The sequence below is a fragment of the Augochlora pura genome, chromosome 8 (genome assembly GCF_028453695.1).
Source record: "Augochlora pura isolate Apur16 chromosome 8, APUR_v2.2.1, whole genome shotgun sequence".
NCBI lineage: Eukaryota > Metazoa > Arthropoda > Insecta > Hymenoptera > Halictidae > Augochlora > Augochlora pura.
Window position 1 is genome coordinate 325056 of NC_135779.1, and position 71282 is coordinate 396337.

At 53.9% G+C, this 71282-nt stretch overlaps 1 protein-coding gene across 1 annotated transcript; it reads right to left on the reverse strand.

Annotated features, from left to right (window-relative positions):
* Positions 1-24458: 24458 nt before the first annotated feature.
* Positions 24459-55668, reverse strand: LOC144474301 (uncharacterized). The gene is made up of 3 exons (XM_078189023.1): positions 53948-55668; positions 38783-39005; positions 24459-27338 (listed from the first exon to the last, which is right to left on the reverse strand). Exons 1-3 carry the CDS (start codon positions 54399-54401, stop codon positions 26459-26461), a joined length of 1557 nt encoding a protein of 518 aa, XP_078045149.1. The 5' UTR covers positions 54402-55668; the 3' UTR covers positions 24459-26458.
* Positions 55669-71282: the final 15614 nt, after the last annotated feature.

Below are 71282 nucleotides of genomic sequence, written 5' to 3' on the forward strand. Positions count from 1 at the left end.
TCAACAACTGGACAATCGTTAAAATTAAATACAATGCGGTTGAAAAGAATAAATCGCAGTTGAAATTTTCGGCCGTTCTAGTCAAAGATAGTTATCCTTGGCAGCGTCGCGCGCGCTAACTCAACTACTTGGTGCGGGACGCTACCGCGTCTCATGGTATACACCGCGGACGAACGTCGATACGGAGGAAGGTGTCCACATGCCCGCGACCGACGAATTCGGGTGCGATCATGCAAGAAATCTGGCCGAACGAACTGGAAGGGACGGGGATCCCGTAACACGATCGGGCCAGCCCCGATCACTTCGGTGATCCCTCGACGAGGCGCACGTATGTAAAACGTGAAATCGTGATACGAGATCGCCCGTTCCTGGAGAAACCGGCACACTCGTCCTCGCTCCCTTTCCCTTTCCCTTTTCTCTTCCCCTTCCCCTTCCCCGTCCCCATCTCTTACCCTTTACAGGAAACGAGATAAGTGTCGGGCTGTCCCGAACGATTAGCTCGTCGCCGGAGAATGCCCGACGACCGAAAAGCAGAATTCTGTAAAGATCGAGGCTCCTCTCGCTCGCGTCCTATTCGACCCTTATTTCCTTTGCAATCGGCAGCAAAGTTGAAAGCTTTTGCTCTAGTTGGTTTTACCAGAATTTCAGATCGGCGTCTTCGGGAAAAGTGGCTACGCTAGGAGCGGGGGCAGGCGACACATGCGCAGGGAACGCGGCACTGCCTCCGCTTTTCGCGAGTACTCTGGCCACGCCTCCCGACTCGCGTCGCGCTCGTTAATTCCGTGCCCTGCTGCAAGACTCGCGAGAGCGAGCTTTCTCGAAATTTCGTACGATGGACCTGCTCGAGCCGAAATCTATCCGGCGGATAGGACAGAGCCGCTAATTTTCTCTGAACGCTTCTTTCTCCGATGCTAATGAACTCGGTGTTAGGGTCGGCGCAGAAGGAAACGTGACTCCCCGAAGGACATTAGTCAGCCGTAGGAGGGAACATTGCGCGTTAAAGCGGAGAATCCTCGGAGCATCGGGACTGTTCCGGTGCGGTTTCCGAGCGTCTCGAATCGGAGACAGATCGACGAATTCGAGCGAGAAAATTCTCGGGGGACACGCGGGCCCCGTGCGGACTCGCCTCGAGGCCCAAGGGGCCGAGTCGGGCCTAATGGAGGGTGTCGCGACAAAAGGAGGAGCCCGGTGTCCCTCTACCTTGTTGACTAAATAAAGGATTGCAAATTTTCGATTCCAATGGCCACGGGTCGGCGCATTTGTCCGACTAACGGTCGCCAATTTGTCACACGGCTTACTCGTTGCGAGCGCTGCCGGGCTGCCTGCAGCTCGAAACCATTTTAGACGCTGCTTCTCCGTCGAGAATCCTCGCCGACACTGCCCCGGTATTTGCTCCGTGCAAATTATTGCGGCTGGTCAGCCGTAAACGAGCGTTTACCGCAAACGATTCAACGCCGTTGCGCCGCTGATCGTCCTCGATGGTTCTATTAACTGGGAAAGACTCGACTCGGGTTCCGCCGACAACGCACGGTTTGCCTCGCGCGGAACATCGCGGTGACACTTTTACAATGCTAACAAAACCGTAAAATAAAAAGCGAGAGATCGCATTACGATTACAATTGGCAAGTTCGGCGAGGTGAAAATATTACTGCATAGTCAGGGGATAGTTTCCAAATTGTTTCCTCGTTGTCCAAGCAATGTATTAATACGGGGGGTAGGACGTCTACCGGGCTACGGAGAATGTTGAGCAGATTGTTTCGAGGCAGGTGTGACCTATAATTTGGACGCAGCCATTCGTCGGGACCGGGCGAAACGTTCGGAATCGGCTCGGACGTCTTGGCGCGATCGAATCGGTCCCAGAAGCACGTCTCCGCGGCCTGTAATTTCGCGCTAATCTCGCTTGCCGCTAGCAGAGAGAATGTTATCCCCGGTGCCAATCGCGAACGTAATCTTTCTATCTATTACAGACGACCCGGCAGCAGCACGGTCGCCTCCGCGAACTTTTGATCTCCGGCACCGGTCTGTTGCATCACGCTTCGAGATGAGGCGCGTTATCCGCGCCGCGCCGCGCCGCTCTGCACGGCGTGGCATCGGCTCGCCGCCGCGATCGCGAAATTCCGCGCGAGCCGGCTCGTCACGCCAATTTCCGATTGCAGCGTGGTTTTCGTCGATTCTCCGGGCAACGACGCTCCTCGCGACGCGTTAAGGGAGATATTACTTTCCGCCGACCGCCGAGTAATTTACAACTTCACCGAGCGCCCCGGCCACCGTTAATAGAGAACTCTTCTAATCGCGAGGAGGTAATGGAGAGCCCCGGAGTGGAGGAAGTATTTTTCATTCGAGTAATCGGACAGCCGCGCCGCGAACCGCCGCGAGCGGCGGGCCCTGCCGCCTCTGATTGCCCCGCGCCTCTCGTAATTTATGGAAATTGAACGGAAATAAACGCGCGCGTAACTGAAATCGTATATAAAGAAACAGCTGAATTGACCGACCGTTACCGAGGATGGACCTGCGATCTTATCGGCGCGACGTTTACGCGTGCTTCTCTGCGCAGGTGTGCCCTCCCCTTCTCTTCGGGACTCGTTTACAAGGGGTATCGGTATCCACGCGGCAACAGGCGTCGCCCAATTCTCGCGCGATCCCGTTCCCAGCAAATTCTTTGCCACTCGAAAACTGTACCGCTTTGCAAATCGCTACCCAGATAACATCCGACGCCGTCGAGGCGTCTGTTTTACCTTCGTTTTAACTTTGATAGTCTTACGACAGCGAATCGACGCCGTAAGACGATCCGTTTGAAAAACGACGTCTAAACTGTCTTCGCGTTTAGTCTAACTTGCGACGAACGACTTTCACAGGTGTCGTTGCGTCTTCGATGGATATCGCAACGTCTCTGTGCGACCTCCGTCGCAAAAAGTTAATCGAATGGTTGCCTAGGTTTTATCTTGCAAGTCGACGAATCATTTTCTCATTCTATTGGATCATTATCTGCTTGTCAAAGTAGAAGAGGAACTGGTTCTTTCACAAACACTGGCGACGAGTCGACTTTTCTCGACGCGACGTAGCTGAACATTAGAGTGCACGCTTTGATCCTCGCAAATATCTCGCGCAATCGTTGCGCGTATAGAAAATTCGAGAGTTTGGTGAAGCGGAGACAACTCTGTCCACTCTGACGTGGACGAATTCGTCGTTTCTACTTCGTCGTGTACTTGTACACGGTCATAAGATTGCGCGCTCGCGCGTAATCGGCGCATCAAATGGTCGGTAGGCCGATCACGATCGATAAGGATCCGAAGAATCGGGAATCGCTTTATCCTTTATCCTTTATCCGGCCGCGTAGCGGTCGCGCAGCTCGTTACACGGTGGATTCGGACGTGTAATTACCCGATTTAATTTACGCCGGTCGAGCTCGCGCCGCGCCACGCTGCTCTCCGGCTTCGGTTTTTATGTCGTTGTAAATTAAATTAAATAACGACGGTGTGAGTGATAATCGGCGAGCGGCGGGCGTTTCAGAGCCGCCGCCGGCTACAGATGTCTCCGCCTAATTAGCGACCTCGCGGCACCCCGGAATCGTGGCTTTCGGGCCAACTGAAACGTAACGCAATTCATTATCCCGGCCTCGTAGCTCCGGGCTCGTTGCTCGCGGAACAACCGCGCGTATCCTTTCCAACCGCGCCGCGCCGCGGCCGACAGTGTCGACGTAATTGGGCGTTAGCCGGGCGCAGCTGTCGAGGATGGGCCCCGAAGGAAAATTCAAACGGCTAATTGCTCAGGCCGACGCTTTTCCAGCGTAATCTAGTTCCGGCTTTTGGCAAACGTTCGAACAATCACGTGGACAAAAAACACCGTGCAACCGCTTGCGTCGCGTTCGGATAATCGGCGGACGATCCCTGGAGGCGTAGGCGTAGTCGGTTAAAAGGTGTATAGTTTCTGTCCATGAATCGCGGAAGGTGGTTGGAAGAATTGCAAAGGAGATAAATCTGTGCGCGGTCCGACGGCGGCCGGAGGAGGAAAAGTTTGCCGAGGAAGCAGCAGCGGGGGTGGTGTCGACGGCGTTGGTGGGAGAGGTTTCCACAGTAAACAGACGCAAACGGAGGTGCTGGTAGGACGTGCCGATGTCGTGGTAGGTACGCAAACAATTCGTCTTTAAATCCAATTAAGTCGAACCTCGGTCGGTCGGCGCGGCGGTCGTAACAATAACACTTTGCCCTTTACAATGCGGTGGCGCGGTTGCTTAATACCGCGTGTGCCACGCCTCCTAGCTGCTCCCTCATCCCTTCTTTCTTGCCCTCCACTGGCCAAGCCCCGCTCCATCTATTGCGCCGATGCCCTTTTGTTTCGTGCTTCATTTGTCTTTCTTCCTCCTCGTTCCACCTCCCTCTCTTTTTCTTTTTCTTCGGCTCTTTTCGTACCTTCGTTTTCCTTGCCGAACCCCGCTCTCTGCACCCTCTCGCTCTCTCTCTCTCTTTTTCTTCTTCTTCTTCTTCTTCTTCTTGGTCTTCCTCTTTTTCTACCTTTCTCCGACTAGCAGTCATTCCGAGGCTCTCTCGCGCTCCGCAGGCTCTTTTCTCTCTTTTCTGGCTGGCTGGCTCGGCCCATCCGACTTTCCGATGGTGTTCTCCAGCCAGCAGCAGCAGCAGCAGCAGCAGCAGCGGTGCGCGGTCGCCTCGCAGCCCCCGAAAGGACCATAAAACGATAAATTAAGCCGCACCGGGAGAAAGAGAGCGAGAAAGGGAGCAAGAACGGCCGTAAAGGCATCATTCACGGCGCACCGCACATTATTGCCGATCGATGAGGAAGATGTCACCCGGCGAGACGCGTTGGCTAGTTCGCGGAGATTTACGGGGTGAAATATGACTCGTTCGGCCCGATCGAAGCCGCTCGGCCACGAGGAACCTGCTCCGCCGTCGTAAACCTATCGATAATTACTCATTTTTTGACAAAATTGAACAGACGTAACCACTAAATGCTGACGCGATTGTAAAAATATAATAACTTGATTCTGTTATTTGTAACTGGTTAAAATGATTCGAAATGGAATGTTTATGCGCTTACATCCCCGAGAACCGCGTTCCGGCTTGCCCACGATTTCGCGGAACGTTCAATTGGCGATCCGTGATCGCCGCGAGCATTATTATTACTCGGTCGTTACGCGATCGATCGAACCGAGTCGCCGAAAATTAAATGCCGAGGTAGACTCGCCTGCCGTCGCCGTCGCCGTCGCCGTCGCCGTCGTCGTCGTCGTCGCAGTTGTCGTGGACATCGTTGTCGTCATCGTTGCGAAACGCGTTTCGAGCGGCGGTTCCGGGGACAGTAACGAGATCGAATTAAAGATATTTCGAGCACGACGGGTCTCGCAATGTCCCGTTGTTAGAGGCAACAAAGCGGGCCCCGTCCAATTACCGGCGATCTCGTTCTCGGCTCGAGCTTTCCAGGACGACTCCCATGTAACTAGGATCGGTCTATCAATTTCGTATCGTTAGACGAAAACCGTTGATGGACGGGAGGGACCCGTTTCATTAACGCTAGATTCGTGAGCCACTGAAAGCAGGTTGCCTCGTAATCTCCTATCTCTGCGGAAAAGTAAGGATCAAATTTTTATTCGAATTTTGAATCAGGGATCTATCTATAGCAACGCAAAAGTCGGTCGTATTTTCTTTTTCTTCCACCCTTCATCTTTCTGCTTCTTCGTTTGACTTTCCTTCGTTTCTTGCTAGAAATAATATTCGTTTACTGTTTCCTAGTTCGAAGGTCTTTCAACTTTGAGGATGGAAAACAGGAACAATGATAAAGCCGACCAGAAAAGTTACACGCGCGCACGATTTCCCTCGAATCCAGCATCCTCTTCTAGCACGATCCGGAATGATCCGAAATCGGCCGCGATCTCTAAAGCAACGAAAGCGGTTTTCGTCCAAGTGCATAAAGTGGTACCTACGCGACGTCGAGCGTTCCTCCTCGGCAATGTATCATTATCATTGGGCAAAACGGTATTACCCCATAATCGCGACGAACGATCCCGGCCATCGAAGACCGAGAGAGAAGGAGACGCTTAATTTTCGCCGATTCGCCTAAGCCGGAGATCGGTCGTGTAGCGAACGTGGCTCGTTCGAGAGATTGATAATAAGGGCCGGGCCCCGATGATTGGCCCCGTTCCGGCGGGCCCCCGAGTCCGGGCCCGGCATCGATTCGACTCGGCGACACGATCGGCTCGCAATCACAACCAGCCTTTTCCACGAGTCAAACGCGATCGCCGGTAATTACGCGTTCTCTCCTTCGCCCTTAATAACGACCGAACAATCCCGGCCATTTAATTTCCAGGTCTCTTAACCTCTCCCCCGTCCCCCTCCTCCCCCTCCTCCCCCTCCTCCCCCTCTCCCTCCTCTCTTGGTCCCTCCTTCTCTTTCCTTCGCGGTGCGAGGGAGGATTCGTCGGGGCCGGGGGAGAGCCCGTTCAAATGACAGTAATATCGTTGCCTTGCGGTTTTGTGCACCGTGCTCTGATTATAGCCCACTTCCGCCGCGTAAACAACGGTCTCGGGACAAACCTCTTTAATGGCCTTTACCCCTCCGCAACGGGCAGCTGGGCCACCGTAGCCTATTCTGGGGTAAATCGCTCCGACTTCGCGCAACACACCCCTGATTTTGTGGCCGCTTGCCTTTTGCACGGCGACGCTGCCTAGAAAACAATAAGGCGGACTAGAAGACGACGAGGCGGGCCAGGGGACAATAAGGCGGGCTAGGAGACAATAACGCGGATTAGGCGACCCTCCGAAACAAACTTGATACAAGTTCATTCCAGACATTGTGTTCGAACGAGTGAGTTCGAACAATGGCGTAAGTCACATTTTTCTCACATCTTTAATAGTACTTTGTTTGCCTTCCACTGGCAACGCTTTAACAACTAGCTGCGTTTTCTCGAAAGCTTGGAGAGAAGCACCTTCCACCGGCAACAATTTCATGGTTTGTCGCGTGCTTTTCTCCGCTTTGAAGATTGAATATTTCAACGCGGTTCTAGCACCCCCTACACTCGAGCTACTGCGACAGAAAAGATTACCCGCCTGTTTCGCATTTTTCATTCGAAGATGCTTTTATAGGAAACCAGTGAATCGATTCCCAGATTCGAGCGTAGATTCTAATAGAATAGACGAGGCATCTGTGCGCATTTTGTTCTCACAAAGCAACAGACGTCGATCGCTTTTAGAGCTCGACAATTTTACCGTTGAGATCGAAGCCTGTGAAGCTGCTCCGACGTTCCGAAAGCCCCTGGGAAGAGCTAGCACGGTCGCGTGGATAGCCCGATAGAGGGTGGAGGCGGAGGATCCCCGTGTTCAAGGGTCGTTATCTAACTCCGCGTTGCAGAAACTGCGTCGAAGATGAATGGCGCGAGTGGAGCAGTAGCCGTAGCAAACTTCCGCAGTTTAAGACCGACCGCAGCGCTATCGTCTTTCAATTGCTCGCCGGCGTTAATCGCGTTTCCTCGTTGCGTCACGCTCGTTGCTCGATCTCGGGCCGAGCGCGGCCAGCTTGTAGGCTCCCCGATTTTTTCCGAGCAACGATCCCGCCGAATCGAAAACGGTCCGCGATCCGTCGCGAGAAACGATGGGGCTGGTACAGAGGCTCGCTGGGCTGTTTCTTCAAGTTTCGATAATCGTAACTTGAAGCGAACGCGAGATCGGTAACCGCAAACATACAAATTGGCGACCGCGCGTCTCCGATTTCTGAAGAGAGCTAGGTAGGTCTCCCCGGTTCACCGAAACACGTTTCGCTGGTCGACGCGACGCGCAGAACCGCGCTTCACGGTTCGACGTTACCGCGCACCGGATGGAGGTAACAGGAACTTTCGACTCGCGCTAACTCCGCCGCGATATACGAGAAATAATGAAAGACCGTTCGCGTTCCACGGGGAGAGTGTGACGAGGGGCCCCTGCTAGATAGAGGGAGAGAGGGAGTGAGGGAGAGGGGAAAACAACGCGCGTAGAAAGAGTAAAAGAGCCATTCTCTCTCTCTCTCTCTCTCTCCCTCTGTCTCTCTCTCTCTCTCTCTCTCTCTCTCTCTCTCTCTCTCTCTTTCTCCCTCCCTCCCCTAATCCATTGAAAAAGGTGAGAAGGTGTATTCGAACGGTGTGTAATTAGAGTTATTACTTTAACAAGCCTGTTACCAGAGAAAAAACTACAAGAGCGTCGCGGGGGCGGCGAACAGAGAGGGGAAGGTTGCTCGGGTGGGGGGCAGGCGGTGGTCGAGAGAGCCATTGTTGCCGGCTAATGTTGGCCTTCTTTGCATCATAAAGGCAATGTGCAGACCTGGCCTTTTATGCAGGCGACCGTGCACACCGAGGCAGCGTGTGCTCACCCACACGCTTAAACAGCCGAGAGCGAGCGAACGCACCGTGGTATGGCGAACCAGCAATCCGTGGCCAAAATTGTTTTAGCGTTGCTTCAAGGTTTAAGGTTATAGTATAGCAGCTCGTTGAATTCGTCTCGACGCCAGTTAGAATATTATCCGCTCGAAAATATGTATTAACGTTTGAAAAATCAAAGCGACCAGCATTTCTCGCGAAAGAAAATGTCTGGGAAATAGTAGTTTAGTCGATATACATCTCGAGCTTTATTGTCCACTATTTTTCACTTTACGAGCTTGAAAATGATATTCCCTTGATAACAATTGAATCAGCTTTCGCATAAATCGAGTTTCGATCGAACAGTTTTTCCGTAAGCCTTCATAATCTTTAACTTGCTGGAAGATTAGTTAATTAAATAATTAGTTAAGTTGGAAAATCGACTTTTGGCCATGGACGGACTGGACTGCTCCGGCAGACGGACAGACCATTGTGCGGAGCGGGTGCAACACGCTCGAAAGAGCGGCGGTACGCGGGCGGCGGCCCGTGCTGCTGCTTGCTTTCACGGTCTGCTATCTGTATGCTAAGTTATCGGAGTCAATTAATTTCACTTAGGGCCAGCTGCTTTGGCCGGCTTATTAAGCGGGCATCCATCGAGTTCGCGTCCGCAACGTTGTCGTCGTCGTCGTCGTCCTCTTGGACCAATTACCGTTCGAACATGCCCAATGGGATTTGGAGGCTCGAAACGATCGTTCATTGAATGTTTCTGGCCCGTCGACACGGAAAGGGTTGTACCCGGTGCTCGCTCGCGATCAATGAGCACCGTGGGCTCCTTATCCGGCCCGAAAATCGGGAACGACCGAGGCCCGAGATCTCCGCGGGCCCGGCTGGCTCTTGACGCCGGTTACTTTTAATTAATCGCCGGCATTAATTCAATTAGTCGGCGGCGTTATCTTGGGTGTCCCGGCGTGGCGTGGCGTGGCGTGGCGCGGCGCGGCGCGGCTCTCGGCTCGGAAATTCACACTATTGACTCGGCGAATTAACGGGCGGCCATTAATTCCTAACTGCACCTCGCGCATTAACGCCGCGCATAATTCAGCGATTGCTAATTAAAACGCACGGAAAGAAGCGATCAGCGCACGTTAAGTGGAACATCGTTCCCTTTAGAACGCGACAGCGAGTCGTTTAATGGCCCGTGCAGGCTCCGAGCAGCTCGGCTTTTCCTCTCGCAGTCCCGCGATTCGCGCAACTAGACGAGTCCAAGTGCTTTCGAGGAAAATTAACAGCTCGATGCTGATACGCCCGGGGCCAGACATTTTGGCGTGTAGTCGAAAGCATCCTGAAATTGGATCCTGCGGACCAGAGTAATTATTCGAATAGAGAAATGTTCTAATAATCGTTTTCGATAAACGCGTGTTCGTTATAAAGCAGTTCGAATACTAGCCACTCCGAAGATACAATTCTCTCTGCCTAAAACAATTCGAACGCGCAGACTAACTACTTCGAATGCGGCTGCTTTTCTCAATGCGCATTATATGTATACGAGTTTTGTTCTTGTCGATCGATTTGTAGAAGGTTTGCTCGGAAATTCGCAGTCACGATGTTCCGTGGAAGAACGACCGCTCAGTCGGTATGACGCGCGTTCTCGCGCGCAATGGGCCGGGTAAATCGTCGATGTGTTTCGCGGAGGAACTTCGTGACGCTTCATTAGGCGACAGCGAACGTGGTCGCGCCGGTTTCTCGGCGACAAGTTTGACAAATTATTCCGCGGCTCATGGGGTCCGTCGCGGTCCCTGGAAACCTGTCGGAAGGGTATTACAAAGGGCCTGAATTCGTGCCGCTCGGATGACTTCATAGAAAATGATAAAGTTCTGTGACTCGATAGGAAACGATTGCGAGTTGTATGGCATAACGGTAAAGAACCAGAAGTTTAATAGGTACGATAAGGGTTACCATTAACGAAGAGCAATCGTTGCTTGTGGTAATAAGTAGACTGTGGCCAGGGCTCCGTAAATATTCTGGTTCGCGAGGATAAATTGGAGATGCTGGGAGCAATAACAGTGAGAAATATCGGCGCGAAACAGGGAAATTAGACGACGCTAATAGCTGGCAATCATTTGGCATTAGGAGCTGGCAGAGATCTCCTCTGGCCAACGTCGGATTCGTAGCTCAGAGGCTCCCTCGAACCCGTTCGTAAGGGAGGATCGTGGAACTTTTCGCCGCGTAATTCTCGCAATTAAAATTAACAACCGGCACGCTGCCAAATTGTCTCCTTAATACGCTATCCTCTCCTTTCCTTTTTCGCTGTCGTTTCCGCGCGATCCCCGTTGCACAGTGATTTCGCTTCCTTTCCCTCGGATTCTTCGAAATATTCCAATTCAATTTGCGATCAGATTTTCGAACCCCTTCCAACCAGAGTGAAAATAATAACTATATTTATTCGCGTATAGGGGTAGAAAAGTTTTTTTTTTTTACAGAAGAAGTAATAACGAATAGGGAGATTTTATATAGCAATCGAACGAGCACAAATCAAGAGCGTAGCGCGTTTTATACGCATGAAATGGAAACTTTTATCTGTGTTTTAGATACGAGCAACTTTATCATAAAAATTATCTGAAAACTCGATGGGAGAATTTTTAGCGGAGTCTCGAAGTGGCCAGTCGACTGCGACGGTTTAAACGATCGCGGTCTGCTCTTTCGAAGATATCCGTGATCGTCCTGGAACGCGAATCCGATACGGCTAAACAGAAGCGAACGAGCAAAGTCTCGCAGAGCGTACGATCGGAACAGACGTTCGTTCCGCTCGCCGACAAGATAAATTCGAGGCGCGACAACTATCGAATTAATTAAGGAGCAGCGTGCGATCTCCTGGCTAATGGGTCGGCCATCTGCTCTCGGATGACCGCAATCTCTCCCACTCCGTGGTCAGCTCTGGAAAAAAATCGAGGCGCGGCCGAATCCGCCGATAAGAGGAAAGAGGACAAGGCGGGCAGCTGGCCATTGGTTTCTCTCAAGCTCGTTCGTAAAAGCTACCTCAAAAGTCACGAATTTCGGAAACGAACAAACTTCGGAAACGAGACTCGCTCGAGAAAGATCGGAGTCTCTTTCCTAACTCGAAACTAATGCAAAGATGTCATTGCAACTAAAACTGTGGAATTTATTTCGAGAAAATTTTTCAAGGTTTTGGGTTTCGTTTTAAAAAAAGCGACGTCGCTCTATCTCGAAACGCAAGCAGTTTGCGAGGAGGCGCGGCGCGACGCGTCTGTCGGTGGTGGTTACACGGCGTGTCCGGTCGTTAGAACGAACACTCCGATCGCGGCAGATATCAGAAAAGCACGAGAGCAGCATCGTCGTCGACGTGGTCGTCGTTGGCCGCGCCAAAAGTGAGGGCGAGAGATAATTAAGGCGGTCCCGTAGTAAATACTTGCTCGTCGGTGTGCAACGATACGCCGCTCGGAGCCTCCGTAACACGGGCCGCGTCTGTATGGGTATCGAGAGCACCGTATAACTCGTGACACATATTGATGATGGTAGCACTGCCATCTTTTAACTACTACTCGCCTCCTCCCATTCCTTTTTTCTGCCCCCGCCGCCGTCGTCGACGTCGTCGTCGTCGTCGTCGCCGCCGCTGCCGCCGGATAAATATTTTCGATAACGACCGGCCACCGGGAACCGGGACGCGAAAATCACGCTCGCTCGTCATTCTCGAATTTCCTATCCCTTGGAGCCGGAGCGAGAAAGAGAGAAAGAGAAAAAGAGAGAAAGAGAAGCACAGTCGGCGAGAGGATCCTCCCTTCTGGCCGGATGCTAGCAGTGTCACTCTCTCCCTCGCCTGCGTTTCTTGCGGCAAGATGGAGCACCTTGGAACAAATAAAGTTTAATAGAAATTTGCATACACGGACGTCGAAGACAAGGTCCGGCGCAAAAAACATGATTAATCCGCGAAATAACAGCGACCACGCCGTTCCCCGTTAAATGCCGCGCCGATCAAGGGTTATATAACGCGGGGTCGCGGGCAGTCGCTCGCGCGAGGATAAGCGTATAACGCGATGACACGTATTGATGATGGCGGCCGCGCCGTCTCCTTTCTTTCTGCCATCGCCGGGGCTCCCGCGGTCTCGCAGTCAAAATTAAAATTCTTGCACTCCTTAAAGTCCTCGCACTCATCTTTTCCAACAAACGATCGCCGTGTCCGATAGAACCCCATCGTTTGCAGGAGATTGTTCAACCCTTAACGCCAGCGTCCAGCGGATCCGAATTACTCTTTGCCGAACGGAGAGTACTTGCCGACTTTGTCTTCTAGTTACGATAGACGAGGACCGAGACGAACAGCGTTTTCGAAAGAAGAAGGCGATCGCTGCCGCGACGTCGCTCCTGACAGGATCGCGCGGTGCTTCGGTGCGATCGAGGATCGAGGATCGACGCGGGATGGGATAGTCGCGAGTCGGTAATCCCGGGTAAAAATGATCCAATCTCGAAGACGGATTCGTCGGGAGCGGTCGAAGAGAGGCGTATTAGAGACGGTATTCGGTAGTCGAGCGTAGCGGCGGCCTCGATCCCGCTGGATCGTTGAAATGATTCCACTTATCCGCGACGGGGAGTCCTCGAAGAATCCAATGCCGGTACAAAAGCCGGTGGAAGCGAACTCGATCGCCGCAGGACGCCCGGCTACCGAAGATATTTCATTTACCGGACAAAAACTGCCCCCTCCCTCCCGCCGGCTCACCTCCGCCGCCTCGAGCTCTCCTCGGTTCGTTGCGAGAAGACTGGGACGCGGTCTCTAAGGGAGGAATTCGAATTAATATTCGGCGCTGACGTATGAAATTACAGGCAGCCTTGTGTCCGGCGTCCCTGTCATCGTCGTCGTTCTCCTCCTCGTTGTTGTTGCTGCTGCTCCTCTTGCTTCTGCTGCCGTTGCTTGTGCTGCGGCTGCTGCTGCTGCTGCCGCCGCCGCCGTTGCTCCCTTGTCGTCTCTCTTCACCGTCCCGCCACGAAACAAATGAGCGACGATCATCCTGTCCACTCGAGACACAATGGCAGAACGACAACGACCTCGCCGTGAAGTCCGCGAACCCATCACCCTCTCCATATTGGATAACCCACTGTTCTCGAAAAGTGTGCAAGCTCAATTTGGCTACCGATTTCGCTATAATGAGGGATCGTTCCGGCACCGAGCACCGCCGCCAGTCGACGTCCTCGTCGTCGTCGTCGTCGTCGTCGACGACGACTACTTCGAGGACCCGTTGAATCGAAAAATGAGAACACCTGCGGTGACCGGGTCCTTTCAGAAATATTTTGTCAGCGATTCGATCCGCCGTCCTTCCGAACGCTGTCGCCAGATTTATGATTACGAGCGGTTACGCCACTTTGACGGGCTTAAACGTCGATTCTTTAAACTTAAACCTTGACCGTCTGTTATTCGGTTTCTTTTCATTGCCCGACGAAATTTTGTGCGACCGCTCCTAGTGCTCGCAAAAAGTTGTACGATCACATTGGAAACTAAAGGTTCCTGCTAAAGCAATACGGTCAAAAGAATTATTTCACGTAGATTACTTTAAAACCAATTTAGGATCTCAGAATTGTATAACGAGAGCATTACGAACAGCAAATAACTCAGTCCAAAAATCGACTTCTTTGGCAATCGATTGAGCCAATTTACAAAGGCAGCAACTCTAGCCATTAAAACACACCCTCTGTAATAAGAGTGTATGACACACTCTTATATTACGATTTATAATTTATATTATTCAAATGTATAGGATCGAGCGCTAATGTCACCGGATTGACAATTAGCGGCAGCTTCCGTGGCCGTATCGGCGCGGAGCGGTTTTCTGCGAGTCCGATTGTCGGCCCTCGTCCGGACATCGTCGGAAACACGAAGCAAAAGAAGACTTCTCACCTGTTGGCTCCATTGTCCGCGAGATAATTTGGTTAAAGTAACTAATCGTTCGCCCTTTTCAGACCGGCCGCTTATATACTCGACGCCGAACCCGCGGCCCCCTTTGTCGTAATTAATAGTCCTCCCCGCGAGACCCTACTGCTTCTCCTCTAAATGATTCTCCATCCATCATCGTGGCGTCCGACTTTTGAACCTCCGTCTCTCGATTTCCCAGAAACCGCTTCCCACCGGCCTGGCCGTGGATCTCTCTCCCTCTCTCTTTCTCTCTGCCCGTTTGCCGCGCCGGGCAACGAACGATCCGATCCGATCCGATCCGATCCGATCCTCGCCGGATATCTCGCTCGCCGATTGTTCGCCGGAACCAACGTTCGAGAAATCAATTTCTGGAGTCGATTCAATGAAACAAAGTGTCGATTGTCCATCGCGGGGATTCCGAGAGTCGCTTCTAGTCGATGCCAGAGGTCCCCCCCGGTGTTCCGACCTCGGCTGTCCTTTATCCTCGACGCCCCAGAAGCCGTTTCGGTGGATAATATCCGCCGATCTTGTGTATCCGTTTGCCGAGTCATCCCTTAAGATGATAGTAATTGTTCGTTAACACCGGAGGAAGAATCCATTTCCATCGACTTTCTCTCTCCGCCTCTGTCTCTGTCCCTGTCCCTGTCTTTGAAAAAACCGAGGAAAAAAAATTAGCTACGTTCCGTGGGCAGCTGTGGCCGTTCAACGACACGCACCTGCTAATTTCTTCAAATGGCCGGGCCCGTCCAGGCCCGAGAAAATCATTTCGGAAGAATCTCCTAGCCGAGAAAGTTCCCAGAGAGACTCTGGCCCTGCCCTGTCCGACCGAGAGGAAAGAAAAGCGGCGGCGTCGATTAGAGTTTCTAGAAAGGAAGATGTCGCGGGGTGGAAACGAGGGGTTTGGGAATCCGGCGAGCAAATTTAGTGGAGCAGCGATCGCGACGTTCGCAGGAAGGCCGCCAGGTAAACAATCCGAGTCCACTGTTCCACCTGGCTCGTCGCGCGATTTATCGGCGCCGCTGTCCCCGAAATTGTTCCGAATAAACTGCACAGTCTCCGGAATCGTTCCGCTAACCGGGACCGTTTATTTCCAAATAATGAGACTCCTATAACGAGCGAACGCTCGCATTTATATGCGTACCGGCCTGTACAAAAAATCGAATAAAGATCGTAAAGCAGTCGCGAACGGACCTCGTAAATCCCGGCCGGCACGTATTTTATGAATGATTTACGAAATACGTATGCAAATGTCGCGGCGCGCGCTAAAACGATAACTTACAAAAATGTTGATAGTTGGAATATATCGCCGATTGCTAAATCTGATTCTCTGCTTCCTCCTTTCTCCTCGCCGCTTCTGTTCGCCTCTCTCTCTCTCTCTCTCTCTTTATCTCTCTCTATCGCTCTCTCCGTCGGTCTGGCTCCCCGGCTTTCTCTCTCTCCTTCGATCTCGTCGCCGGTTGCAGAGGCGCGCACACGCGAGACTGCGAGTGCACATGCAATCGCATCTCGATGACCGTACCTGCCGGTGATTTAACGACTTGTCACCCACTTTATCAATTTACCGCCGCTGGAGACCACGGCTTTACGCACGTAAACTGGCCATCCAGTGTGTACTTATATTTCCTACCCACCGCGCACTCTGCGCCCGGTTAAGTAATCATTCTGTCTTCGCCGATCACTGCCGAACAGCCGCTGCCGAGAATTACTCACCCCCGTGTCCCGTGTCCCGTGTCCTGCTCACTTTTCCTCAAAGACAACATCTTCTCCCGGTAGATTGGACGATCTCGGTTGCGACCCGTCGGGGAAACTTTCCTCCAAGATATTATCTCTAGGCGCGCGCGCACTTTGCTTTTTACACCGAGCCTCTAGAAAGTCTCCTCGCGTCGCATTTCAGATTCGCCTTGCTACTATTTCGTAAAAAGGGGTCGCGCCACGCTAAAATTGGGCTCGCTTCAAAGCTCGAGACGTCTACATTTGCTACTCATCGTTGGACCGATTCGAAGATCAAAGTTTCCCCTTTTCCTAGGCGGAAGAAATTCTGAAAATTCGCGAGAATCGTCGACTCGCGTTATCGCGAAGCTGACGTTGCGTAAACTGTTCGCTTCGGATTTGAGTGATAGGGATCGCGGTAGCTCGTACGACGGGTCGCGTGTAACAAAAAAATAATTCATCCTCCAGTTCAGAATCCTCGAAACGCAGGTTCGCGGCGCGGTGCGGCGGTTTCGAGCGGGCCACCGCACCGGTTACACGCTGTATCTGATGCGGCCGCGTTAAGCTAATGAATAATTGCCGGACGATCTTGATAGCCGACGACTGTTTAGCCAACAGTTTTCTCGGCGTTGCCCTCGACAATTTGCGAGCGTAAAAGGCGCGTGGCCACGCGATGCTGAAATAGACGACGTGGCCGGGCCGGGCCGGGCCGAAACGAAACGAAACGGAACGAGACCGAAATCGACGGGGCGCGAGCGGCCGACGCGCCTCCAAACGAAACACGCGTAGCACATGGCACCGGAATTTAAATATTGTAATTAAGATGAGGCGCGATCGAGATGAAGCTGCCCGAAAGCTTACGGTGGCCGGTCACAGCGTTTCGGTGGGCGAGCTTCGGCCGAGCATATGGCCGGACAATTACCACGCGAACTCCGAAAACACGGGGGACACACCGCGCACCGGCCGGCCTCTTATCTGCCGTCTCGATCCCGGCCGTTTCCAGGACCATCGTCCGTTGAAACGCTCCTTTCCTTCCGAGACCGAGACAGACACCCCTCGTTTCTTGTAACGTACTTTTCGGTGCTCGGCCGTACTACGTCCCTCTTCGGGAGCAATCATTGTTTCGCAGGACATCGCTCGTTGGAGCGATTTCTCGTGTCCGCCCGGAGATAGCAGCCGCTCGAGTCTGGGAAACGTTTAACAACGCTGGCAATATTTCCAAAACTGAGATAATCGTTTCCCCTCCAAATCCATAGGATCCGTTTAACCGCGACTAAACGATAATGCTCCATATTTCTACTAGCTTCGCAGGGGGGGTTTATGGTTTAATAAATGAAAAAGAGAAAAAAACTAGCGCGGCTTATCGGTCACCGGAGACCGGTTAATTAGTGGAGTTGGCAGCGAAGGGTGCGTTTCTTTCGTGCCGAGGGACCGGTGATTAAGGCAGGACGTTGGCGACGGCGCGTTGAAGCGATCGGATCGGATCGGCTCGAGGATGATTTGTTATCATCGAATAGGCAACGATGCGAGCGACAAATCTCGCTGGTCCGTCGCATCGATGAGCGCCGATAATATACGATACTACTCGATAATGACGAGCCCGCGTCGCCTCGCCTCGCCTCGCCTCGCCTCGCGTCGCGTCGCGTCGCGGCGCCGATAGATAGCCGGGTCTCTCGCACACACCTGCACAAGCGCCGCGTGTACCGGCCCGAGACGGCCGTGTACGCAATTAAAATTCCCGACGGCCGATAATCATCGTAAGAGATACTTCTAAATTTCATAATTCCGGCGGGTATATCGTCGGAGGCACGAGTTACGAGCACGGTGCCGGGTTTCACTTTCGAGCGGGAAACACGGTTATTAGTGAAATTGTATTTGCATACTCGCCCGGCGAATCGTATTGACCTTAATTCGAGATTAATCGACTATGTAACCGAAGAATCCCCGAGGGCGATCGATAATAAAACATCCCGGGTTTGTTTTTCTACGCGCCCGGCCACTTCGGCCGAGTTAATTCTCCCGTGCGATAATAATTTAGCGGCAATTTAAAACGAATTAATCTACGATTCCGCGCGCGCGCGCGGGCCCGCGTTCTTGCAACGGGAGAGAAGAAAAAAGGAGATACCGGTGCAACGATACATCTGCTGATAGCCGGGAACCATGGATCGTGTTACGATGCGGAGCAATTTCCTGGCCCGTGTTCGCCATTACGTTCAATTTCGCCGAACGCCGCGCCGACTTGGAAAATAGGCTGGCAGCTCTCCGTTTTCGAGGGCCACGCGCGCGTTCGCGTTCGCGTTCGCGCGTTTACGCGTCCACGGTGTTCGCGCTGTGGCCCGAGATTACGCCCTTCCGATCCCTTCGGCCTTTTTTCATGCGGCTGCGTGTGCCCCGTCACGCCAGCCTAACTGGTTTCGTCTCAATCTTCTTCGACGAATCGCCGTGCCGGAGAAACGCCGATGAAACGAGGTGCTAGAAGAACCGACGGTTCGTTCGGCGATCTTCTTTTTCTCCGACGGTGTTAACGACAGGCTTCTCCTTGCCACCTCTTATCGATAAAACTACGCTCGGCACCTCTCCGAAATCAATTCAGCCTCCTTCGCTGAAAAATCCTGGAATCCTCTTGCAATCTGCGTATCTTTGCGAACAATAAAAATTCACTGGGTTAATCGCTACAAACGCAAATTGGACGAAAATGTCGCTGGTCGTTTAATAATTGAAATAATATATGATAATCGAATGCATAAAATCCGCATGGAACTGTTCTCGCAAGCGGATAAAAATCGTTCGGTCGAGTTCCAGCAGGTCCGCGCGCTTCGGAATCCCGCATAATAATAGCAACGTAATATGTCGTTGGGCGGGCGATTACGCGGCGTGAATCGTTTCCCGAGCGTATCGGCCGTAATCTCGAGCCGCCGCGGTTCGCGTGTCACACCTGTCCGGGGATTCGTTTCACGCGAACGTGGAAAATGGACGAAGCGCGGCGAGCGGTCTTTAATTCGTTGAAAAGTTGATCGTCGGAGCCGCGAACGTTCCCGATGAATCGACGATCCGGTCGTATCACGGGCCCGTTACGACGCGGCGGCGAGGCGAGCAGATTCTCGCGGAGCGTAATGAAACTCTGCTCTCCAATTTGTTAACTGTTTAACGTTCCCTCGTAAAATCCGGCATAAATTAAGGTTAATCGTCATCGCTCCACACTGATTTTACACTCGAGCACGGCTCCGGCCTGCCCAGAAGAACTTCATTGGATATTCCTCGATTAATTAGGCCGCCGGGTAGGCTCGAGCCGACTTTGCCGCGAACACCCGAGGCGTGTTGGACGGAGGCGTTCAACGAAATCGTGGCGACTGGACCAACAACGCGAGTCGGTTGCGTCGCCAGGAAGATGCGGCACCAAGGATTTTCCTGTAGCCGTCCAATTACCGGTCGTTTTCCCGGCAAAATTACGTACCGGTAGGGAGCGGATAATTTCGAGAGGGCGCCGATTAAGTGTAATACATTGTCAGGGGCGGCTCAAACATCCCGGTTACAAGAGGGCCCCGCGTAAAAGGGCACAAGCTTCCGCGTGCGCTCTCCCGAAGGGTGCCCCGAAGTTTAAACGCTGCGCATAATGCGTGCTCTTAACACGCGCGCGCATCGCGTCGTATCGCGTAGCATCGCATCGCATCGAGCCGGCTCCGACGGGCAAAACCGCTTTCAAGGGAACGGGAGAGCGAGCCGAGGAGAGGGAGAGAGAGAGAGCGAGAGAGAGGGGAGGGTTGCACGCGAGAGAGCAAACGAGGGCGGAAGATGACGAAAGAAAGAGCCGGGGGAGGGGAGGCCGGAAGTGGGAGCAATTAACGATATAAGTGGTTCGCTGGTCTCGGAACGAGATAACATCGGCTAACTCGAGTCTAGCTCCTTTTCTTGCGACCACTCGATGGGAAGATAGTACGCTCGAAAGAGGCAGGTGCCTTTTGGACACATTATACGCTCTTACTCACCTCGATCCTCTTTTTTTCTCCTCCCTGTCCCTCCTGCCGCCGCCTCCTCCTCCTTCTCCTCCTCCTCTTCCTCTTCGTCCTCCTCCTCCTCCTCGGTCTCCTTTCCCTCCACGATCGTATACTGGGTGTCTGCCGTGAGTGCGCGCACTTGATTATGCCGAGGATGCGAAAAAACGTTTTCGATGGACGCCGAATGGGGTGCCACCTTTTTGCCGCGGAATTTTTGCTCCGCTTATTAGCACCGGCGTCACGCTCGAGACTCCTCTCTTAAATTGATCTACGCGTTTCTTTCGACCGTGTGTTTCGACGATTCATCGGCCAATTATCGGACCAGATGCAATAACTCTCCTCGTAATTCCCTCGATTCGTTTCATCATGATCCCCGTCGAAATTGCAAGGGCAATTCGTTATCCGAATCTTTGACCGGTTTGATCGTCGAGCCTCGCCGAAGCGTCGACAAAATTCATTTAGCATACAACTGTGTATCGCAGCAATTGGTATTTTGTAAAGAAATATTCGCCAAAGTTCCCAATCTCCTCTACTTTGAAAAATGTTCGTCCGAAGAGGCGAGTACTATCGCGAGACGCGCGAGCCTCCGAAAGATCGTCGAGCACCCGAGTGTACACCGATAAAGAAACACGAGCCTCGTTCCCTCGAATTGACAGTCAAAAAAAAGCATTCGGAAGCGAAATTTGCGCAGCTGATAATCGGAGAAGCGACGAACCTTCCAAGCTTACAGACACCCTGTATAAGGAGTATCGCGTTCCCCGCTGTACGTACAAGCGAAAGAGCCACGGGCGGCTCTGCGCGGCTCTCGGCTCTCGGCTCGACTCGACTCGGCGTCCCCCGAAATAACTTTATTTGCCGGTGTCGATAATCGACGGCCGACTACCGGTTATTTGCATTTTATTCAAAGTCACCGTTAATTGCTTTCCGCGTCTGCTCGGTATTTCCACCGGGACGCGTTATTAATATTAAGTAGGTGTCGCCTGGTCGTCCCGGCGCGGCGAGCTTGTAAATTGTCAATCCTAAGATAGCGGTGCGGTAATCGATTGACCCGGGCCCGGGCCTCCCGTTGCATTCCTCCCCTCCTCCGTCGCAGAAGCAATTTCGCGCGGACACGACGATCCGGGACGACACCCTACTCGATTATCATGTAATTTAGACCGTGCGCGCGGATTACCGGCCAATGAGAACGCAAAGCGTCGTTCCTTTTGTTCCTTCCGCAAAGTCTTTTCCCAGCGAACTACCTTCAGTTCGCTTCCCGCTTAATAAATGCGATTCGAATCGTTTAGGTTGTGAAACGAGGAAATACAATAGCAGTGAATTCGATTTCAATTTAAAGGACTCGAAATAAGAGCCACGTTAGAGCGTTGAAGACATTTCCGTTGCTATGAGAGGGATTGATAATTACCGGATTACTTTGTGGCGAACAATGTTCGACAGATCGGAGGATCGGCGAGAGGCCCGAATCGGCGGACAGGATGCGGGGGCAGCGGCGAGGCGGCGAGGCGACCCGCGTACTTCTGTTCCGGTGATTCTCTTTTGTCGCAGGCAGTTTCAGGATGCAGAAGCCCGGCAAAAGCACGATTTGACCGTGGGTTAACCACATCCTCTCGGTCCCTTCGGAGGGGGCCCGGCCTCGGCTCGGCGTTCTTCTTCGGTTTCCATCGGCACCGCGCGGAGAAGCGGAGCACGCCGTTCGAGGAACGAACGGACGAAGCTTTCGCGTGGAACCCTGGTCTCGTCGCGGCGCCGCGGAAAAAACTGAAACTGTGATTTCCTCGCCGCTTTCAGCTAATAAGCGCATCCGTTCTACCGGCTCGACGGCCTGCAATTATGCAAAGCGTGGAGCGCCGGTCGTCGCTTCTTAAAGATTTTACGAGCGGCGCGTTAAAGAACGCGATATTATTTAGCGCGTTGCGCCGCGGAACGCCGCTGATCCGCGAGGAGAGCGCGCTCTGTCCCACGGAAGTGACGCTCGTCCGTGCCCGACCGACACGCATGCAACCGCGAGCGTGTGCTCGAACGCCGCGCCGCGCCGGCTCCGCTCCGGTAGAAAGTAAAAGAGCAACGCGAGACAATAAATATGTCCGCTTTCATCCGGGCCCGATTCCCTTTCACCGAAACGTCGTTACCCACGGGCCACCGTATCCGCCGCGGGATCTGCGAACGAACCCGCGTCGCGTCGCGTCGCGTCGCGGCGCCCCATGTGAAACCCGAGCGCCGCTGTCGAAAACGTTTCTACAATTAGCCGGCGCGGCGGAATCGTTTCGTTTCGGAACTTTCTGCGCGCGACGAACAATCGACACACCGGAACGACGAGCAACAAGCGCGGTCTTCTGCCTTCGCCTCGCACAATTCTCAGAGAACATGCTCGACTCCACCGAATCCCGCTCGTTGTTTCGCTCCGCGACGCGGTTTTATTATTCTCGGCTCGCAGCTGACACGAACCTGGCTAATCGCTACACGAATCAACCGGAGCGCGCCTTTCCGCGCCAGCACGTTTCACCTCAGATTTTCCCCCGCGTTTCTTTTTCATTTACTTATTTATTAGTGCCCGTTTCGTCGAATCGGCAACGATTCCGTTTAACGCTGGAAATAACCCTAGGCGTTTCTTCTTTCACACCTTGTGATATTATTCTATGAGAAACTTTCGAAACGTCGACCGAGTCTCGAAATGTATCGGTGGAAAAAGAAGGAGGCCCAAATTGGCGAGCAGATTTTCGGAGCGGCGGTTGCCGAGCGTCGAGAGTACGAGGGTACGAGGGTACGAGGGGCGCTGGGAAAAATCGTTAGCACGGTGCCAGTGGCCGAGCACTAATGGGGCCGAAATTAATTTCACGTAATTGGGTAGATAGAGGAGAACGCGCCACGCCGCAGTGCGCCTTGTCCTCCTTCTCCGGCCGCTACCCGTTTTACCCTAATAGGAATAAAATAAGCCCTTGCGCTCGGCAGTTAGCGCTCGCAGCTCGCTCCTACATAATTGCAGCGTCGGCTGACCAACGCCGGAAATAAGCAAACGCGATTAAGTCCCGAGCCACGCTGTCACGCTCCCCGGCGTTTCACCTTCGACGACTCTCCGAAACCCGAGGCCTCTTCCGCAAATTGCCGGAGTGACCGGGTGCGGCTGCGGCTGCGGCTCCGAAACTTGGCGGCGGTAATGGAGACGGCACGGCCGAGATCGGTCGGGTTCCTCCCGTGTAATAAACGTTCGCTATACTTTCCTAAGAGCCTCGAGAATACTTCATTAGCTCGCGACGACGTGCGCTACCGCGAGAACGCGTCCTACTCCTCCTTCTCTTCTCGACGATCTCTGCTCTGCTTTCGCTAACGAGATCGGTATAGCGTTTAACCATACGTTGCCACCCCCTGCAAACTGATCTACGTTTTATGTTTCTTCGAGAACGGAAATTAACCATTAATCCAATCGATAAAGGACACTTTTATCGAGAAACGAAGAAAAGAACATGTCCGAATCTACTCGGAATTAGGCAAAGTGAAAAGCTCCTGGACAAGGTGTAAAATAAACGCGAAACGATGCGCACTCGAGAAACTTAACGATCCGCAAACAATGGAAAAGCTTAGGCCGCACGTGCGAATGGCAATGCAAATAGGGAAACGTTAAACGTGCTGCAGTATGCATCGTCGCGTGGAAGACGGTGCCTGTCGTTTAAAGGCCGATCGGACTCGCTCGCAAAATGCACGAGACGGCGAATCGATAGGTAAAGAAGAAGGGATCGTTCCGAGTAAGCTGGATACCGTGGATCGGTCTCGGGTTTTCCGGGGCCATGTTTTCTCTGTTCATTTGCGAGGAACGTGTGTCGATCGCAATCTACCATGGATCGTTTCCGGCCGGCGATTAACATCGGCCGAGACGAAAGTGCTAATTCCTGGTATATTCAATTAAGTTTTACGCCCGCGGATAGTATAATGGCCGGCTTAATGGAATTCGGTAAATCTTCCTTGGAGCGAGCGGTGTATCGAGCACGGATAACCCGGTCAGAATGCTTCCCCCTCGCAGACGGCGCTTATCCGGCGATCGCATCGTCTCTATTATCGCTAACGAACTTATTATGGCGAGAAGGAAAAGAGGAAAACGGGATGGGCTGCACCGCCGATTAATCCTCCACCGCGAGTGCTGCTGAGTGATGCTCAGACCTGTACAGTGTAACGTGCCGCTTACAAATTGTTCGAGTTCGCTATTATTTTACGAATTCGTAAAATAATCGTCGATTCGAGTAAACTATAAAAAGATATAAAAGAAAAGTAATTTAATTGTTCGGTCGTAACAGATGATAAAAATAGGAAATAAAGATTCATAAATAGTAGATCTAATTTGTCTTTGCGGATCGAAATGGAGCCAGTGTAAGAGGATAAAAAACGAGGGATGCTTTAAATTTCGTATAATATATTTTCCATATAATAATTCTCGCTATACAGACATTATTTTACAAAGCATGATTTATACTATTATGTACTTGTTGCTGCATTTACTTAGCGTCGAGCCGCGCGTTACATCGCGCCAACATTTTGCAACGACCGCCGTCGTTCCTGGCTAATGGTTTCATCCTCTCTCTCTCTCTCCCTCTCTCTCTCTCTCTCTCTCTCTCTCTCTCTCTCTCTCGCACGATTTCCTCGTTACAGCCTAAGATTTATACATTCATAATACTGGTATTTCATCGCCGAACGCGGACCACCGTGTCCGTACAGCGGAGCCTCTCTCGCCGGAAGCGGCTTTCGAAGTTTGAAATTCGCGCGAGGAAAAACCAGCCGCGACTGTTCGGACACGCGGTTCCGCGATCTTCTACGTATACTGGAATCTGAAAAATACTTCGAAATATCTCGTTACCGCGGCTGAGACTACAACCGCGCGCACATAACTTATCCTCCGCTCGCAGCTATTTACACGTCTCAATAGTCCGACGCGATAATCGGTACGTCGCCGCGCGTATTTACAAAGGGGCGTGCCTGGATTAGGGGAGGCTCCTGGTCTCGGCGACTATGCGCATCGGCTTCGCACATTCCCGAAATACTATCGCAAAATTCGCGGAGTATCGAACCGAGGTGCGATCGAAGCAACTTATTTAATCCTCGCGAGTCGGCGGTGGCCTGGTGACAATCTCTGCGACAAGTATCTTCGAAAATGTCTTTTGAAACAACGTCGCTTACACGGGTTTAATTGCTTTTCCAACGCTCGTGAAATGTCACGAAATCGTGAGAAACGAAGTACGTTGGTTTGGAGTCGGAGACAGGTGTAAGGTGTACGCGAAACACGCCTGGAAACCGCAATCGTGTAGTTTGGACAACGTCCGCTGATTCCTCTTCGAACAATACCAAACGAAGAGAGCCTGACAAATTCGTGGCTTTAACGTCTGGAGACCAGAGAGCTCCCTTAACTGGTCGACTCGTTCCCCGAGCCGAGGGCCGAGCGGATCGGCCTCAGCTATTTTGAATAGGGCCCTCCGGAGGGATCGAAACGTAGGGCCCCGTTCCCGTTCCGTGTTTTTGCCGGCCGCGCGTAATTTCGTGTCATTTCAGATTTCTTCCCCCGCAGGCGGCGGGTGCACGGGCGAGCGCACGAGCGCACGAGCGCACGAGCGCGCGAGCGGGCGACCGGGTCCCCCTAATGTCTTATTAATTGTAGATTCGCGTTCGTACGCGATTGGCTCGCTTCCTGCCGCGACCGTAACCGTGCACGAGTCTAGCCGGCTCACCTAACCTATGGTTTGCGTCCGCTTTTCTACAGCCTGGCGAACCATTCTTACTTTACACCGTGCAAAGCAGCTGCATTTTAACCGCTTCGTTACCGTGGACGAGTCGCCTCGTCGCCTGGACGACGCCGTTGACGAGATATTTCGCGGCGATGCCAACGAGATACCTCTCAACGCAATTTCTACGTTTCAAGAACGAACAACTTAGTCTACAAAAATATAGCACATCATTTGTCCATCGTCGTCGTCGAATTTCTCCAGCCCGATAACGGAAATGTTCAGACTAAACAATTTGTTTGTTCCGCAATCTCGCGAAACGAAAATTGCAGCGCATCCGCGGCATGACCGGTGCGTGGACGCGGCGCAACCGACACAGTTCCGGCGAGGTATCTCGTCCATGGTAAGAAGGGGGTTAAAGACCTCCCGCCTCGAATCGTCCGCACTCTCGTTGTCCGCGAAGGTCCGTCGATTATCGCGATCACATCAGCGCGGCAATCGATGCCGTCTCCCGGCGTGTTGTCCCATTCGCCGAACGGCCGAGTCGCAAACTTTGGTTAACCGCACCACGCTTCCTCCACGCTCTCATTATCTACGAGATCCCGGATGTCCCGCGCCATGTCACTTCCGGCGTTCCAGCTGACGAAATCGAGCGTTCTCCCGTTCCCCCTTGGACGGCCTTGGCCGCGCGGCGGCTCGTCGTCCCCTCCTCGAGCAGCTCGGTCCCGATGCTGCTGCGACGGCGACGGCGGCGGCGGTGGCGGCGACGGCGAGCGCGTCGTCGGGGCTCGCGAGCAGGACTGGACCTAGATGTCGTGTATGCTCTCCTCGTCGCTGTCCGCCCTTATGCTCCGAGGGCTGTCCTCCCTCTTGATCGGCGAGCCGTCGCGGCTGTTGCTCCTGTCCCTCTGCCTGGCCCGGGTCTCCCTGTCCCTCCCGTCCATCATGTCCGGACTGTCCCTGTAGTAGTTGGTCAGGTTCGACGTCAGCGAGCCGATGGTGTTGCTGGGTCCCGGCTGGAGCATCGCCGTCGGGTAGAGCCGGTCGTCCTTGCGCATCGGGGACCGACAGCTCGGGCTCTTGCTCCTGTCGCGCTGTCTGGTAGCTCTGGTCTCCCTCTCCCTGGCGTCCGCCACCTCCGGGCTGTCTCTGTAGTAGTTGCTCAGGTTCGACAGGCTGGAGCTGGTGGTCAGGGTGCCCAGAGTGTTGCTGGAGCCCGCCTGCACCATGGACGGCGCGTACAGTCTCTCGTCCTTCCGCAGAGGAGACCTCTCCCTCACCGCCGGACTTTTGCTTCTGTCGCGCTGCCTGGACCGCTCCATCGGCTCCCTCTCCCTCCCGTCCGCCATCTCCGGGCTGTCTCTGTAGTAGTTGCTCAGGTTCGACAGGCTCGAGCTGGCCGTCAGCGAGCCGAGGGGGTTGCTGGGCCCCGGGGCCAGGATCATCGTCGGCGGGTAGAGTCGGTAGGGCAGCGGCTTCTGCAGGGTGACCGCCGCGGAGGCCTGCTGGTAGAAGAGCCCGTTCGTCGGCAGCGCGTGTGCGCTCGGGTACGGCCAGTACCGACCCGCCGGGTGCGCCGGCACCGCTGCCGGCACGCTGCCGTACAGCTGCTGGAACGCGGCCACCGCAAAGTTGTTCTCCGCCATGATCTCGATGCCCACCAGCGTCTGCCGCTTCCACTTTGTCCTGGAAAACAAGCGGAACCGAGCCGTCAGTCGCTTCCTCTCATCCACTCGGACGCCTACACTTCCGTCTCTTTTATCGGATATACGCGTGGAGCGTTACTACTTTGGAATTTAGGAAAAACTCGATCCCAATAGATAAGAAAACCTTGAACGATTCTGGCTAAAATTGATCCGAAAGTCGTCTGTAGGAAATTTCAGAGCGCGTCGGTTCGACTGGCTTCTAAATAACGCGAAGGAACCGGGCGGTAACCAAGCAAGAATTAAAGTTCGTTCGCGAGGTTCTCGCGATTATCGAGGGCTGATTCCGGGCAACATTCCGCGGAACATTCAGGGTCAACCGAAGAGCCGTTCATGGCTCCCCGCAATTTCCCAGAATCCACCCCGGCCGCCCCCATCGCCGTCCGATCTCCGTTCACCTACGTATGTAAATCTCGATCTGGGACAATTACGTTAAAACGGAGTGGCGTGCCGGCGAGTGGTTACGTTGGCCACACTGTCGGACGGCTTATTATACTAACAAATAGCCCGTGGAGTTTCCCTGCCTAATCATCGCGTATCATGCCACGCGCGCCGCTTCCTACGCCGCACCTGCGGCCGCGAAGGCGAACGCGAAGGCGAGGGCGCCCTTAGACGCCGCGCCGCAAAGATATATCGTCGGCCGTATCGATCCCTCGGCGCTCCGATCTCCGACCGCGACGTCCTTACTCACGGCCAGCCCTTGCGGCGAAGGGAAATTGATCGTCCGGGGAAAAAAACAATCAACGATTTCGTCGTGTCGAGCAAGAACCCCGGAATGCAGCCGAGAATACGACGCGGAACGCGTTTAGGGGTCGACGTGGGGTGTGAGAAATAGTTTCCGAGCGAAATCTCTGCCCTTTGTCTTTTCGGGCTGCTAGCGCGCCTATTCGCGGTCTTGTCGGTGCAATACGATCATTAAACTTTGACTTCTCGGCTGTACTTGGAAATCAAGAACGGATGGAGAACAGCGCGCGTAGAGAGATATTTGCATGGTTGCGCGATTAGCATGTTCGACTTTCGTCTAGGTATTCGAAGCGCGCGTTCGTCGCCGAGGGGAAATAAACCCGAGGACCATTGTAGCCGTGCAGATTACACGCGGAGGACAAAGAAAGAGGCGCTCGTCGGATGATAATGGTATTTCAATTGGTTGAATTACGCAACTCGTAGCACGGCGCGTAATTATTAAAGAGCCGTGAAGGAGAATTGCAGGCTCGCGTCGAGCGACACCTGGTCATTTAGCGATCTCGCTCGAGTTACAGGGCGCATCGCTCGTTTGTTATTACCGTAAACGTAACGCCGACTTATTCTGCCGCGACGAGATCGCATTTCTGCAACAAACTCGCGGAAAACGCCGAGTTCCGGGCAAATTACGATTCCCCCGCATCCAGGAAGAGTCTCTTTAAACTCGCTGATTAATTCTCGAATCGCGACCGTTTCCTGCACGCGCTGTTCCGGGAATGTTCTGCAAAGTTTGCGACAGAATTTCCCTTTGCGAAAAGCAATTTTTATGAAACTTCCACCCCCCTTGCATGCGTCTTGAGAAGCGCGCTCTTGGAAGCGGTGATATTTTTTTTTTTTTTTTTTAAAACCCGTATCGTAATGTGTATAAAAATAAATCGCGGAAGTTGCGTGACCGCGTTTTCAAACGAGCGTCGGATCGATGGAAAAATAATATCGATGGTAGCCGCGATGAACGACGGTTATACGGGTAATCGATCTCCGTTTACCGCGCTCTCACGGTCCGATAATCGGCGTATCGATCGGTCGCGTCGGCTAATTAACGGCGCGGTAATTAGAAAATCCGGTGACGGCGGTGGTTCGGCCGTCGACGATATTCCGGTGCGGGGGAGTCCGGTTCGTCGGCCTCCGTCGACGGTCACCGACGGTCAAACGTCGCGATTATCCCCGAACCGCCGCGATAAATCAGTTGGCGGCGTTCGTCCGGTCGCGGTCTCCCGATTAAAGGCCGCCGGCGATCCGCCCGCTGCGGAATTCGAGACGATAATTAACGACGAGCCGCCGTCCACCCCCATTCGTTACGCTTTTCCATGAAAACGCGGCGCGGCGCGGCGTGGCGCGGCGCGGCGCACTGGGAAATTAAAAACGCGGAATAAAAAATATCGCGGAGCTATACCTTCGAAACGAGGCTGCGAATTTCACGGCTCGCTGGACGAGAAATCGGTGGCGAGGGGGGCTCGGCGAGGGCCGGGGGGACCAAGTTCGCTGTCAGGTAATTAATAATCAGGAGATCCGCGGCTGGCAAGGGACAAAGCGGCTCTAACGGATATGCAGCTCGCACGGAAAATTCGACAATTAATATATTTCGTGGGGTGCATCCTCCCCGGCGTTCCCCGTCCCGTCCCGTCGCGCCCCGCACGGCCCCACCGTTGTCCCTGTTCCTCCGCAACGGTGCGCATCGTCGAAAAATGTGGGCCACTCTCTCGCGATATGCCCCCTGGCTCTCCACGCTTTTGTGACGCTGGTACAGTTGAAAGAGGAGGCTGGGGGCAGGGGGTTAGCAGTAAAATCGTTCATGAATTTTAAACAGGGCCCCTGTGAATCCAGCCACGATCATTTCTCATTTTTCTGCTGGCACCGCGTCGGAGAAGAGGAGAGACCGATAGTCGACGTGCGTACAGAGACTCGAGTAAAGGGGAAACAGAGAGAAAAAGAACGAGCGAGGCGAGAGAGAGAGAGAGAGAGAGGACCAGTCGCAATGAAAACCACTCGTGCGATTATGTGATGAGTAATGTTTTTTAATACCCCCACCGTTCGCCAGGGGTTGGCCCGGTCATTTTCGAGTGCAGCCACTCTAAAACACCCTTAATTGCCGTGCCGGCTCTTTGTATCGGGATTGAATAACCGGAGAGGGACAGAGAGAAAGAGAGAGGGAGAGAGAGAGAGAGAGCTGGATAGAGGGTCGGAAGTGGCGGCGGAAAGAACGAGGAGTCATTGATTTATCGTTCTCGAGAGGTTCGCCGGGTGCTGCCTCGGATCTTGAACAACGCCGAAGGGTGAAAGAAGGGTAGAGAAGTGTTAAGAAAGTGTAACGATCGCTTCCATCGGGGCTTAATGATCGTCGACTTTTCGAGACGCTGGAAAGGGGCTGTTGTTCCGGCCACTATGGGAAAGAGTCAACGATCCGTGTCCCTTCGCGCGGTGGCCAGAGTTTTTAGCGTGTCGCGAGGCTAAGGACGTTTGCCCGAAAGAACGTTATCCGAGTCGATGCCGAGAAAGGATGCAAAGGTCGATACGTTTCCCCTTTCTTCTTTCTATTTCGCATAAAAATAAAAATCCGTAGTCTGGATTATCAGATCGCGGCGACAAAAGCCAAACTGTGGCAGAGCGGAGGCAACGGTCGATCAGAGATCTCGGTTCGATGGAACGCTTTGCGAAAAGGGAGGGAAAGGAGGGAAAAGCAAGGAGGGAAAAGGGACCGGGAGTTTACGGACAGAGAGTTTACTTAAATCAACGAAGGATAAAAAAATTACGCGACCGATGCGCGGTAGAAAGGGGGAGGGCAGAGGCACCGATGGGGAGAGTTAATGCATTTATAATGGTGGTTGGGACTGGTCGGTGGTTTTGCGGTTGCGAGGCCGCGCGACACTAATGCACCCAAGCTGCCGGCTCGGTTGCGATAATAATGCCGCGACAGACAGAGAAAGGAGTCGGCCGAATAGGGCGACATATTTTTCAATTATTACTTGCTTCACTGACTACGGGGACACATGTTCCTCCGGGTTCGGTCTCTGCCTGCCTGCCTGCCTGCCTGCCTGCCTCGCTGCCTGTCCGTCCGTCTGTCCGACGCAGAGACAGGGGCACCGACTGGCTGTATCAATTCTCCTTCTCTTTCCCTCTCTTGCGCCTGCCTATTACCGCGCCTAAACGGGACAAGTTTTCAAAGGCAAAACCGAAGACGGTGCTAATACTCGGCTAGAGCGAAAATGTCTTCCGACCAGACTATATAAATATTTTGTGCATCGATTGCATATAGCTATCTGTTTCTGTCTCGAATCATCCGAATGCGAATCGGGTTGGTGTTAAATATGGTGGAAAATAACGCGACGGTGTCCTCTTTTGTTTAACCATTTCCGTTAGAAGTGCATGGGATCCGTCGTCTGTGCGGCTCGAACGCGCACGCACCGACGCGACAAAAAAACGGACAGAAAAAGTGAAGAAAACGGGTCCGGCGAAGTGCGAAACGAAACGGTGTTGCGCGGAGGAAACGGAAAAAGAAAGACCGTGGAAAGGTGAGCGGTCGACGTGGTAGAAAGTTTATCGGAAAGAAGCGATGGAAAATGTGGCAGGGCAGCGTTGCTCGGCACCGAGATTTGCATACCGGGGCAATTTCGGGCTCGTTTCGTCGAAAGATAAACAAATTCGAGAAAACGGCGGCTCGGAAGGGCGGTGGCGGCGGCGACGGCGACGGGTAACGAGCCGAGAAAATGGCGATTCGAGCCGGCTTTCGCCGCGGCGAAATCGCTCGGCGAGCGCCACTATTTTTAGACGAGAAAACCGAAGCGGAATATTATAGGGCAGATATAGGCCGACAAATGCGCATGCAAATAGATCGTTATGCCGGGCACCCCCGCCCCTTGGCCCCCACCCGCAGCTCCCGTTATCGGCGGCCGGCCGATTAGCCTCGTTTTTCTAGCTATTTCGTGAAATTCCGCGACGGCGTGTACTTGAAATCGTACACGAGATCACCGCGGCGAGCGGGGTTTCGTGACACGAATTTTTCTCGAATCACGCCGCTCGGGGAAACCGGAGGGAGCGGGGCTCCGGCGGAATCGGAGGGAACACCGGAGGGAGCGGGAGAGGCGCGGGGGAGCCGGAGGAGAGGAAAAGATCGCGTCGAAACGAGCGCGTTTGACTAGCCGAGAAATCAAGACGATCCGTTATAAAGCGGTTTAGTAGAGGCGTGGGAAGCTCGCGCGTTCTTCCGGCTGGTGTCGACGAAGCCTCAAGAAACAACGGGGCCCCGGATTCTCACGATCGCGATGTATCACGACGCGTTAGCCGATGTCGCCACGGTGTTACGGCGCCGCCGTTGCTGGCCGCGTTGCCATCGCCGCCGCGCGAGCCGTAAAAACCGCGTTGGAAATGCCGAGAAAAACGCGGCTTCTTCTCTGCATTTCTCCCTCGGTTTCTTTCCCCGGTTTCGCGGTAGAATTTGCACCTAATTTACTGTTTCAATGGAAATGTTTTTGCCTCGCGAGAGCGCGCGTCTCTAATTAACAGATCGCTGCTTTCCGCGACCGCCGCCGCCGCCGCGCCATTACCGGCCGTGCTTCGATACAACGCGAGCTGTAATTGCTATATTTACGAGTTCGCTGCTTTCTCCGCGCGACCCGACCGAATATCTTCTGCAATTAGCCGCGCGTAATTGAGGGAACGGGTAGGCTGAGAGTCTACCGCGAGCCGAAATCCTTCGGCGCGTTTCTTCCTCGTCGAACGCGAGGCGGAATTTTCAGCCGGCGTTTCGTTTCACCGGCATTTCGTCAAAATGCAAATTAGTTTGCCGCTGGATCGCCGATTATTCCGTTCCAGCTCCGTAGGCTGTGCACGGATTATTGCTCTATGCGAGAACTTGCGAGCATATCGTTCGATTGTACGAGGTACAATCGTTATTATTACGCGGAGCGAAAACTCTTTCAGATCCCCGCGAAGATATCGAGTGACCTTCGCGCGTCCATTTAATCTAATCTGCAACATTTCTCGCTACGCCTTACAACGGTGACGTAAATCTAGATGGCAATGCGTGGTAAAGTTACGCAACTAAAGATCGGAACAAATCGTTCGTTTGTGCCACCATTTGTGTCTTTGATACATAATCTCGGTCTCCGATGGCAACAGTCTTTGCAATTGCAAAAGGGTCTGGTTGAGGAAGGATATCTTTTCGATAACTGTTTCCCGGGTGGAAAACGGAAGACTGGTTCCACATAATTGATCAGTTTCCTATGGCGATCGATCGGCGGCCTTAGAAAAAAGTTCGAACGTTAACCGATGCCCAACGCGAGGTCGACCAAGTATGCATTGACTCGCGGAGGATCTCTTAATCTTTCCGTGGATTATCGCGATGGCATCTCCATTCCGAAACCCGTTAGCCGGGTGGTAACGCCGCTGTTTCTTGTTCGGTGTACGAGCTTCGTCGTTTCTAGATCGCTGTGTAGTAAAACGTTACAGCTCGGAGTCGCGCCGCGAGTTGATGGCCTATAACGAGCTCGAAACCGTGCGAAGGATCCCGGTGTCCGCGTCGTCGCCGATGATCTTTCCTCTGTATCATGTTTCCGTTTAAATGAAACTCAATATATTTTCTTCTTCGCGCAGTCAGAAGCGAATCGGTAATCGATACAACGTATCGGTGTGACCGGCAACTTTGCTGACAATCGGAGCTCCTCGATACGTAAATGCGCGACCATTTTGCCAACGATTTCGGTCGCCTTCGATTTCCGAGCCGGCAAAAATCTGCGCTCGCATTCTCGTTCCTCCATCACCACCGAACAGGTATGTAATTTCTCTTTTCTTCGAAGGCTATCGAAGCGTTTCTCTTTTCCGAATCGAACGCATAGTTTAACGAAGCACCGAGCAGAATTGGAATTACGATCTGCAGGGAGCTGCCGGTCGATTAATTTTTAAAGGAATGCTCGCCGAAAGGTCCTCGGCCTGGCAGGTTCGGCGGCGATCGCAAAGGCAAGGCGGTATGACGCGCGTTGGCTACCGAGCCGAGACAGCATCCTCGTCCCATAAGGGTTTCGAGCGAGGCTCGCCGAGGGCAGGCTTCGGACCAGGACTCAGCTTGCGAGTGTGCGTGCGAGCGAATCCTGCCCCCGGGACGTGACTCGTAATTCTAGAGTATTATGCGGTAGCTCGATGGTGCTTTCCAGCTCGACTTACGTTTTTTGAAATCGCTACCGAGAGCCGCTCCCCCTTTTCTTCCTCGGATCGGCCCCGATCCCGATCCCGATCCCTTTCCCGATCAGGAACTTCGTCATCCTCCATCCCCCTGGACGCCGCGAGTCTTCGATCGCCGGCAATGACTCGAGCGATCCGACTCGCGACGAACTCGATATTCCCCTCGGGGAACGCTAAACGCGGCGCGCTGTTCTCGCGACTTCGAAACGAACGGCTCCAGGTTGGGTTACAAAGCTGCTTAAGCTTCGAACGTGCGCCGGATCGCGGATTTTCTGCGGCGCGGCCGATGCAACCGCGCATCTGCCCGGCCGACGTTTAACCCGTTTGCAATTTGCATTCGCGACGGTGAATAACGTTCGACTGCCGGAACACGCCGCGGTATTTATGGGAAAGAGCGATGATTCTCCGCGTTGACCCTGGAACACCCACCGCTCCCCGATCCCAGTCCGCAGCAGCATATCGTCGCTGCTTACGCAGTCGTCCAAATTTCATTAACCGCAAGGGACGAGATCGACGGCGGGGTTAAGGCCGGGATTCCCGCTAATTGCAGTGCTACGGTTTCCCCGACGATAAATCCGGCGCGATCGCGCTAATCCAGCTGCTACGCGGAGATCCGCGCGTGTCCGATGGCCGATAAATCCTTGCAGGAATTACATAAACGAGCGGGTCTTAGTTCGCAACAGAGTTCCATCGAGCCTTGGCGAGTTTTCGCCGCTAAACGCAGATTCATTGGCATTTAAACGCGATTCAAATTAATTTCTCAACGATTCAAATTTAACAAATAAATGGGGTTGATCGAATGCGTCTTATTCGAAAAATGTAGAGAGACTCATGCTCGATATGGAAGAGAAGCGCTCGGCTAGGCCGCGGTAACCTGCTCCGCTCCCCTAGTTCGGCTTCCGGGGCGCGAAAAAGCTAAATGATCGAAAGCGCCGGGGCTCTCGGCGCGCGTTAAGCGATCGCCACCGCGCCGACTCACGGTCGTCGCGGCCGTCGCGGCCGTGTCCGTAATTAGCCGATAAGTAGGGACGGAACTGGCGAGTAGCGCGAACGAGTCCTAATGACTTCTAAATAACCGAGTCGTCCGCGCGTTCTCGGCAGAAAAACCGGCGAGCGTATCGCTTATCGCGGCTCCGAGAGCGGGTAATTTAGCGTTGGCCGGGTTCGATCGATCCACGGGAAACGCGTTCCCCGGTGAAAATCAGCATAAGCCGCTCTCTCGCCACGCGTCTCGGCCGAGCCTCGATGGATCGTTTAAATCGCCGCCTCGCCTCGCCTCGCCTCGCCTCGACTCCACTCGTCCAGTCGCGGCTCGAGCCGGCCAGTCATTACCTGTCCGCGTTTGCATCGGTTTTCTCCACTCGTGTTCTTTGTTTACACGGATCTCGTTACCCGAGTGATTTGCCAATCAGCGGGGCTTCTATTACCCGCTTAATTGCTCGTTGACCTTTCCTGCGTCCCTCTCGCCGATCGATCCGGCCCGATCGGTATCGGAAGAGGGCCCTTTTCGCCTTCGAGGCCCAAATCGCGTTCCCGACAATGCTCGTCGTGATCAAAGCTTCGTTCAAATTTTCGTACGGAATTTTTCTGTGCCATAGTTTAGAAGCGATTAGAAGAACAAAAGAGCCGAACAGCGAAGCGGATAAATTCGATTTCACCGCGACCGTTTCGAGAGTCGAATTTCAGCGATTTGCGAGTTTCGCCGCAGAGAGCGGTGGAAACTCGCGGGAAACTCTACGAGAAATTAACGACACGCGTCGGGTTTAACGGCCTCGAAGCTGAAAACGCCTTTTTCCGTCTCGTGGGCGGCGCGGTTCGCGGCGGTTCGCGGCGTTGGGAGCCGAGAGGGAAAAAGGGACGCGAAATCCGTCGCCGTGGCGCCCGAGGTGTGGCCAAGGCGCCTCCGCGAAAAGGCGCCGAGTCACGGCGCGGTTGCAGAGCGCGGTCGCAACGCGGTTGCAGCCGCGGCACGGCGCGGCACGGCGCGGCCGAGCAACAAAAGTTTAAGCGGGCACTTAAGAAGCCGACCGACGGAAGCGTCACTAATTTTCCCCAGTTTTTGTGGCCTCTTAGCCACCGCCGCGCAGCCTCCCCGCTCTCGTTCCGCCGAACCGGCGATAATCATGGCACGCGTATACCTTTGCTTCTCGCCCGAGTCCAATTAACCCTTTAACACATTGCCGGCTTGGCCATTCTTCTCGAATTTCTTTAGAATCATTTGGCAATCTTTTTTTATCCTCGGCAATTGGCCAGGCTACTTTACGATTTTTTTCATTCGAAACCTTTGGATTGAGATTTCATTTGCGGAAGAATGTTTCCGTAACCGATCGCCGGCTTTGACCAACCTTGAAGCGGCTGAAAGTGGCTGAATAATTTCTTTTCCAATGAGACTTTGGCTAGCAATGATTATCGAAGAAATTCACCGAACGTCTACTATTATCTCCATTTCTTCGCTCTATCTCGATCATTTCTATATCGAATGTGATATAATATATACATAGATCCTGAGAGATGAAAATTTTGATGGAGTGTCTCAGAGTCGATCTGGACCCAGGTTCTAGAAGGCATGGTTAACGTAGCAAAAAAAGCGAGAACAGCCCGGTCCCGATACAAAGAAACGTCCGAATCACGGTCGACGCACGCCCCCGGTAAATGAAAACGGGCCAGACTTTGTAAACGGGCTCCTCCGACTTGACGAGCTCTCCGGGGCTCCGTGATAAGAAACCGGCGAAGAAGCTGATCGATCGTGGCCAGCTCGACACCTTTGGTTACTTTGTGCATGTCAATCGGGGGATGCCGGGCTCATCGGGCCGCGGCTCGCCGGGCCGAGAGTGTGTTAGGAGAGTTCTTCCGTGACGGCGCGTATCGAATCCGTAAATGGAAATCGCGGCGGCCAACAAAGGCGCTGTTTACGTGGTTAAACGCAAGGATCACCGGGCTCCGGCCAACGGTTCCCGGCAGCATCTCGACAGTCATCTACTCCTCTTGCTCCTGGACGGCCGCACCGCGCCGCACCGCTCCGCTCCGCTCCACGTCGCGCCGGTAATCGCCGGCAGCGTGAACGATCCCCGAAAAAAAGCCGACTTTTTGCGCGGCGAACTGGCCAGGATTACTTTACGATCGGCGAATCATTTGCGACTTTCGTCCGCCAATTAGTCTCGGGACACGGTGCTGCCGCGGCGATTGTCGCGGCTGGCTCCTCTGCCAACACGTCTAAGTGAAAAATGCTACAGAGAACGCAAGGTGCTACCTCTCCCCAAAAAAGCTTCCTACTGTTCAGGGCTTTGCACGGTTTTCTATAATATAATATTAAAGTTAACGAGTCGATTTCTTTAACGAAGATTAGACGAAGCTGCGCAGTCGATTACAGGACGGCAGGCCAGCGGCATCCTTTGTGGCCAAAGTTTTAAGGTCTACCGTTTCTACGAGTCATTCGACGGCGCCTCGGCCGACGACGGTCTCTTTCGCCGATCATCGCGCTAGTTGCTCGCCGATATTTCAAATCTGACGAGAACGCTACAAGAATTGCCAGCACCTAAGTCCGTTTTGCTACATCGACGTATACTTTTCTTTGCCCGGAAGCAGCCGAGCCCTGGCAGTCCAGAGAATTTCTAACGAAACCGCGATTCAATTACATCGGGTGGCTTGCATTTTAATCCGCAGACATTGAAATGCCTCGAACCCCTTGACTCCGAGTCACGGAGGACGCTCAAAGTATGCCGCAGTCTTATGGAAAATATAAATTTCAAAAGAATATTCAAGCAGCCCGAACAGAAGCGACATTATTATTTTCTCCGGGCTTTAAGGGTTGAGCAGTTTGCGTGTGCTGCCAGGAGGTAGCGAGTTTCCAGGGAAAGTTTCTCTTTCGCGGGAAGGTCTTCTTCGGCGGAACGGATTCGCCGAGATAGCCTCGGGGTGGAGCTTTTCGGCGGCGATTAGCTTCGGAACACCCGCAACACGTGACTCCGCGACTTTTGGCCCGTTTAGTTTGGACAAGCGGCTCGGGCCGGGCTCAAAGGCAGAGAATCGTTAACGAGGACCCCAACGAACCGCGTCCGGCGTCCGGCGTCCGGCGTCGGCGTCGCCGGAAGGCTGAAACCGTGCCATTAGAGACTAACGATTGGACCGTCGATTGCGAGACCGCTTCGATAATGAACGGGTACGGTAACCGTACGCGTCCGCGCGTTTCTAATTCGGAATCGTATCATCGAGCCGACCGGACCACGAGCCGATCGGCCTTGCTTTATCGCGGCCGCCGTTCCGCCGCGACCGGAGAAAATTTGGTCGATCGTTCTTTCGATGTTTACGAACGTCTGGGATCGAGACGGCGATAAAACCGGCGCAAAGAATTCGAAGCCGACGACGTCTCGCTCGCGACGTAACGAGATAACGAGATAACGGCGCGAGCGGTCGTTTATTATTCGGCCGGATTAGCCAGCCATTGTCCTCGCGGGAAGAAAGAGGCGAGCGATTCGTCAAGAGCCCGACAAATGTCCGGTCCTGCGATCCTACCTTCTGTTCTGATACCACGTCTTGACTTGGGTGTCTGTCAGGTTCAGTTTCACAGCCAACTCCATCCTGTCCTGCACGCTCAGATACTTTTGTCGCTCGAAGCTCTTCTCCAGGGTCTGGAGCTGAGTGTCCGTGAAGGCCGTCCGCGCCTTCCGCTGTTTCTTGCTCTGCGCCGAGCTCAACGTGCTCGACGACGAGCTCTTCGGCTCGTCCTCTTTGCCACCTGCGAACAGAATCGGCTGGATCACTCGGAGCTCGCCGGAGAAAATGCCAAGCATACGGATAAAACGCGAGCCGACGCGTTCCAAATATACTTTCTCGTTCGAGCGGACCGAACGGCGGCTGCGACAGCCTTGGAAACCAAATGAAATATTTATACTCTCGAGTTTGTTCGCTCGTTTCAGGCGTTTCCAATAATTATGGGCGTCTGGCAGATGTCGGTGTTCGAACGGTCGTCTCGTTGATTAATTTTTAAATCCGAATAAGAGCTATGTCGAACGAAGCAACGTATCTTATAATTTAATTCAACATCTATTTTTGTAAAGTGACGCAGAAACCTTGAAGCACGTGTGCCAGCATTTCCGACAAAGGCGAGGAGGAGCAATTTAGCAGCGAGAGACAAATCGATATAATTGAAATGATTGAAATAATTTTCGTTATCGACTCGACGTGGAAACGCGCGCTGTTGAGCACGATTGTTGGGCACGATGCAGTCCAGCCGCTCAAAATAAGAAATCTGCATCCGAACTTGAACGTTTCGACGCGCGAACCAATTACAAAGATACTTCCTGGCGAGGTTTTTCTTTGAATTGGGAACGCGACAGGCGCGACGACGATGCCGCCGGATAGCAGTCTGTCAAGCCCACAAAAGAGCGAGAATAAAATCGCGCGAGCCGATACAAAGCCGGTGGGAAGGGTTGGGTAGGGGGTTAATAAGTCAGCACGGGATCCACCCTGGCGGCGTGGGTCAACGAAAATCGCCGCAACAACGGTAAACACGGGGATCCTCGGACAAGTTCGAGAGGGTGGCCGGCGGGAGGGGTTGAGTTGTTCGATGGAAGAGAGAGAGGGAGAGAGAGGCTTTATTGCTCGGCCCGTAGGGGAAGTAATCGATGCTACGTTTTTGCTGGTCCCCGCATGGCGATCGCGGCCGCCTCTCTATCGGCGGCGGAGAGATCCTTTTGTTCTCAGCCGGAGTCCGCGCAGCCGTGAGCCGATTGGCTGGTATCGCGGATTGGACCACGCAGCCGCGTCGAGACGCCGCAAATTATCCCCCCGTTTCGCCGGCAACCCACGGAGAGGGTGGGATTCCCCGAGGAAACCGATTACACCCGATACACGTCGGCAAGTTGCGCTTCTCCGCGCTTCTCCGCGCTTCCCACTCTCGCACACACGCGCGACTACGCGCGCACACACGTTCTCGCGCTCCCCGGATCAAATCTGACGCACACCAGCCCTCGCCCGCTCCCCCTGTCCCCGTTCCCCGTCCCCGTTCCCCGTTCCCCGTCCCGTTCCCGGTTCATCCCCCACGAATCTCGTTAACGATGTTCCTTTATTTTTCTTGTATTTTTTCGCGTTCGTGCAGACGCAATTTTCTAGCCGCTCCTATAGCCCGTCACAGGGAAATAACACGCCCCGTCGATGCGAAACCATTTCCATCGCTGCCATCCTGGCCGAAGCGATCGCCGTCCTGTCCGTGTCCCAAACTCTCTGTGATCCAGGATATCGCCCTTCGGCAATGGCTGACTAATTCGGACGATCGTTTGGCCGGTTAGGGAAATCGGGGGGCGGTATCTTGCTACGTCTCTACGCGCGGGGGCTACTCTCGTGGACGGAGTAGCGTAGCGTGGGGTAACAGAGATCTCAAGATTTTCGTGCTCGTCTCGTCGTCGCGTACTCTTCTCGACGAGAAGACGAAAATGGAAGTCGATGGAAAATTGGCGGATCCTTGCGAGGGGGTGAGACGGTCCCACCAGGGGACCGATCAGGGAGCCAAGCCCCGCGGGAGCCGAGCCGCGGGCTTCGGAAAGCATCTAAAGGCCCGTTGTCGCGAGCTCATCGATTGGAACGGTCGTGGGTGGAAGAAAGAAGCTCGGCTTTGGCAGGGCGGGGGGTAAGACGCGCGGGGAAGACAGGGAGAGACACGGGGTGGCGACGAGACGAGGGGGCCTGAAAGAGAGAGAGCAAAGTGGATCGAGTTAACTCGAACGAAAGCGTGGCTCTTAGCCTCCGTTTGATCGGCCAGATTCGCTCGAACGGATCCGGGACTGGTCCGCCATGTTGGCAAAGATGGCCGACGATCCCTCAGGAAAGAAACGGGCGGAATTCCATCGCAGACGGCGTCGGCTCTCTCTCTCTCTCTCGCTCTCGCTCTCCTCTCTCGACCGGAGGTCGGGCCACGAGGGAGAGGGATGGGACGAGCGGTGGAAACGGAGGTTGGAAAACTAAATTTACTATGTGATACACTTAGAGCCCCGGGTCTCAACCGACGCAGTCCTCTTTTTTAGACACTTCCAAGACGTTGGACTGAAACTTTTTCACTCCCGTCCCACCTCCGCCCGCGGAGAGAGTTTGTAGTAACTCGAGAACCATCGCGAAACAGTCGTCCTCCTCTCCGCTCCCTCCCTCCCTCCCTCCCTCTCCTTCTTTGCCTTGTTCCTTGCCTTCCCTCCTTCCTCGGTCGCCTCCGTCTTCTCCGCGCCGGTCTCTCCACTTTTTCCTGTGGAAAAGTACGTTTTCTAGGTTTCTTCCACCGCTTACTCCCACAGCACGTACCACCCCGGGGCTTTATCCGTGAGCTGGCGCTCTTTACGAGACCGCTTTGTGTGTTTCACTTTGCCAAAGATGGCGGAGCTGCCACCCTCTCTTCGGGAAAAACGGCTCCTCGGACTGCGCTATTCGAGGAAACGACGGCGAAAGTCTCGGTTCGCCGGATAGCGATCGAACCGCGTACGGATCGCTTCGAATGTTCAACTCTCCGAGCTTCTCCCGTTCTCAGCTTCCGCGATCTCGTTTCTACGATCGATCGAATTAACGCGCGACCGACGCTTATACTCCCAATATACGAGCCCAGCCAGCTACGCGAATCGAATCGAGTTCCTGTAAGAGGCGGAGCTCTAGGCACTACGATCGCAAAATGAACGATTAACGATTGTCCTCGAATCGTTCCGCAACGTTTCCAGCTACTATGTGTACTCGGCCGTCTACCGTCCCCGCCACCTGTTCCCCCGCGACATAACGCGAAACGTCGAGTTTCGGTTTTTCCGGCACTTCCGCGCAAACATCGTGCGTCATATCGGCTGTCGGGCGACATACGCCCCCGCGAAACTTTATTCTTCTCGAGTTGGCTCGCAGAAGTCTACCGGCCGGGCCCGAAACTTTCCAACTCTTTCGGGCGGTGGGGGGGTTTTTCCGCGAATCGGCTCGCGGTGGATATATTTCCAGCGGCGTGTGGCGATTCGCTGGAAGGATTATGCGACGAGTTGCGTTACTTTAATTGCGGCCGCGCGGGTAATTGTTAGAATAGACGTCAGAAATACGACGGCGCACCGGATGCGGCGGCGTGTATGCGCCAATGAAAATTGTCGTGTTTCGCGTGCAGGTGAGAAAGAGAGCGAATTGTACAAACGGTGTGGAGCGATGGAGAAGGACGGGGAAACGGTATGGGAGCGAGAGAGAGAGAGAGAGAGAGGGAGAGAGAGAGAGAGAGACGGAGAGGTGAAACGAGGACCTCGCGTGCTGCGAGGCAGCGGCGCGGTACAATGTACGGAACATAAAAGCGAGATTAACAGGATGTTTATCGAGCAATTATTCGCTGCCGCAATTAGTGCCAGCATGGTCGTCCCCGTCACCGACAGGCAGGTATCGTCTTCGGCCGGGTTCACGCAAAACGTTCCCTGTTTTACAAGGAAACGCGACACCTGCAGGATGTACAGGCGATTACAGCGGCCGCGTCCGCGCTCGCGAGGACCGATTACGTCCTGGCCAGGAGCAACCACGCGTATTTTTTCGAGCGTTCCACTAGAACCGATTAAATCAAATTACAGTCCGAGATGGCCGGCGAGGATAGAGCGCCGGGCCTCGAGAGAGCATGATGGCACAGGAGAAGGGAGGGGGAGGGGGGGTGGCGAACTCGACGGAATTTGAATCATTTATACGAGCAGATCGCCGAGAATATCATTCGGAACGGACTCGCAACAGCTGTAATTAGGAGCAACGAGGGTATGTCAAAACTTATCGGGCCGGATCTACGCGGCTTGCCACTCCACGGACGTGTCCGGAGTCGTCAATTAAGAGTCGTAAACTGCTCGTTCCCAAGCCCTGCTCTCTCGTCGTCGCATTTCTCTCTTTTCATTTTCAGTCCGCCGAACGAGCGATATCAGCGACGAGCGATCGTCCGTAAGGGAAGAAGCATTGTAGGCGCAGAAAACTCGCTAATGATTCGAGAAAAAAGAAGAAACAAGAAATCGCGCTTCCCGTGATTCTCGTTTCTCGTTTCTCGTTTCTCGTTTCGCGCTTCTTTGAAATTCGGAAGAGAACGGAACGGGGGAGGCGGGCGACCGCGGGGAGAGAAGCCGGGAAAAGCCGAGGAAGGCCCGTCGAAACAAAGAGGCTTTACGCGGGAAATTAAGAAATAGGAAATCCGACCAGACGGTTCGTGCTCGTTCCCATCGAACGCGACGCGATCGCAGCAGCCTCCTCCCGCGCCGCGCTTTTTACTGCAGATTGTTACGTGCGGTTTTACATCTACATTCCGCGAATGTTAACGGCATTGCGCCAGCTTTGCGGGTAAAAACGCACACACCTGCACGGACTAGTTCAGCGGCGCGAGCTTCCCGGCGCCGCGCCGCGCCGCGCCGAGCCGCGCCGAGAGAAATAAAGCAATAAGCAAATAAAATCGCGGCTACCGGGACACACAATGGAGGAGAGGCTACGCGCCACCCTTCTGCCGCCATTGCGAGCGCCGACTCTCCTCTGCTCCGCTCTTCTGTCCTGCCTTATTTCCATCGCTTCCTCGCTCGGGCCCGCCGCGGAGACCGTAAACCAACGAGGGCCAACTGTTTGCGAAACTTTTATTATTACCAGCTTTATGATCTGTCCGGCCGACTCGGAACCACCTCGCCCACCATGCATGCAATCGCGACTCGAACTGTTTCGCATCGGTTCCCATCTACTGAACTGGACCATAATCTTTTTGTCCACGGTTAGATTTTCGATGGACAGAATAAACGACGATAATCGCGTTCGAGCTCCTAGGATTATTAAGAAAAGCGTGCGATCTCTCGCAACAGCTGCAGACGATCGTTATTCCGCGTAAAGATTTGACCACCGCGTCGAAAGGCCGGGGTTTTAGCGCATTATTTCCGGGACCAGCGACTAATTTGGCACGAATGCGATCCGGGGTGCCACGAGATGGTCAAAGGGGTATCTTCTGCGGTGAAACGGACACAAAACGTCCACGGTGCACGGAGAGAAACGTCTCTTTCCCGATTCGAGTCACACCTAGGAGCTTGGCCCCGTGTCGCTCTCGCTATCCTTTCATAGTTCGCCGTGCGCGCACCCTCCGGCATTGTGCGGAAGGGCGGCGTTCCCGTCAAGGGTAGAATCTGACCCCTCTTCTGTATTGTGTTACCGTGTCGCCACCTTTAGGGTGGAGAACACCGGGGATAATGTTATAGGGCTAACGTTTTATTGCCTGCCCACTCTATTTGCAGTCACCCCGGGGGACAAACTGCCGGCGAGAGTTTCAAAAACAAACTACCCAGGGACGCCGGTGTCAAATTAGTGTGCCCCGAACATCGCCGCGATGGCCCGGGCCTCATTGATTGCTCGTCGACGCTTCGGGGGGTCGAGCCGTGTTTGCGCAACATTCCGGATTCACCTGAACGCTGTATCAATCGCAACCCTCGAGCCCTTCTCTCGATTTCTTAGCTTTTCATCCGACACAATTTGTGTCTATTGTGTCTATGTGAAAAGTCAAGTTATCCCTGCAAACGAATCCGCGGTGAGTCGCCGATATGCGACCTTCGAAGCGAAAGAACGCGGCTTCCATCGTTTTTCAGCGAACGAGCGACTCGAGCGTTCGATTTACGAATGATGTACGCGTACCGAGCAAATCCGATTTGAAGCCGAAGCTAGCGTAGACCACTTTCCAAGTCGACTACTCGCAATTAGGGTAAGCTACTCGCGGTGCTCCCCTATTCTCGCCCTGCGGCTCGCCCGGTGTCCCCGTTTCACCCTCCTCCACCGTGTCTTGTCCCAGGCTTTTCACTGTCAACAACCTCGTGTTTCCGCGGCGATCTCGTTTCCCGGTCTCGAAACCGAGCGCTCCTTTTAGCCTAGATCTCCGGATTCGAAAGGACCCCGGGGTCTCGATTTCCTTGCGAAGATATTTGCGGTCTGGGCCCGGTCTGGAAAAATCGGCGCCGGTGTCCTAGCTAATTAGGTGGCGAACGAGCCCCGGGACACACCGCCAGTCGTATTCCTATTCACCGGCCACGCGGAATGCCCCCGTGAAATTCGAGAAACGCGCTCGTTACGCACCCCGCGAAACCTTAGGCTCGCATAATTCGATCTGACAGTAACTCCCGATTGCGTTTTTCCCTATAATGTTTCCACGACGGCGCAGAGATCGTTGCACGGGGCCCGACACTCGACACCTCTCGTTGCCCTTATGCAGCGGCGAGGTCCTCCAGAAGGTATTCCGCTTCGATCGGAGCGAAATACATATCGGGCATCTCTCGTCGCGATTTCTCCGACCGATACGAGTCCTCGGCCCGTCTTAATTCTTCTGGCATCTTGCAACTTGTTTCTGCTCGGATATATTACAAATCTATTCTTCTGCGTCCGAAATTCAATTTCGCTTTTATATTTCACGACAAAGTTTTACACTTTTTACGTATATATTCGATGAATGAATGAATAAATTTCAGCTGCCAGTGGTCTGAAAATATATAGCTGTATCGATGTAAAATTGATTTTTGATCGTTTCCACCGGTACACTCGGTCACACCGTGTGTGCCGTTCCGAAACGGTGCCGCATTATTGCGGAAGCTATGTAATCTGACGGGCATTTTACGGCCTCGGAGGCGAAGCAAATGAACCCCTTCGCGCTGGGGCCAGCCGGTAGCTTCGTGGAAACGGGAGATTTTCGGGTCCCAACGGTCAATTTGCCGGGCCGATCGTTCGCGGGACCGTGTCGTTAGCGATCGATGCTCCTCGCCGAGCGAATTCCGAGGGTGTGTGCGCGCGCGCGCGCGCGCGAGTTCCGGAGTTCCGAAAAAAGCTCATCCGTCCCTGTCACCGCGGTTAATTGCCGCCGCCACCTCCGTTTGTCGAAATTTCCTCGCACGTAGGAACGCGAGCGGGAGCGGGAATGGGAATGGGAACGGGAACGGGAACGCGGGTCCCAATGCAGTCGCAATTAACACGCGACGGTGCGCGGTCACGAAACGGCCGGGACCCACCCACCCACACACCGAGTCCGACACGAGGCAACGGGGAGGCGGACACGTGTACACGAACCCCCGGAGCAACGTTGACGACTGCTTGGAGGCCACTTGGCGAGTCGCTAACACGACTTTCGCGTGACCAGACCCGGCCTTGGTGTGGAACCAAGGACCGAGTTTCGGCGCTGCTAGAACCTAGGCTCTCCCGAAGCCGACCATTGACAATTGCCAGCCGCCTCCCACCTCAATTACGCGAACGAATTTACAGCGGCCGCTTTTACGTCCATCAAACTGTGCTCCTCCATTGATGCCGCGACTTCTTTTCAAAAGGAAAGAGAAAAAGCACCACCCGCCTTGTTCGATGGATAGAAAATGAGCCTTGGCTGTAGAGCGCAGACATTAAAATCCAAATGGAGCAATTTAACACGAGGGAGTGACCCAGTGAGGGAAACCGAATAATCGCTCGAACGATCGAAACCGGCTGCCAGCGGCTCGGTGGCTCGTCGATCGGTCCCGAGGTGTCGGTTCCCTGCGAATCGGTGAGACGAGCGTGAAACGATCGTGGAAAAGCACGAGATCTGTTTGCTCGTCGAATGCAGGCTTTTTCGGGCGCGTGTACAAATCGTTTGTAATCCGCTTACGAAGCCAACATTCGTCCCCGAGAACGCATTGTCGGCGCGCTCTCTCTCTCTCTCTCGCTCTCTCTCTCTCGGGCCCAGGGAGGTAGGCCCCGGTAATAGTAACAGCAGTAGGAACGGCAGCAGCAGCAGTCAGTTTCACGCGCTTAGCACCGGCGATCCGACTTTTCGCGCGCGACTAATCCGAGAACCGGAAATGATTGGCAACCGTTTAGATCTCGGCACGGATTAGGAATTGTGCGAGGGCCGCCGCGAAAGAAAGCGAGGTTCGACTCCGGAGCCGGTGTCCCCTCGGACCCCCTCCTCTTCCTTTCTTCTCTTTTCTTTCCTTTTTTATTCAGCGAGCAACTCGCTACGAGTACCCTGACAAACGAGAACCGGCTGTCAGCTTTCTGACGAGACTATCTGCCGAGGATTAATCCGTGCTCCGGATCGTCGTGGGCCTCGCTGCGACGTCAAAGGGTGTCCTTTAAGGAGCCGGAAAGGGGCCTATCGACGTGGCCATCGATTCCCCATCGGCGGCACTCTCCTCTTGCTCTTCCTTCTTAAACCTCGTCCCCGAGCAGATTCGTTGCGTTATTTACTGTTATATTCCTTCCAAAGTTTAATTTGCTTTCGAGAATATTTATCTTTAGAATAAATTCCTTGATCCTAGAGCCAACATAAAGTCAGCCGCTCGTTTTTAGCGCTTGGCAGGTATAGCGTGACACGAACCGAGTCTCGTCATCGTTGCAAAACAATGCGGATTAATCGCGTTTAGAGCTCGGTAGTCGTAGAGTGCTCGAGAAATGCCATTTACTTTGGCAAAGTTGTTGATTCGGTAGCGAATCAGCTACTCAGAGTCTGGCAAGAGGATTCGGAAGATCGGCTCCTCCGGGCTATGCGCGACGGTCGAGTAATCGATTTTTCAAAGTTTCGATAGACTCTGGCTGCTTGATAGAAGCCCTTTCCGCGGATCACCGAGGCACGGTCGTTTAATACTCGATGGCTGCCCGTTCACTCGGCTAGCAGCCGTCACGTAACGCACATCGGCATCAATCCTATTGTTTTCAACGTTGTCGGCCGGCATCTGCGCGAAGCCGAATTGTCGTCGGAGGATTTTCTAAACATTTCTGCTTCAAGCACTCTAACGACCGTCGCCGAGCGCGCTGCCGTCGTCGGGATTCGCGCGGTTTGGTTCTACGCGTTCTCCCTAACGAGATTCGAGCGGCGGAATCCTCTTAAGCCGGCTCGTCCCAGCGTTGACAGTGCTGACCTCGCTTTGCACAACCCTTCAAAACCGACTTGCTGCCTCGTTGTCCGCCGTCCCGGCCACCGAACGCCGTCTTCAAGTGGTCTGCCGATTCGACATATTCTTCCTTCGATCCTCCTCCCGCGAATCTCCATCGCTCTCGTGATCTCTAATCTCTCGACGCTGGAAGCGTCTTGACCCACCTCTCTGTTGTTCCTTCGTTCGAATTTATTTCGACTTTTCGTCAGCTGCAATTCGTGGGAATTTTAGCGATCGATCGTCGGCACGGATGCTGCGTCGGAGACGGTAGAGCAACGCTGAACAGACTGTTTCGAAGAGAATCACTATTTCCGATCGATTCAAACGACTCGAACTTTCTCGCGAAGAACTCTCTAGTGAAAAAAAAGAGAACGGTAAAAAAAGCTAGAGGAATAAATAACGAGACGAATGACCAGGGAAAAATTAAAACGTCGCCGACGTTAACCGATCGATCGATTTCGTTTATAGTCGACGCTCTCGATTTCATCTCGATCCGAAGACTCGAGAAATTTTCAAGTCCCGCGGTCGGCCAATTAAGTTGGCGTCTCCATTCAGTTTCGAATCTGCATAGATTATCCTTTTTCCCGGGCAGGCCGAGTTTACGCCGAGTTTACGCCGGCCGAGTGTCCCGCTGCGTGAAAAATTGTTTCCTCGGCGCGGCGCGGCGGTTCCGTCGCCGTGACGCCGTCCGTCTCGAATACGACAGAGCGTCGCGGCTGACGCGTCAAAATCTACGATTGATCGCGGAAAATTGTCGGCTCCGGTGGTTCGCGAGCGTGTCCGACGGCAATTACATCGACGCTCTGTGCTCCTCCTAATTGGCTTTCATTAATTCTTCATTCGATCGAGCAGGGTGGACATCGCGGACACGCGATTGCTCCCGCGAGATCGCAGTCCGCCGCCGAACGAGATCTTCGACTCTGTGATACAGGATCTCCGTCCTCTCGGTTTCTACCCTGCGCGAACTCACGCGAGTGCTCCGATTCTAATACAGCAATTTGTTCGTGCTTTATCTGCTTTTACATTTCATAGTCTCGTTTAACATTTATAGGAGCAAGTTTCATTTGCTTGCTTCGAACTCGCGTCGGGCGGGGTGAAACGTTCGAAACGCTGCCAAAATATACGCGCGAATACGAATGTCGCGCGCGTTGCCTGTATCGTCGACGCGTGAAAAATTCCGAGAGTTCGATCGCCTTCCGTAATCGGAGAATCGATGAAAATTCGTCGACCGTGTCGAAATCGGTCCAGCTCGAAGGACCGCGAGCGTCTGAAAAGAAGAACGGTGCGGAACGGAAGGACGACCACGCGACGTTTTCTCGAGGTATCGCGGGTCGAAAGAGCTTGAACCCGAGCGGAACGATACCAAAAGAAACGATGGTTCGCGTCGAAAGCGTTGATAGATCGGTAGGATGGATCGCGTATAATCACCGGCTCAATCATCCGGAAAGCGTGTTCGCCGGCAATTACAACGCCGTTACTCCTTCTAATTGGCCTTCATTAATTCTTTAGCCGGCGCGGCGCGCACCGGGCGACGATTAGCCGCGCGAGGTTAACCGCGACTGATAACGCTGTCGAACAGCTCCGGCGCAGCCCGTCGCGGCGCGTCGCGGCGCGTCCCGCAGCGCCGAGGAAAAACCGTGGCCGCGTTATCGGCGCATACTTTTTCAAGAAAACAACGGCCGAGCACCGTTAAAATAGCAAGCGCCCCGCCGCGCGCGCGCCGAACGCGTTGATTATTCTCGGCACTCTGTTATCGCCTCGTTGACCATTTTCCTCGTTATCCTTATCGCCGCGGAGAACGATTAGTCACCGCGAAGCCGCGATCCTCGAGATTCCTGCGGATGTGCCTCGCCGTGTCCCGCAATTAATGCGAATCTCGTGTTCTTGGAAGATCAGGAAATTCTGGAGCTGCGCGGGACACCGCGTTCTCGACCGCCGCCACCGCCGCCGCTGTCGATTCGACGAGAGAAACAGTCGCGCTAAATGCGGCCAACTAATTTACAACTCCCGGCCGATTAATACCGGCAACGACACCGCGCGTATTTCTCTTTTCCGAGGGCGCGCAGCAAACCTAAACTACGACTGCCAGCCGATTAATATTGCCAATAACGCTGCGAATATTTCTCTTGGCGAAGACACATTGCGTTTCGATCTAGGATTCTAACGCGGGTGTCGATACTAAATTTTATTTCGCTTTAACAGCGGAACGGCGTTCGCATTTCGTAATTCTAGCTCGAAATGTCCGTCGCTGATCCGACTAGTTCCGCGCGAATAAAAATGTATCTTGGAGAAACTCTAGAATGACCGAGCAAAGAGGAATCGCGTTCGCCGGCCAGGATATCGTTCGCGGCAATCGCGACGCGGTCCCCGCCGTCCCCAGTGTTTGCCCAAACAACGATCCACCCGAACGGTACTTTGTCCCGTCGTTATTGGACACTTTAAACAGCGTCGGTGATTAAACGTCGCGCGTCGATGCTCCGTCGAGTTACGATCTCGTCGCTCCAGCATCGATGGAGGGGCGGGAACAAGAAAAAGACGGTAATTACTGCCATTTGTCAGGTTCCAGCTGCCTCGGGATAGAGCCGCGACTCGGCCATAGGAGTACAGCTAATACCAATCATCTCGAAACAATTTCCGTCAATTTACAACTCGGCTTTTTTTCGCCCCCTCCTCTCTCCCTCTCTCTCCCTCTCTCTCTCCGTCGCATACATGTACCTCCTCTTGCTCCATCTCGCTCCGCTTGCATCGCCTCTCCTGCGGAGCGGTGTTCCCGTTCGACGGTGCCGCTCGATCGACGTTCCACGGCACTTTCCTTCGAGGCTAAGTTCATACGCTTACACCGTAATCGGCTTATTTCCCACAAAAAGCACATTAAGAACAATTACGCGCATGACTACGGCTACGTGATTAGAGACACGGTGCCGGAGCACTAATACCGCTTCTGATTGTGAGAACCGCGCCGTCGGTGGCTGCCGCGAAATAAAAACGGAAAAAACCAACCCGAAAGAATCTGTTAGCCCCGTCCGAACAATTACTTTCTTTGGGAATTGCGCGAGAGGCGCGATTCTTTCGCCACAATGCCCGGCCGCCGACGGGTACCGTTCGGATCCGTGCGAACACCGCTTTTTACAGATTATCGGACAAATCCCCGCTGCCGCGCCGGTTCCATTACGATTCCATTACCCGGTTCCCGATGCTGATAAATTGCGCCGCTCGACGCGCTCGCGATTATGCCACGCAAAAATAGATTGACCGGCTGCTTCGTTATTTTCCTCCCGGCTTATTATTTCCACTGATTTGCCGTTTCACTTTCCCTCGTTCGATGCAATCGACGATACCGTCTCGGACGTGTACCGAAACTACGATCGTCCCCCTATAACTTACCCTCGATCGATTTTATTCGATTGGCCGATGGACATTTAAATAGTTTTTTTTTACGATCGCAACCCCACCGAGCGACAACTCTGTCGTACCATTTTCACCGTATGCGTGCAAGAGATTAATTGCTGCTGTTAACCTCTTGCAGTCGGGAGGAGACTCTCGGCTACCGTTAAATATTACCATATCGTCAAATGTCTCAAAGTGTAGAGATGATGCGTCGTAGACGAGTGGCGGACCGGGCCAGCACGCAATCTATGGAACCGTCGGCCGAGCGTCCGAAATATTTTACTACCGAGTCATCAGTCGGCAATATTTTTCAAATAATTAGATTGCAAAATTCTTAAATGTTTGGCTTTTGAAACGAATGGTCACTTTTAAAATAAACATCCTGCCTGTTTCATTTAAAGTTTCACAGGTCAGCCGACCGCCCCTCGCTGCAGATTACAGCAAAGATAGCGAAAGGTCTGAGTAGATAAAGTCTTTTCGTAATTATAAAGGAACGCGCGTTGGTTTGCTTTGAGAGCTCGGTAGGTTTAGCTTTAATTGCGCATAAATATTTGCGGGGCGATAATCTCGAATAGACTCGAGTCGTGTTTTAAAAAAAGAATGTTCCATTAGGACCGAAATACCGAACTTTACGGGGGAGGAAAAAGAAAAAGAAAAAGAAAAAGAAGCCTGCCGAGGACAATTATCGCGAGCGCGGTGCACGCGGAAAAAGACTTCCGAGACGTTTGTCCAGTTTCGTGTTCGCACGATCGCCGCGACAGGATTCCCAAGAGCCGAAAAGGAAGAAGAATCAATAAAATAATCGACGGAAGTGTCGAAACTCGGTCGGCGGGTAATCGGTGCTCGGGATTCCATTAGCCGGAGAGAAACCGGGCCCTCTAATTAACGGTCGCGCCGAAAACGAAGAAAGCATCGTTACATCGGCCAACCGCGTTCTAGCGGGTTTCGAAACGGGGATCGATCACGAGGGATCGCGCCGATTTCTCGGGTCAACAGCCCTGCGGTCGATCGGCGATCCTGCGATGGACCTCGGGTCCGTCTTGACCCGAGACGAATCCGCGGCTCGCGAGACGGATGTGCAGAGTACGTGATAGCGGGTATCGACGCCTATCGAAATTTTAGGTAGCATAGATATTCCGTTATCGATATTTCGGTACCAATGGTATCGAAGAGGTGTCGATTCTGTTCGATGCCCGCGTCTTCGACCGAATTCGTTATCGAACCGATATTTGTCAACCGGTATCGACAGGCATCACTCTGAACGCTGGCGAGCGGAATCATGAATGAACGGGGCGACGAATCGTTGACTCACAGCTTTCCACCAGTCGTCGATCACACTCCGCATGATTCACGAGCAGAAACTCACCGGAAAGTCGTCACTGGACACCACTTCCGGTCGAGCTAGCCATTAGAGAGCATCGAGACGAATTACAGTCCGTTTTCCGAAGGCGAAGAAGCCGACTGATCCGAGCTGGTGACAGTCGGCCAGGTACTACGATCATCTTTTTTGGAAACAGGTCACGGTTGCCAACGGAAGAGACAGGCGAGGGAAGGAGACAAAAAAGAGAGAGAGAGAGAGGGAAGGGAGGAAGAAGGCAGCAACGTTACAGGTAGAAAAGCTGAATGAAACAAATGAGGGTAGCATAATTAAAGCGTTCGAGCGGCGGACTCCAATTTGGGACCATTAGAATTCCTAAACGATGTCGGGACAGACGTAGGCTCCCGTGACGAGGAGGGTTCTTTTATCTCCCGGGAAATATCGGATCCTTTGGCTCAGGCGAGCGTTTTGCGGCTCGCAAGCCAACGAGGTGACGCGACGGCCGCGAGGCGAACATCCGGTCCAGTCCGGACCGTCCAAACTCCATAAATGTCCTTGACACCTTCGTGAAAGTCCGCGCGGCCAGGTGCACGGCCGAGATGGGCATCGCTTACGCTATCCCTTGCCCTAATCGGTGGAAGCCCACCGATCTCGAGCCGCTCGATCGTTCTTTGGATTTTTTGTCTTTCGATTCGCTAAGGCTGCGTCCGATGAGCTGGTAACAAGCGATCGACGACGACGTTGATAGGAGATTTTAGCGGGACTAGGTTTTCGTCTCGTTCGTTCCAATTCAGCGATTGCTCATGAATACGAATAATGTCCCCTTGAGATTTGTTGCTGGTGCAAGTGAACTGTTGGTCCCGTTGACCAAAGAAATATTATTGTTGTTGTTGCAATAATAAGACGGGATGGAGTGGAGTGGTCGAGAAGGAAAGAAAGGATCGGCGGTCGAAGCGCGAAGAGCCGTGACGGCTCGAGTCGAGAGACTCGAGTTTGCGAAAACGATTCGCTTAATGGGGGTCCGTAATCGCTTTGGTTTCGCGGAAACGGAGCGTCGTCGCGCGCGTTGCCGCCGCGAGATAAGGAGCATAATTGGCCGCTTACCGTTCGATGCGATGGAGGCGCCGTCGTGATGGCTGGCGTCGCTATCCTCGTCGAGGTTGCTGTTGTTCAACGACGTCCTGGACTGATGCCTGACGCTGAGGTCCCTGGGCGTCGACGGCGGGCTTCCCGGCGGCTCCTGGGTCTGCAGCCCCGCCGCCTGGTGCATCTTGCTGGACGCGCCGCCGAGTATGTCTGTGATCATGAATCGGGATCTCTGGGGCATGGTGGTGGAGGCGTCGCCGCCGCGCTCGAGGCCATTGTTGCTCGCGTGATTGTTGCTGCGGCCGTCCAGGCCGTTCGACAGCCGCTCGACGCTGACGCCGTTCCTCTCGACGATGTTCTCGAGCCGGTGGGCCTCGAGGCCGGACATTCTGCTCAGGTTCAGACCGTTGTTGGCCACGGTGACGCCGCTCAGTGCCGCCACGTGGTGGTTCTGATGATGGTGGACCGTCATCACGGTGCACGTAGGTGGTTCCTTCGGGCTCCGGGCACCTGCAGGCGCCTCTGTCGCCACCCCAGGACTCGCCCTGTACCTGGGAGACAGAATCTTGTCGACGGTGGCTTGGTCGCCTCTCGCCAGGAACTGGTTGGTGGTGGTGGTCGTCGTCGTCGTCGTCGTCGTCGTCGGTGTCACCGAATCCTCTCAACGTAACTCACACTTCACTGAAATCGGACGTCGGCCGTGGCGCGCGCCCGAGCCATCGACGCCGACTCCCCTCTGTGGCTGCGGGACCCGAGGGCCTCCCTCGCGAATCGCAGTCGCGGTCGCAGCAGACTTGGTGGTCGCCGAGCCTCGCGGACGATTTCGACGCGAGAATCGCGAGTAAATGGCGCGTGAGATGGCTGGCGATGCACCTTGCGCTTCCTCCGCCGTTCACTCGGCCGCGCCGCCTCCTCCGCCTCCGCCCTCGCCTTCGCCTTCGCCTTCGCCTTCGACTTCGCCTTCTGCGGGCCTCGTTCGCGGTTCTCGTTGCGAGCGCGCAATTACGGGGCCGCCGCTCCGCTGGTCTCCTTGGTTAATTGCTAATTGGCCACTTAACATAATTGCCACGCGTAACAGCCAGTCCGCCGGCCATTTCCGCTTTCCTTTTTCTCCCTTTCCTCGGCCGTTTAATTGCCAGTTAGTCCTCCGAGACGCGAAAATCGACTCCCTCTCGTTTTTCCGCGGTATCGCGCGCGCGCGCGCGCGGGCGGCCGCGCTCGCTCGCTCGCTCGCTCGCGCCTCTGCGTACGCTCGTGCGTGCGCGCGGAGCCCTCCGGTTAAAGGCTCGTTGTCACGCCAGCGGCTACTTAATCGCCTCTCGTTACGGAACAGGCTTCCCGAGAACCACCCGCCAAAAACCTCCGCCGGCTGGCTCCGGAGCGATCACCGGAATCCAAAGATGCGTCGGCCGATCGAACGACGAACCGGTTTATTTCGAACTCTGTCTCGGTGGCCGGCCGTCGCGAACCAGCAGCGTCTCCTCGAGTCACTCCCACACTAGAGATCCCACTGTTTTTAGTCCTTCTTCTTCTTGGGAACCGGACCGGACCGGACCGAAAACAAATCGGATCGGATCGCGTCGCGCGGGCGATCGGCTCCGGAAACTCGCGGGAATCCTCGGAACGGGCTCGACTGATGGCCCGGAGGTGGACACGACTGTGCGTCCTGTGCTGGCAGGCGACGGGAACGTTCTCTCCTGGGCGAGGCGTGCGTGTGCATCGGGTTGCCTCGACTGATCTGCTCGCACTGAGCGGACCTCGGGCGCCTCCGCTCGCTCCTGGGCGGCCATACCGGCGTTTCGACACGCCCTAAACCCTCCCCACCGTTCTATCCCGCCGTCCAATCGACGGACGCGTCGCTAACCAGCCGGCCAATCGGCCGCGCGGCGACCTCGGCGCCTCCGCTTCGTGCCGCGGCTACGCCCAACTAATTTGAAATGTGTTTCAGCGGTAATTCGATATAAAATTGTAGTTAATATCTTTCATTATAGCGCCGGGAGGGGAGCAGAGCCTTTGACGCCGTGGTGGGGACCCGTCCCGTGCCCCCGGCGGCTCTCCCTCCAACACCCCACGGCCCCTCGCGGCCCCCGTCCCACCCGGAGGGGAAGCCTGGATCAAGAGCAGAGGTGGCCGGGGGGCGAGGGAAAGAGAGAGAGAGAGAGAGATTGATACGAGGCTCTCCCACTTCGGACTGTTTCTGGCTGGTCTCGTTCTCTCTGTCCTCTCTCTCTCTCTCTCTCTCTCTCTCTCTCTCTCCCTGTCCGTTCTCGTTCTCGAGATCGGTTCCCGGAGCAGTCGAGCGGGAGGAGAGAGGTCCGACGCGACCACCTGGAAGGGGTTGGAGAGCCATCGAGGACGAAGGGTGGTCCTAGGATCGAGGCAGCCGCTGCCCGCCGCGAATCCACCGGGTCTCTCTCCGCTACTGGCTAGCTAAGAGAAGCCTCTCTCCGGGCTAAACTGCAGAGACGATCCGACGATCGGACGGTGTCGCGTTCAACTGCGATTTACAGATGTCGTTTAGCGACCGACCGAAACCAGCCGACTCGGTAAGTGCTGCACACGTGATACCGAACATCGATGCATGCACCGCGTGGATGGCGTTGCAACCTTCCCCGCTTATCTATGCGTTATTTGGTAATCGGGGATAAACTCGCCCTCTCTGTCTTCCACCAGTGACTTTTTTTTAGTAGACTTTTGGAAACAGCAAGAATTTATTTCCATCCAAGAATTATTCTTATTCGCGTTTCTATTTTACGTTGACGTTTCTATTCCGAGCCGTACCTTGTCTGCCGCTTCCACGATCGATTCGCGATAATCGTGACCAAGAATAGGAGGCTAGGTAACTGTGCATTGCCAGCTCCCGAACAAGATACATCTACGGAACCACTTATAACTGTACCCGCGTCCACGCGATAGACTAAACAATGCAGCTAGTTCGTGTTAGGGTACGCTCTCGATGGAAATGATCGCGATAACCGTCGTTCTTTCGCTTATCGCCCCTACAATTGACTCGGGAAATCGTAACCAAGAACGAGGGATCGAGTAACAATGCGTTGCCTGGCTCCAAACAAGGTTGCAATTACAAAGGTGCTGGTAATTCGGATGGTTGGAACCATGGTAGATGTGAGTGACGTTCATACCTTTTTTATTTTCCAGCACTCTCGAACCTACAACCCCCTCGAACCGATAGCTAAAGGCCCGCAGCTTGCAGAAAGCTTCGCTGCTTCGAAACCCGACTCGTCCGAAGAAATCGTCGGAAAGAGTCGATCGAACGTCATCGCCGGAACGTCGTCAGTAGAACGAGTCGGGGAGCTGCACAGTGGTCGGACGCGACGCCAGGTTTTCCCAGCCGTTCGTTGACGGACGCTTCCACTCGTCCCATCGATCCCGGCCCTCATTTGTCACCGTTCAGAGGTCCCGAAATCCGTGGTCTCCGCGGGAAACGGGCTCCGATCCGACAGCTTTCCACAGAAAAATCCGAGCCAGCCCCGGACTCATCGGGTCGAATCTAACGAGCATCTGCTCCAAGGTGTCGCTCGTCGCCGATTTCCAGCAATCGTCGCGTTTGCGATTCTCCCCGCCGGTCACGGGCCAATTGTTCGTCGCCTCGGGCCTCGACGATGTCGCCGCGAGCGAATAATTGTTCCGCTATCGGCGCGGCGCGGCGCGGCTCGGCCAATCGCATTAACCATGCCGCGGTGAGTCGAAATGGAGGAATTATAGAAATTAGGGGCAGCGGCGTCATCTAATTAGGGGAGCCAATGGGCGGCCGCGTGGTCGGCCCATATGGCGAGCTCGCGCAAAACAATCCTTTTGGTAATGCATGCGCGACAAGGCGAGCGTGTTCCGCCGAAACCGGTGATTGCTATCGCTTTAAAACCGGATCGCGGCCATTAAAACGACTGCCCGAAATTTTTCCTCGCCCCGTCTCGTGAATTACCGGCCCGGAAACCGGGCTGCCACGAAATTTTAAATATTGGTCTCGACGATATAGGGCAGCGGAGTAATAATTAGACCGAGCGGATTTTATCCGTTCGCGGCAAAAACGAGCAGATCCGACGCGAAACGGCTAAATCGTTTCAGCGATTTCAAAACCATCAACGAAAGCAACAAATAATTATAAAAAGGTTTCTGCTTGGCCCAACTCGACGCTTGCCTCTGTTGCCAGACTCGTTCAGGAAAACTTGACTCGCTCCTTGTCGAGAGACTTTTCCAAGTCAGGCACCTCGGCGGCGGATTGGTTATCGGGGCCGAGAAATTCCAAGGGTGAACTCGCCAGAGGTGGGCACACCCACCGGCATTGTCGCGTTCGGAATCGCTCGCGCTAACTGCGCTGCGTGACGCGTGCCATTAAGCGAACGGCCATTTCCCAGGGAAAACGAGAAAACCGAGCGGTACATCGCGGTGCTCCGTTTCTCGTTTTCGCGGGGAATGGGTCTTGCTCCGATGGAAAAACAGGTTAACGGAGCCTGTAATGAGACTATCAAACCGTGACACGATTTCAAACTCGGCTAGCGCCGAGAATCCGCTCCGGCTCTCCGCCCTGGACTATCTATCGCACCTACACGCCTGCCCTTTTCCGGCGCGAACGAGCTCCGCCGTGCCGGACGCACCTGGAGACCCGCGTCGACGTGGGCGGCTCGTTAGAGGAACAGGCTGGAAATTAGTCACGAGTGTGCCACGGTCACCTTGCGGACCGACAAATGCCGCGGCCGAAGGACGGCGGAATTCCTCCTGGTAAACTTGGACTCGGAAACCAATCGTCCTGGAAGGATTCCTATCGGTAGGAATCGTCCTGGAAAAATACCCCCTGCCCGAGATATCCGTCCCGGATAAATTGGCGGCGGACGAGCTTTTCCGGGGCCTGATTCGGGGCCGCGTTTCCGCGACTTTAAGCCGCAAGAAAATGCAAAGTGAAAGCCGAGCGAGCCCTCGACAGGCGCTAGACAAGTGTAGCCACGCGTCGGTTATTAAATATACATGAGAAGAGCTCGGCCACCGCGCCGGAAGAAGTGAAAAGTTAAAAGCGTTGAAACCGTTTTCATCAAGCCGCAATTAGCCCTCATGAATCCCGGTCGCCGGGCCCTGTCGTCTTCGAACGATTCCTCGCGACCCCTCGACGTTGCTGCGACGACGTGCGCCCGAAGAGGTTGATCGAGCCGGGAAACCGAGCAGCCCGATAACCTAATTCCCCGCGCGCGCCGTTCCGCGTACCAGTAAACGGGTACAGCGTTCAGAAAAAATGTAGCAAATCGCTCGTAAACGCGGTTTTACGATGGGAGCGAGTTTCTTCGCTAGTTGGAAGCGGCGCTTCCGTCGGATCGCGTCACGAGAGATCGCGTTTCGCTCCGCGGGGCGGATTGCCTCGCTATCTCGAGGAGCTCTTAATTATTCTCCACGGATGCGTCGTAAACGCTGCGGAAGGATCGATGCTCGAATTCCAGGCGAGGCTGGTCCTTGTCGGAGGAAAAGGAAAAAGAGAAGGAGAAGAAGGAGAAGAAGAAGAAGAAGGAGGAGGAGGAGGAGGAGGAGGAGGAGGAGGAGAGGGTCCGGGTCGGCCGATAAACGTCCGAAAATTAACGATCCTTTAAAACGCTCGTAAAACTCGGCCAGATAAGGATCCACCTTCCACTTGCTTCCTCCGGAGGGCCCGTATCGGGCCGGCACGCACGAAACGCACTCGCGAGCTCACAAATTACTCCCACGCGCGGTAAACAGTGTTTCGCGCGTGCAACCTGCGCGCCCGTAGAGCACAGCGCAGCCGAGGCTCTGCCTACGCGCCGCGAGCCGCGAGTCCGCGCGCCGCGCCGCTCTTTCCGTCTCCGGCTCCGTCTTCTCGGACTCGGGTCGCGCCGGCCGCGCGGGTCCGCTGCAAAAATCTACCACCGCGTGTTCGCCGGTGAGTTATTACCCGCGCGAGAAACTAGCGTTTAGCTCAGCTGCGGCCAGAATAGATTCGCGGCGGATCCTTTCGATGCTACGATGCTCCAACTACTCCACGTTTCCATCGATCGCGGCAGAGAGAACGCGAGTGCGAAAATAGGAATGAATCGCGTCGTCGATGACGACAGCGACGAAGCAGATGTTCGGCCTACAGTTGAGCTGAATCGTGAGGTCGAATCTAAGGACGATCCGCGGAATGATTGGGAGGTGCACGAGGAACGAAACGTTAACAAACGACCGCGAGCACGACTCGGGAATGGGAGAATCGGCGCAGCGTCCGCAGCTGTGGCTGGATCCTCTTCGGAAGCATTTCCGTGTCGCAGCTTCGCCGGATAAATGGTGTGCCTATCGGAAAGTTGAATATTAATAATAGCGGACGAGAACGACAACCGGGCATCCGGGATTCAGCGAGCGTATGAACGACGTTTGGCCGGTGGTTGTTCGCGTTTAGCCGGTTCTCACGAGCACGATGCTCGGCCGTGCACACGGTCGAGCATCGTGCACAATGAACGCTCGTGGATCGGCTGCAAAGCGAGCGTGAGCGAACACATGAACGAGCCTCGCGGATCCGAAACGAGCGAGCGAACCGTCGCGTTGCGACGCGACGCGGCGCGGACCGACGTTCAGCAGCGCGGTGCAAACCAGTGTTTTCGACGAACAGTTGCATAGGGAAACGTGGGCGTCGCGTCTAGTCGAATTGAGTCGAGTCGAGTCGAGTCGAGTAGGGTCGAGACGAGGCGAGGCGAGGCGAGGCGAGTTTGAATCGAGTCGCGTCGCGGCACACGTACGCGTGTACCTCGGTGGTGGAGCTCGTACCGTGTCCAATGCATATTCATACGGCCATACATTATACCGTGCAGTGCGCGCGGCAGGCCAGAGCCTGATCTTAGATTAAGGTAAACGCCGGTTAAGTTAACGGCTAAACTTCCATAAGTCGGAGGCGCTCGCATGCGCATCGCGGCGAAAACCAAAGGCGAGCTCTCCCTCCCTACCTCTCTCTCTCTCTCTCTCTCTCTCTCTTTCTCTCCTTCTCCCCTCTCTCCCGCTCTCTCTTCTCGTTTCATTCTCTGTTTCTTTCTCCGTCGCGGTCTCTCCGCCCTCCGCCCTCCACCCTCCAGCCCTCCCTCCCCCCCTCCCCCGGTTCCCGCAACCGGCTAGCCCTATTCGCTTTTATCTCCCTTTCTTTCCTTTCGATCGGCTTTTTTCCATCGCGTTTCTACCGCCTCGTTCCCTCTGTGTTCGAACCAGCTCCTCGAGCCCTTTAACACGGTCTCGCGGCGGCGGCGCGCGTGCACCGCGCCGCCTGGCAACCCGATCCGATCTTACGTTTGTTATGCTAAGTGCTCATTAAGATCGTAATGCGTTCTCGACGGCGCCGCGCGATAGCGGAAATTTGGCGCACGAGAGACGAGCGCCGGGAAACCGGAGACCCCCCTCGCTAATCGAACCTCCTCCGATCCCCAATTACGAAACGCTGAAACTCGTTCGCAGATTAGCAACGTTCCTTCCGAAGTCTCGCGCCGATATTGGGATACGGTTGCTCGATTCGAGCTACAAGTACGCGTACACAGCTATAGGAAAAGCGAACAAATAAATTTACTATTTGGAACTCTGCGATGCGCGTAGAATATTCTAACTTTGACGAGCAATCGAAGGAAAACGATTCCTTTCGGTTAACCGGATGGCAACTCGTTAGCTGCCTCGAAGCCGAGCAAATTTTATCGGAGAAAATCGAGACTCGAGTCGTTGAAACGGTCGTTCGATCGCGACGAAGGGTTGCATTGACGGACGCGTCGGTGGAAGGGCTGGCGCGGCGAGACGCGACGAGCAACAAATAATCCTTGCCGGTGGTTCCTTTTGTTTCGGGCGGATCCCGAACGATGGATGCCCGTAAAAGTGTTTGATCGGCAGCCTCGCCGGCGCGGCGGAAGTGCGTGTTCCGCGTCCCGCGGGATCAATGGATTCGCGGCCGTGGAACAAAGGGGCTAGCGACGGGAAAGAGGCGGTCGAGGGCGGCTCACGAAGAAAAGAGAAAGCTCGACGCGGTCGTAGGGCGGCGGAAAGTGCGACAGAAAGAGAGAGATAGAGTGATAGAGAGAGAGGGGGGGGGGGGGGGGGGGGGGGGATAGAGTGAAGGGGAGAGGGAGAGATGGGGGGGGGGGAGAGGAGAGGAGAGGAGAGGAGAGGAGAGGCCCGGAACGGGAGACGGAAAGGGCGAGCGACAGAGAGACCGAAAAACGGGAGTAGATCTGTCGTGGCGATAGGCGGGCTGCGCCGCTGCCCGGGCACCCATGAAAAATAACGAAAATTTAGCCGAGGGCCGGCCGCAAAGCGATTAAGTCCATTATACAGTTTTATCAGCATGAGAAAGATCTAATAGCGCGGCGTACCTCCACCCTACGGAGGTTCCAGCCCCACGGCTCGCTAATTCTCGCCCCCGTTCGCGTGTGTACGTGCAAAGGAACCTTTCCCCTCCTCCCTGCACCCGTTGATGTGTCATACGCGCCACTTGTACTCGCGCCTCTTCGTCTATCGAATGCTCGGAACCGAGCTGGTCTCTGCAACGCCATTGGCGTCGATTTTCCAGACCAAGGACGCGCCGTCGTTCGCGAACAAATTCCAGACTTCTCGGATAGAAAATGAAAAACTATCCAGACGCGATACCTCTACGTTCACTGTCATTTCTACGTTTATGGAGAATATTTTAAACAAGGCTTCCGTCTTCCATTTGAATTTTCACTAAAACTATAATATTTCAGATCTGAAGAGAATAGACTCCTTCGAGACTCCCAAATGAAATGAGAATTGCAATAGACTGGTGATTCCAGATCGAGTCCGACCAAACGTGGAAATAGCAGAGAGCAGCATATTTCACAGTGTCGGTCACGATCGCGATGAGTCCGGCCGGCCGACGCCAATGCAGCTGCGTGCTGCAACACACGAAAGAGCACACGGAGAAGAGGGCCGGGAGCGTGTGTGCGTAACAGGCGGAACACACGGTACACAGAGAGAGAGAGAGAGAGAGAGAGAGTGGGGTGGAGAGCGAGAGAGGGCCCGAGCAACCCTCGCCGCCTCGAAACACCTGCAGGAAATCACAACCCCCGAATGCAAATATTATCTTAATTGCTATAGAAAAGTACCGCCATTACCTGGAAACGCTTTTTTTCTTTCGGCTTTGCGGCTGCTAGCCGCGCCGCGCCGCTCCGCACCGCACCGCGCCGCACTAACGAGCACCAGCCCGCGGTCGAGATTGCGAACAACGGGGGTGGACAGCCGCCCCACGCACGGAAACAGGCCGGACGTTGCGCAATCCTCGAAACCATGACTCGACGAACGGAACGCGTGAAACGCGTTAATAATAAATTTTCGTCGATCGACGCCGAGACGGGGGAAAGAGCTCGGAAGAGGAGGCCGAACGGCGAGCATCGCGCGCTGCTAAACGCGAAGCCGAATTTCTCTCGCGACTTTTATCGTGTCTTGGAATTTATTGCGAATTTGTGTTCCTTCGTACAAAAATGATTTTCGCCCGACTAAAGGTACGCGAAGATCCTGCCTCTGTTCGTCGACAGCTCTAGACGATCGAATAATTGAATCGCTCAATCGCTAATTAAATCGAGAATAAGCGGTACGAGCAATTTCAGACTGAAAGCAGAAAAATGTCTGGAAGAGAAACTCGAGGCGTCGGGTGCAAAGTGGCTCCCATAATGGTTTCGCGGTTATCCGGCTTGATATCAATGCAAATTGCCCTTAATGGAAGCTCTTAGACGAAATCGAATACCGCGGCGCGGCTCGGCTCGGCTCGGCGCGGCGCGGCGCGACGCTCGCGTTTGTCAGTCCTCTTTAATCGTCCCGTCGACGATCGCGTTCAAGATTGCGTCCGCGCCACGGAAAATCTCGAATCTCGTCGTTCGCTCGACGCCGAGCGAGAATGAAAAAGGAGAACGTCGATCTTCGGGTCGGGAGCGCGCGATCGAACGCGGTGGCCGGACAAATCCGTTTCGCCACCGCGCGATGACGAATCGCCGATTTGGCAACGGTCTTTGGGCAACTTCCGGCCGCGGCCGTGGCAGCGGCAGCGGCAGCGGCAGCGCGGCGTATCCTGTCGATACCCTCCGCCGTTGCTTTTAATTAATTTCTCATGCATGCCGCGCGGCCCGTGGAAACTCGGATAGGCTCCAAGCGCATAATGAGTCGGCGCGAGCGCGGTTACGAAATCGCGCGGTTCACCTTTTATTTGCTCGTTAACTTCCTTCCCGCGCGCGTTGCGATGCAGCGACACGGTCCAACGGTACCCGCGAATTCCTGTTAGTCGATGCGTCGCTCGTTTTCGATCGATCCGAACGCTCTGCTCCCGATTTTTCGAATCCGTCGACGTCTAAGCCGAGAAGAATCGTGCAACGGTCTGCCAGGTCGATGGGAGTGAAATTTTTTTATTTTTCGCAAGTATAAAACGTTTGGACTAACGTGCGCGATATAGTGTTCCTTTTTTGCAACAAATTCAAACGTCTGTAAAATAGTCAAAAAATTTTTTCTCCGGATCAATCTACCACGAATTTGAAGCTGGAAGCTTCCTCTTTAAAACGAGCCCTCAAAAGTTGGCGGACGATTTTTTCTAGTCGTTTCACGCGACGAAAACGAGGGACGAGTTCAGCGATGCAAACTCCTCGCGCATCACCGAAAAATGAACCATACTCTGCAGAAATAGAAGTTTCGAGCTTCGAGAGGAGGCCAGGTTCATCTTGGTGCTCCTCGTTTTTGCGAAATTGAAAGCGCATCGATGGAGAGCAGTATCGAAGGATTGGTCGAAAATTTCCGTAGAATCTCTGGATCCGGCGCGCCCCTGGACTCGCTCCGAAGCACGGAGATTGACACGAGATAGGCAGCGAGTAGGAAACGGATCCAGTGCACGGCGTAGTTTCCACCGGTCGATAAATCGGCCGGTTCGTGCGTGTAATATCTTTATCGGCGCGAATCGAATGCAGATTCCGGGTAATCTCGGCGTTGTAACGGCATAGATAGCCGTGGCCGGTGTTCGAGCCACTGCGGGGAGGATCGCTTCCTAGTACACGATCGTACAATTTCCTACGGTTTCACGGATCGGTCGTGTAGCTCTTTTTCGCGTTTCCCCGGGCCCGTTTCGCGAACCGTGGCCGGCCAATCGACGAGGGAGGCCCTCGCGGTGCCGGCAACCGGCAACCGGCAACCGGCGAACCGGCAATTTGCATGTTATGCCAGCCGATGGCGCCCGAGACCGCTTTTTAAGGCGGTTACGACCATTACCGGTAATCCTCGGGGTCGTGCGAGTCAATGCCACGGGATCGACCCGCGAGGATTCACCCGCGCCGATCTATCCGCGCCGACGCGAACGATCCACCGCCGCCGCCGCCGCCGCCGCCGATCGATCGGGGAAAGTCGCTGGAAAGCGGCAAGTGCAAACGCGGCGCGGCCACTGCGGATCGACCGCGGTCGAGAATCCATCCCGCAGCTACCGTCGAGCGTAACTCTTCATTTTCTGCCGGTTAATTGGCTTCTGTTCCCCGCGAACTCCCGGAAACAGAAATTCGGACCCCGCGGGAACGTCCATCGATGCCCGGAGAAAACAAGCCTGCCTCCTCGCTCGAAAGGGCAGATTATAGGCCAAAAGTACATCCTTTGGATTTCGTCGGGCGTTGCCGAAACATTCTGATCGAAATTGGCGAAGGCGATCGCATTCCGTCAAGTTCGACCTGCCTATTTTATCAAGCTGGATGTCGCGAAGGTGTTTCGAGGGATGCGAACAGATGCGGACAGCGGCGGAGGCGCATCTCGGAAAGTCGTTAAAGGGACGGTTTACGAGCGAGCCTTTTCTTTCCTGATCCACGTCCGGCCGAGGTAAGACAAGGAGCGAGGCACCGGAAGTTCGGTGACGTTTCGCCCGGTGGTCGGACAATGCCGCGGCCCGGACGAAGTAATTCGCGGAAGACAACAAAGACAGGGAGCGAGAAGGAGAGAGAGAGAGAGAGAGAGAGAGAGAGAGAGAGTGAGAGTGAGAGGAGGCTCGGACTCGACCTGTTCTCGCCCGGCTACGCGCGTAGGAGCATTGTCTTGACAACTTAGCGGTTATTTTACACGCTGTTAGCTCGGTAAGCTAGCCACGAGTTTACCGCTGTTTCTATGCTAATGAGCCAACGCCGAGACGGACGAAGCTGGAACGCGACCGGGGCCCCCGCGTCTTAGAATCTCCTTGCTCCCGGCTCCTCCAGCCACTCTCGAACAGCTCGAGTTGTTAATACGGAAACTACCGGCGAAACTTTGGCCGAAGGGAACGAGACGCCGGGGAAATGTATATGCGTGCGCAGAACTTCGTCTCGCGCCCGTTTCCCCGGCGTCCGACGCCGAGAATTCGGTTAAACAGCGAATTTACCAACCGCGCCGCGACGCTTCTGCTCGCCTCTTTCGAACGGGACTCGTCGAACACGCTTTCGCGAGCCGGCGAAGGGGCAGAGCTGCTTCAAATTCGATCCTCGAAGGAAATTTCGGCCCGAAAGAGTTGGTCAACGCGCGCTCGGCGCACCGTGGATACCCGATTCGGTTCGCAATTTTGCAAATCGAAGCAGCGGTGTTTGCATGGGCGGTCGCGCTCGCGGTCGCGGCGGCGATCGGCGCATTAGAGGATCGCCGAGGAGAACGGAACGAGGGGAAACCGATAGAGCCGTGTAATTCCGACTCGTTTCCTCGACGACATCTGCGAAACGGCAATTTCGTCTCGGCGTTCGTTCTTTATCCGCATAGCACGACGTCGTTATCGAACGTTCGTGCGTTCATGGTTTGCTGAACGCGCGATTGCGGATTGAATCGGCGAGTTGCGCGCTACGGCCGCGTATCCACGAGTCCGAGGGCAATTTCGTGTAATACGAATCGCGGTAATGCCGGCGAATTAGCGTGATGTCAGGAAGCAAAACTATGCTTCATTATGTGCTACGGCGGTCGTGAAAAACATTTCGCATCGCCGCGATTTTGTTGCTAAATAGGCGCGATCCTATCAGCGGGGAATCGGCGAGCTCACGGACGCGCTCCGCCGTTGCTAATTCGTTGTTTCGTTTTCTTGCTCATTCCGCCTTCCTACTCTCTCGGCGCTCCCCCATGAATATGGATCGCGGATGAGTTATGAAAAAGGAGCCCGAGACAATGCTTGAACCGCCGCGCGGCCCGCGACCGCGACCGCGACCGCGACCGCTCGATCCGATTCTTCCTCCTCTCGATCCAGATTTACAACGATATCGTTTCTAATTACTCCAACAAGTTCACCATTCCGACTGTTTCGCTTTTGTCGCGGCTCTGCTCGCACAATGCCCTCCGAGCCGTACTCTCCCGTCCGTGCTCGTGCACAGAGAAATCAAGTTTATTCGATTCAATGTTGCTTCATCGGCGCATTACCTTCCATTCGAAACATTCTTTCGCGCTGAACACCCTGTACATCTCTTGTTACACGTTCTATTATATATGATATTATATGATTGTTCGATCGATGCAATAGCAAGAGAATTATTCGCACGATCGCGTGCGAGGGAGAAGGAAGGAAGGAAGGAAGGAAGGAAGGACGGCGCGCGGTGGGTCGCGCGGCCATCGCGAATCGGAATCGCGGGTCGTCCCCGCGGCGTCGAATCATCGCCGACGATTTCACCGGCGCTCGTGTGAAACGTGGATAATGACGAGCATAACGTCGAAGCCGGGATAGTCGGCGCTTAATAACTCGTTAATTATCGTTTTAGGAAATCCGCGCGGCGCGCACCATCGCCGAGCCGCAGCCGTCCAATTACTTTTACGTAACTCCCGCGCGCGAACGTTCGTTCTCCAGCTAGCTCGCTCACTCGCGTTCATTTCTCCGCTCTGGTCGCGGTAATTGGTTTAATTGCGTTTCGCAAACGAGAAAAAAGGAAACCGGCCTGCGGAGGATTAGAAAGAGAGCTGGCGGAACAACAACGAGCAGAAGGAGACCTTTATCGCGAGGTGTCTTCCGAGACACCTGCTCCCATCCGCGCGAAACCGCGCGCGAATTCGAGGAGTTCACGCGGTTCGGACTGGAGCGAATCGCGCGCGAAAGATCGGAGAAACCGATCCGACAATGATTACGGGCAGGTTAACCTTTCGCGTTCTTTCGCGCGTGCATTGCCGATTCGATCGCTTCTTTTCAACCGCAGTCCGCGTTGTTTTCAAAGAACATGTATTTTCTATTGGTCGAGCAAACCTTTAACACCGTTTCTCGCGTTCTCGAGAAATTAGCCAGCTGTGTCTGTGAATTTTGAGAATTTGTTGCGCATTGGAGCGAGCAGCGAAGAGAAAGATATTCTGTAAAAGGTTCAACAGCACCGAAACGCAACGTTTATCTCTTATCGACTCTTTGAAAGGAAGCACAACGAGGAACAGATCCAGACAAATTGATAAGAGCACGAACGGATTCGAGCCACCGTTCCCGACTTGATCGTACAACCAACCAACCCTGTGTCAAAACGATCCGGCTATTCAGAACCAAACATGGAACATTACAGGCACGTTCAACCGCCACAATTAAGCCGTGTTACGCTTTCATAAATATAAATCGCGTCGGGGTAAAAACAAAAAGCGCTGCTGGATCAAGCGCTCGAAATCGGAGGCGCTCGTTAATTAATTAATAAACCTGTTCCGCTTCCGAGCATCACGTTTTAGTCGCGATTATTTACAAATCGAGCGGCGAGCACGCCGGAAAAACTTTCTCCGGCTCTGCGATTCGTTTCCGCGATAGCGGGCCGGCGCGTTAAATTGCGCATTGTTGCGCCGCGCGTCGACGGAGAAATTAGCCAGATATGAAATTTCAATTTTCCCCGAAGGATACTCACCTCCTCCTCCTCCTCCTCCTTCTCCTCCTCCTCGGACCGCTTCCTCGAACCCTTTTGCAATTAAGACCGGCGGCGTTTCGATCGCGATCCGTCGACCCGCTTCCTCGCGCGCGGCGCGCGGATCACGCGATTTTGCACGCGTGAAACTTCACCGTGAAACTTTGTTGCGTTCCAGCGTTCTTTCTCCTGCTCGGCGGAACGCGCTGCTCGCTCGCGCGCGCGCGCGCGCGCTTCCTGGGAGATAGCGATCGCCGCGGCAAAATGGCGAGCTTTCGAGGTTATCATTAGAGCCGAGTCCTTGGACGGGAATCTTCTTCTGTCCTCGCGACGCGACTGGCCGACGGCGCGACCCGTCGACGACGGACGACGGGACACGCGACGTTTCGACCGCGAGAACTCGCCGGAAAGCTAATTGCTTCGAGGAATCGCGGCGAGCAACTCCGCTGCGACGAAAGTATTTCAATTGCCATGGTTGGCGGGACGCGAGAGCGTAATCGACGATTCGATCCAGCCGGAAACCCGATACAAATTGCTACGTTTTGCGGGGACGATTCTCGGCGGCGCGATCTCTAGCCCGCTCGGAGCAAACTTTCGATGGTTCGGCTCTTTTTCCTGCACGAACAACAATGCAACTTCCGCCGTCGCTCGGCTAATTGGGCTCGGCGAAAATTCCGGCAGATCGCTCAACAATTTCTACCGGAATTGCAAAGTGTCCGCGTATCTCCATTCGCTTTGGGAAATTCTTCCAACGGCTCTATTGTATCGCCGCCGATCTCAATTATCGCGGAAATGTTTAGCAGTCGCATGGGGGAAGGGGTGCTGGTACACCACGGAAACGCAAGGGTTGATATAAACCGCTGGAACTTTGCAACAAAAAATCGCAGTCACAATTCGTTTTTTTTTAATTAAAGGGGAAGGATCCCTCTTTTCTTCGCTGAAAACGGCATCCCTGGAAAAAATTTTGCAGAGTCCGTGCATTTTGTCAAACTCGGCAATTTTAAGTACGACAAACATGACCTCGCATTTAGAAAGTTGCACCCCGATGAGAGTGCGTCGAACATGAAATCGAAAACCACTATCTTATAGTAAAAACTTCAAGTTTTAATTTAAAAAAAGAGTCATCGACCTGCGATGATTTTTCGCGGAGTTATCGTTAGTCAAAGTTGACCAATTTTTACCCAAATTTATGTATGCTGTAATTTCGTTGAGCGATATATCTTTACCTTGAATTTACGTAAAAATGGACATTTTTCTTGCATTCGATACCGTTTGATCTTCTACCTATCGGTTACCGTGACCCAAATACTTACATTTTGCTTCTCATGAATTTTTTAATATATTCCTAATGAATTAACTTCCCGATAACCTACTTAACTCGAATTAAATTGTCAAACTATACAAATTACATTGAATGTAGTTCGACAAATTTGTAAGGTGTGCGCATTAATCACGAGGTGTCGGTAACGCAACAAGAATTGAAAAATGTGTTCCAGTTATACATACAGCTATCGCTCTATTTATTCTAAAACTGTACAAGAAATCTTAATGCTTTTACCTTCCATATAAAAGCTAATGATCTTTACAGTATAAACTGAAAGCCAACCAATTAAAATGATGATCACTTACGTAAATCCGATTACTCGAAACGATATTGGCAAGCGAAAGGAGATATGATTCGCGGCGAGTGCACGAGTGCCTTTTAAATGCTTCTATTCCCTTTATGTAATATCGAATATTGTATCAATAATTTAATGATTTATAATTCTTTGCCACATTATCGCGATGTTCGTTGAAATAAATGAAAGTGACCGAAATGAAAGGTACGTAGGGCCTAATTTAAACCCTGGTACAAACTCGGCTTAAACCGGAAGCTTTCGTAAAATAAAAGAATGGTGGCAGTAGAAATCGCAAAAGACCGTCGATGAATTGGACGCGGAGATCGGTTCGTCGTTGGGAAACACTGTAACAAAGCCGAGGCACGAAAGGCGACGACGTTTGGCCAAGGTGTAACGCAGTTGCGCAAAAGTAAAACTAGATAATGGCCGCTGTCACGTACCGTAGCCTCGCGCGGTGCTCCGGCGAACGTATGTAATTTAACAAGTACGCGTTATCCGACAGTCATCGTTGATGAGCAGTGAGCCCTATAACGTTAATTATTTTCACGGTTCTCAACTCGTCTTTTAGTGGCTCTCCCCTAACAGGCAACGGTACCCCATCGCAATCCATTCGACGCCGTTAATTAACTCCTCTCTCTCTCTCTCTCTCTCTCTGCTTTGGCGCTCGCGCGCGCACGCGCGCGCTCTCGTCGAAGACCGTCTGCAATCGGCGCGAACGCTGCGAAATCCGGCAAAATCGGACGCAACGAGATCGGTATCTGTGATTTACCGTGTCCAGGCAGGCCCTGTCTCGCGCGATACGGCCACGGGCTCGTGAAACTGGATATCCCGTCCCCCTCGACTTGCAATTTCGTTCGAAACGCGACTGCGTTTCACGGAGCAGCGTGCAATTTTGTGTCGTTAATGCCCCGCTAGGCCAATGGGAAATTTGCTGGAAAA

Excerpts from the sequence above, each read along its gene's own strand:
- LOC144474301 (XM_078189023.1), bottom strand. The coding sequence starts at position 54,401 with ATGACGGTCCACCATCATCAGAACCACCACGTGGCGGCACTGAGCGGC. Across the intron at positions 39,006-53,947 it reads CGCCTCCATCGCATCGAACG|GTGGCAAAGAGGACGAGCCG; the intron begins GTAAGCGGCCAA and ends TTCTGTTCGCAG. Across the intron at positions 27,339-38,782 it reads ACGTGGTATCAGAACAGAAG|GACAAAGTGGAAGCGGCAGA; the intron begins GTAGGATCGCAG and ends CTTGTTTTCCAG.